The sequence below is a fragment of the Euleptes europaea genome, chromosome 3 (assembly GCF_029931775.1).
Source record: "Euleptes europaea isolate rEulEur1 chromosome 3, rEulEur1.hap1, whole genome shotgun sequence".
Classification (NCBI taxonomy): Eukaryota; Metazoa; Chordata; class Lepidosauria; order Squamata; family Sphaerodactylidae; genus Euleptes; species Euleptes europaea.
Genome location: NC_079314.1, coordinates 117,144,031 through 117,215,493, shown reverse-complemented (window position 1 = coordinate 117,215,493; position 71,463 = coordinate 117,144,031). Strand labels below are relative to the sequence as shown.

The 71,463-nt window shown below is 46.1% G+C and overlaps 2 protein-coding genes and 1 non-coding gene across 4 annotated transcripts in view; all 3 read left to right on the top strand.

Annotated features, from left to right (window-relative positions):
* The window catches only part of LOC130474926 (endonuclease domain-containing 1 protein-like), a 3,210-nt gene extending 317 nt beyond the window's left edge, over positions 1 to 2,893 (top strand). Inside the window, exon 2 of the mRNA XM_056846617.1 lies at positions 2,354 to 2,893. Within this exon, the coding sequence (XP_056702595.1) occupies positions 2,354 to 2,893 (540 nt within the window). The remainder of the gene's footprint in view (positions 1 to 2,353) is intronic.
* Positions 2,894 to 25,954: 23,061 nt separating this feature from the next.
* Positions 25,955 to 43,421, top strand: RBM17 (RNA binding motif protein 17). 2 transcript variants are annotated; one of them, XM_056846879.1, is made up of 11 exons: positions 25,955 to 26,090; positions 26,842 to 26,958; positions 29,409 to 29,575; positions 31,662 to 31,759; positions 32,649 to 32,705; positions 35,471 to 35,612; positions 37,305 to 37,456; positions 38,198 to 38,271; positions 39,685 to 39,783; positions 42,317 to 42,389; positions 43,312 to 43,421. In XM_056846879.1, the coding sequence occupies exons 1-11, from the start codon at positions 25,968 to 25,970 to the stop codon at positions 43,413 to 43,415; spliced, it is 1,206 nt and encodes a 401-aa protein (XP_056702857.1). In that variant the 5' UTR covers positions 25,955 to 25,967; the 3' UTR covers positions 43,416 to 43,421. The 2 variants fall into 2 exon arrangements, with proteins under 2 accessions (XP_056702857.1, XP_056702856.1); XM_056846878.1 differs by having other exon boundaries at positions 38,195 to 38,271.
* A 19,779-nt stretch (positions 43,422 to 63,200) lies between these two features.
* Positions 63,201 to 63,272, top strand: TRNAG-GCC (transfer RNA glycine (anticodon GCC)). The gene has a single exon. It is a non-coding gene; the product is annotated as a tRNA-Gly (tRNA).
* Positions 63,273 to 71,463: the final 8,191 nt, after the last annotated feature.

Below are 71,463 nucleotides of genomic sequence, written 5' to 3'. Positions count from 1 at the left end.
TCAGACCTGCCTATCGTGTATGTAAGCGCCTTCAAGGGGGAAACAATTTAACGCGGCCACGACAAGGGGCCAACAAGGCAAGTGAGAAGCAGAGGAGGTTTGCCATTGCCTTCCTGTGCTGATTCTTCCTTGACAGTTTCCCACCCAAGTCCCAACCCTGCTTACCTTCTGAGGTCTGATGGGATTGGGCTATACCATACCACCTTCCTTCCTGATGAAGCACAGTAAGGCGGTATTACCCATTCAGTGTTTTTTATGCATTTCACTGTTTTGTTTCAATATTTCTACCCTTCCAAAATGATTAGGGGACTGGAGCAACTGTGCTATGGGGAGCGGTTAAGGCGCTTAGGGCTGTTTAGCTTGGAAAGAAGGCGGCTGAGGGGAGACATGACAGAGGTCTATAAAATTATGCATGGTTTGGAGAAAGTGGACAGGGAGAAGTTTTTCTCCCTCTCCCATAATACTAGAACACGAGGTCATCCGTTGAAGCTGGAAGGTGACAGATTCAAAACAGATAAAAGGAAGTATTTTTTCACACAACGCATAGTTAAATTGGGGAACTCCCTGAGCCAGGATGTGGTGATGGCTGCCAACTTGGAAGGCTTTAAGAGGGGAGTGGACATGTTCCTGGAGGAAAGGGGTATTCATGGCTATTAGATAAAATGGATAGTAGTCATGCTGCATACCTATTCTCTTTAGTATCAGAGGAGCATGCCTATTATATTAGGTGCTGTGTAACCCAGGCAGGACAGTGCTGCTGCAGTTGTCTTGTTTGTGGCTTCCTAGAGGCCCCTGGTTGGCCACTGTGTGAACAGACTGCTGGACTTGATGGGCCTTCGTCTGATCCAGCAGGGCCTTTCTTATGTTCTTATGTTCTTCTTCCAAACAGTGCAGTAGCATACAAAAAGATAAAACAACTCATTCCTCCAGAATAGAGTTGCCAATTGGCCATAGATGGTAGGCAAACTCTTACCAGGGCTCCACAAGCCCTATGCTCAGTCAGTGGAGTGGCCAGGGGAGGGAATGGGGGAAATTATGTTGAGAATTTGGAAGTGAAACACCATGTTGCATGACTCTCTAGGAATCCCCCCATAGAGAATGTCTGTGGTCTTTACCATAGAGATCGGAGGCATTCCTAGAGTGTTGTCAATATGGTGATTTCACTTCCCAGTTTCTATCGGGAATCAACATTGCCACATTTTGCAATGCTCTCCCTCTCCATTCCTCACCCCCCCCCGAAGCCCCCAGGATTTCCAGGGGCAGGCCTGGCAATTCTGTCCCTGAAGGTTTTGAGTTGAAAGGAGAAAATATACTGGGAAGTTCTCAGGGGTTGCTACAGCAACAAAATCCCTGAAGAACTAGCGAGCAGAGGGAACGTTTTGGAGGTTCCCACCGCGGGCTGAGCCCCACAGGCTGGACTCAAAGAACCTTGTTTCAGTCTGTATAGATTTCCTGCCTCTGTAGACAAAACAGAGAGGACTCAAGTTTTACTACTCCAGCCCTGAAGTTTGTTTTGGGGAGGGTAAGAGCCACGCACAAACTTGCCTCGCCCCCTTGCTCAAATAAACCAACAGAATTTATTGATTACAGAGAGAGTAAGAAAAAAGCAAACTCTCATTCCAACACAGGCCATAAAAAAGGATCTTAAAACAATTAACTAGCTGTGCTACTACTGGCAAACCCAAACTGATCGCATATGATCTTACTGCCAGCTCCCGTAGCCAAAACGATAACCCAAAGGAAGCTTCTCTCCGTGGAAAAACCCTCCCAAGGCCAGCATGCCTTTTGAGCCAGCCCAGATGTTATGCTAGCTTCTTTCTTACAAAGTCCAGTGGAGTCTCTAATCTGAGAGCATCTAACACCGTTTCTTATCCCTCCACAGCTTGTGAACAGCGACTTTGATAGTAACATGATAAGCAAGAAAGATTGCAGTATTCCTTTTTTAAAAATTTTTATTATTTTTTTAATAATATCAAAACAGTATGCGTTATATTGATTAAAAAAGATATAAACATTGCTAAAAAAAGAAAAGAAAAAAGAAAAATATTGACTTCCCCACCATCCTCCTCTATCCATTTATACTCTTAGTACTTCCCTTTGCATATATTTTCTAATTTAAATCATTCTTCATCCTAGGATTATATCATATACTTCAACATTTAAAGACTAATAATAACATGCTTAAAGAAACCTGTACATTCAAATTAATTCAAATCCTTGAATATTTGCTAAGTTAAATTCATTTCCACAATACGTTTGAGCCAGCCCAGCTGTTATGCTAGCTTCTTTCTTACACAGTCCAGTGGAGTCTCTAATCTGAGAGCAGCTAACACCGTTTCTTATCCCTCCACAGCTTGTGAACAGCGACTTTGACAGTAACATGATAAGCGAGAAAGACTGCAGTATTCCTAAGGACGAACTCAGCCAAAACCAGGCCATTGATTCTGACTATGGGGGTGCCCCTTATTATGTGGACAGAGGACACTTGAACCCCATGGTCCATCAGTTTGACGAGGCCAGCAAAACCGCCACTTGCACCCTGACCAACATCGTCCCGCAGTACAACAAACTCAACCAAGAGCCCTGGGTGGCGTACGAGACCAAGACGATGGAGCAGAAGCAAGCTCAGTACAAGTGCACTAAAATCTACGCCCTGGTGGGAGCGGTGCCAGGGATCACGTACATAGCAGGGGGCAGAGTCAATTACCCCAGCCACCTGTGGGCTGCAGCCTGCTGTGTGACTGGTGCCAACAGGTGGTCTTGGGGCATCCTTGCAAGTAACAACTACACACTTCCACCTGCGGTCACTGAGTACTCTCTGAGAGACCTGGAGCTACAACTTGCTCCTCTGTATGAGAAGACGATCGATCTTTTCCACAGCTCTTGTTACTAGTCCCAAAAGCTTCCGACGCACTTTCCCATCAGTGAGGTCCCCCCCACCCTGATTGTGGTAGGATAGCTGGGCTTGCATTCCCTGCAAAAGCAACAAAGCCCCCCCCCCCCCGCTCTGCTCACAGGTTCTGCCACTGCAGACAATGAGAATAAGGAAGCTGTGCCTCATTTGGCCCCAAATTAGATGACCTATCTCCAGCCTGCGTAGCCCTGGAGAGGGAGAACGGGAAAGCATTTCTTGCTTGTTACATTTTTAATGCCACATAATCATTGATCCGCATGAACTCTATAGCTTAGTAAAATATACCTTTGCAACCCTCTCTGGGTAGCCATGCTTCCATAAGAACTGGCAAGAGTGTCACGCCGTGTGATCAAGTCATAACGTATTGAGAAGTGACAGGAATATAAAGCCTGGTGGTCCAGTCTTAACGTTACAACACATTTTGTGATGCTGGCAGGACTCTGTGGGAGTCCCCTTCCATCTGCTTGCAAACTGGTAGATCAGATTTCAGGAAGGGGGTGGTATGATCGCCTCCTTTCCAAATACTTGCACATTCTGATGTCTTTTTTTTCCCTTTTCACAACCAAATGCTAAAGGACGGTCAGTCAAATAAAAGCTCAATGCATCGTATTTGTGTGTTTCTCCGTGTGATGTCACTTGGGGGGAATGCCGGAAAGGTTATGAATGGAGGCGATATTAAAACACAGCCCTGTCATTATATGCTTTTTATGCTCAGATTTTGATCAGGGTTTTGGGAAAGCTGAAAAAGATCCAGTGGTTGGATGAACACTTGTCAGGGATGCTTTCGGCTGATCCTGTGTTGAGCAGGGGGTTGGACTAGGTGGCCTGTATGGTCCCTTCCAACACATAGAATCATAGAATTGGAAGGGACCACCAGGGTCATCTAGTCCAACCCCCTGCACAATGAAGGAAACCCACAACCACCTCCCCTCTAAACCCCCAGTGACCCCCACTCCATGTCCAGAAGATGGCCAAGATGCCCTCCCTCTCATCATCTGCCTACAATCATTGAATTAGCATTGCTGACAGATGGCCATCCAACCTCTTCTTAAAAACCTCCAGAGAAGGAGTGCTCAACACCTCCTGAGGAAGCTTGTTCCACTGAAGAACCGCTCTAACAGAAATTTCTTCCTAATGTCTAGATGGAAACTCTTTTGATTTAATTTCAACCTGTTGGTTCTGGTCCGACCTTCTGGGGCAAGAGAAAACAACTCGGCACCCTCCTCTCTATGACATCCCTTAAAGTGCTTGAAGGTGGTTATCATATCCCCTCTCAGCCTTCTCCTCTTCAGGCTAAACACTATCATTCTATGATTCTATGATCCAGGATAGGCACAGCACCAACCAGGGGTTTCTGGGATCCACTTTCTGTGCAGATGCTATGCAAGTCAAATCTAGGTGTAATCACAGAACAGAACTTGATCAGAACACAGGCAAGGCCTGCTAGGCTATAACCAGGCACAGGCAGCAACCAACAGAACAAGGGAAAAGTCAGATTAAAGCAAAGGCGCTTCCCTTAAAGGATCATGTTAAACTTACTATACAATGCAGTAAGGGAACATCACCAATTTCACAACTCCCCCCGATATAACAGTACGAGCCTCTCATTTTGTGGCTGCTGAGAAGGCAGTTTCACACTCTCGGTTCCCAGAACAGTGGGGTACACTAAGTATTCAGTAAAGAGCAAAATTCTCTCTTTGCTCCTTAGGAGGTGGTGGGGCCACGGGGTGGGGGACAGGAGCAGAAAAACGAACCCCCAGTTTCACACAGCCTGGTATCTGTTTTTAATCACGGATTACAAGCCATTTGCGCAGGTGAAATGTGCTCAGAGGGATAGCATGAGTCTCTGCACCACCAGGGTATTCCTGGGGGGTTGGTGTGGCTCTCTGGCTTTGGACCCATTAGGCAGCAGAGGTCCAGTGATGCAGCCATGTCTAGCAAGGACACGGCACTCCTCGATCGAGAGGAGGCAAAGCTCCGAACCACGGATATGCTAGAGTTTTCTTACCCCAAAGATAAGCAGGTCACAAGCAAGGTGCCCCTTTGAGAAGAAGCTCTCAATCAGTTTAACTTCCCAAATCTATAGGATTTTAAAATCACCTCCTAAGAATAGCTAACTGTCCCACTTCAAAAGGGTGCACCTTCTTGGCTAACTCATTGTCTTATAACTTCAAAACCCCATACATACACCCAGGAGGACGATCTTCTGCGTCAGAATATGGCAAGGGCAGCCGTTCACCAGATTAGCCTCTGCCGCTCATGTGGAGGAGTGGGGAATCAAACCCAGTTCTCCAGGCTGGCTCTTGCCTGAAGCACCAGAGAACCAAGCCCCGAAAAAACGGATGCACCATCCAGGAATGATTCTCAGCTTCTGTGCCATCTGCTGCCACCTTGTGTGTGTTTGTCGTAAGTGGTACACAGTTTGTGTCTGACTCCTTGTGCACTCTTCTTAGAGGTTTTACTGACATGCATAGAAATGCATCTGTCCATGGATATCCAAGAAGCTCATATTGCTCCCATCACTCGGACAGATCACTCACGGCAGATTACAGATATTCTCTTCCAGGATTTCCTCCAAGCAGCCCCATCAGGACTACTGTTAACTGATTCCTATTTTATTGTAATAGTCAGAAAATCCAATTTTTGTTTCTTTAATGTGTGTGTTTTAAGCACCATCAAGTTGCTTCCACCTTATGGTGACCCTATGAATTATGGTGACCCTATGAAGACAAGATTCACTGGAAAAGACAGTCATGCTAGGAAAAGTTGAGGGCAGCAGGAAAAGAGGAAGACCCAACAAGAGATGGATGGACTCAATAAAGCCACAGCCCTCAATCTGCAAGATCTGAGCAAGGCTGTCAAAGATAGGACCTTTTGGAGGACTTTGATTCATAGGGTCACCAGGAGTTGGAAGTAACTTGACGGCACTTCACACACACACACACACACACACACACACACACACACACACACACACACACATATGAATTAATTACCTCCACAACGGCCTGTAAGGACATAAGAAAAGGCATGCTGGATCAGACCCAGGCCCATCAAGCCCAGCAGTCTGTTCACACAGTGGCCAACCAGGTGCCTCCAGGAAGCCCACAAGCAAGATGACTGCAGCAGCATTATCCTGCCTGTGTCCCACAGCACCTCATATAATAGGCATGCTGCTCTGAGACTGCAGAGAATCAGTATGCATCATGACTAGTATTCATTTTGACTAGAAGCCATGGACAGCCCTCTTCTCCATGAATATGTCCACTCCCCTCTTAAAACCTTCCGAGCTGGCAGCCATCACCACATCCTGGGGCAGGGAGTTCCTATCATTAACAGCTTTGCTCAGGTCTTGCAAACTGAGGGCCGTGGTTTCCTTAACTGAGTCAATCCCTATCTACTATTTTTTATTATTATTGAATGATAATTATATTTAGCAATATTCTGAAAATCCAGTTACATCAATAATTGTGAGGGTCTGTACGGCTTTGCCTTAGGTAAGGCCTGTGCCTTGTATGGTTTCCCCCCCCCCCCTGCCTGGACTCGTAAAAGCAGTCCAGGCCTCTTGTCTTTCCTTGGTTCAGGCGCGGCGTCTGACAGGCCCAGGTTGGAATGTCTCTCCCTCTTCCCACGTCCCCCGCCCTTGCTTTCGCTGACTCCCTTCCATCGGCCATGGCCTTGGAGGGCAGATAGTACTAACAAGCTCCCTGAAGTCTTTGATGTTTGTACCATGCACAGTTATTGCTTCCCATAACATACGCTTGGCATCTGTTTCCCTGAAGGGGTTATAATGCTGTCTTTGTGAATCTGTAAGCACTTGTAACTTTACCAGTGTCGGGCCTATACTACCTGAAGCTTCCAATAAAGATCCTTGTTTCTGCATGACAGTCTGAGCAAGTGATTTTATGGAGTTTGCCCAGGAAGGTTGGGAACCCTCACATTAAGTTACAAGTCCTTTGCCTCGTTATCCTGCTCCTGTACCGTTTTTGGACAGATGGCAGGCAACGGGGATGACGACGACAAGAAGGACGACGCTGTGCCCAAGCAGCCCGACTTGGCCCCTTCGGAAGGGAAGTCGACTGGGAAGGCGCCCAGTGGAGCCGACTCAGGATCGGGTTTGGGTGCAAAGTCCAAGCCCACCCGCTTGGAGACCTGGCTGGAATCTCCCCGGCATTGGTTGCTCCCGCAGAGCGATGTGCAGTCAAGACGGACTGTAGTTCACGGGTTGGGGTTCGAGGACGATCCTGCCCGCAAGGAAGCCCTACTGCTTCACCAGATGGATGAGGAGCGGCAGCGCTGGCAGAAAGAGCACCAGGAGTTACAGGAACGGATGGAGGCCATGAACGCAGTGATGCTGGACATGGCCCAAGCCTTGGACGACCTGAAGGTTCAGGCCCCACCTGTGGATCCCGCGGACGGAAAGCCACCAGGCCCACCCGCGGTCCCCGCACCTCCCGTCCGTCCTGCGCCACCGGCCCGCCGAGATCTGAAGGTCACGTATGATGGGTCGAGTGACCAGCTGACGTTTTTTATGGTGCAAGTGGACATTTTTATGCGTGAACAGGCCCGGACTTTCACTTCGGAAGAGTCTTGGGTCCAATACGTGGTGTCCCTCCTACTGGGTGAGGCGGCCGCCTGGATGGTACAGTAGTATGAGCTCCGCTCCCCGGTTTTGCGAAGCCTGGATGACTTCATGGTCGCCCTTCGACACCATTTCGAGGACCCGCATTTGGGTGAGCGAGCAAAAACTGCCTTGCAACAACTGCGCCAAGGGACTAAATCTGTCACGCAGTATGCAAGCGAGTTCCAGTCGCTCTCGAGCCGCATTTTGGACTGGAGTGAAGCTACCAGGGTGCAGTGTTTCCGCGAAGGTTTGAACCCGGAATTGCAACACTGGGCCTTCATGCAGGGCAACCCTCCTGATGTTGAAGGCTGGGTTCGCCACGCCGCTGACATCGAAAACCGAAAGCAACTGCTGCTCCTGTCCCGACAGCGCACCGGACGGGAGACCAAGACCCGTGGAGACAGGCCCGGCGGTCCGAAGGACTCTCGTCCCCCCTCGGGGGGAGGAACCTCCATGACCGAACGCCGTAAACGCTTTGAGAGCGGGGTCTGTCTCGTTTGCGGGGGAAAAGGACACTTTGCTTCTCAATGCCCTTCACGACCCGGACGTCCGTGACCGTCTCGTCCGGCAACGACCGAGCCTGAGAAGGCCCCTCCCGAGGGGCAACCTCGCCGCCAGAGCGGCGCACCGAGCCGACGAAGCACACCCTCGGCCTTGCACGCACGCACCGAGGTCGAAGCCTCGGGCTCTGCTGGCCCATCGGGGTCACGGATTACAAATGAAGCCTTTGACTCATCGGAGTCACGGATTACAAATACTGCAACTGCTTCCTCCAGCGAGGAGGAGGACTGGGACCTGCCGGCAAAAAACGCCGTCGGTCTGCTGTAAGGGGGGCTCCTCAGCAGACCGCTCCGAACGTTGTGCAAGGAGCTCCACTAATGGTAAGCGCTCAGGAAGACAATGTGTATGTAAAGGTCCATCTCTCACTGCCTAAAGGGGGGCCCACATTAGAATTTACGGCCCTAGTTGACTCGGGTTGTGCCCGCACTGTAGCAGTCTCTGACATGATCATAGTATCTTATGAACATGTGCAGAATTAATTCCATATAGGGCTTAAACACATCATACACATACAGAGGTTTGTGTAATGTATAATGAAAGTCTGTGTCATGCTGACAGGCAACTCTGTGTCATGCTGACAGGCAACTCAAGGTTAGCTCTAATCAGTTAAGCTAACTACTAAAGTTACTCTGGCTTGCCCTTGAAGGGGCAGCGTAAAAATCATCTTAATCTACTAAGAGTGCATTAATAGTTGGAAGTGTGCTTAAAATATAGTTCTCTCAACGATAGGAATAATATGCTTCCTTGCTCTACTGTAATCTTGCAGTAGAGAATGCAGCAGAATGCAAACCTGCTAAACTAATGTAAACAAAACACTTTGCAAAGTGACAATGTCAGCTATAATTATGTTTCATGAGTTATATAGTTAAACGTTGTGCTACAGGTTTCTAAGTAGTCTCATTTAATGCGTATAGTCCTAACGAAGAGGATGGTATAGAAATTAAATATGTAACTTGATCATGTAACTCAGAAATAAGGATTTATACTTTGGGCACAGAGGACTGAAAGGGAAGGATGTCCATATTTGGACAATAAGATATCAGAAGACAGGAAAAGAAGCCACCTAAGCTCCTGGTTTTGGATACGAAAGGGAAATAAAAGTACCCTTTCGAGGGCTAAGGAAGAGAAGTTCCTGAAGGAAAAGGAACATTCTTCACTCTTAATGGGTCTAGAAATAGTATAAATGCCAGCCACAGTCCAGCTTGCATTTTAGAATGCTATGACTGGCAGACTGCAGCTGTCTGATGTAGCACTTCTCCATCTCAAAAGGCTTGAGATGTAAAACATTGAAACTCTGATCCTTGCGTGGACAGAAGTTCTCAGATATCTTGAAATATCAAGATCTGGATATTTCAACATATCTTACTTACAGTCTTCTTGTGAGACTGCTCTATTCCTAGAAGAGGATAGAGACCCTTAGAATTACTATTCTTTGAATAGGAATCTAAGTGCAGTGATCTTTCCATGTATTGGAACACTGAGAGTCCATCAGATTTATGGATTCTTACAAACTAAGCCTATTTGGCTTACCAATGCTAAGAAGCATCCTGAATACAGGGCTAATAGCTAGACCTCTGGGATTGTGTCAGAACGTCCTCTACTTAACAGAGGGACTTCTGAACCTCCTCAGAGCAAGAGACCAGAGAAGTTCCTGAAGGGAAAGGAGATTCTCTGTACTCTGTGAGATATGCACAATGCACATACACAGATTGGCACAGTCAAAGAGACTGTAAACAGCTTTAAGCTAACACATAGTATTTATATATTCAGCATTGCTGTCTAAAACTAGAAAGAGCACGCATAGCATGTACATACACAATGCCTGATCTTAATGATGATCAGTTAAGAATATTAATAGAAGTCTTTAAAGGACTCCAGGTGACACAGATGACACAGCAAGGTATAGTGTGTCTTCTGTACAGAAATGTTATGATGTTTTGAATGATTTAAGTTAGGATGCTTCTAACCAAATCTTTCTCCAAAGAATTAACCATATTTTGACAGGATTTCTGTAACCTTATATTCTGAATGAAGGTGCATTGCACTAAGGATACTTTATGAGTATATTCTGACTAAGATACTCCTTTATGGAGGCATAGAGAATATGAATGATTACTTGCTACATAAACATGTTTAAGACTAATGATGTCTATCCTTATATGATATTTTAAGGCTTTGCAACCAGAAAGCATATATTGTATAATGTAAATAAATGTGTTTTTTATATATACTTCTACTCTTGTCCATTATTATAAATTTATTGGCGTGTTCAAAAGATGTCCTAGAAGCAATAACAAGTTTCTAGGAACCGTTGATTCCGGTCTAGTGGTGTCTTGCTGAATAAGATAACTCCATTTCTCAGTAAATGGTACATTCTAAGAGTGTAGGCACTTAACGGCCCGAACCGCGACAGTTGGCGACCGCGGCAGGACCGAGCGAAGGGTTTGAATCCAGACGTGGGTTCAAATTCAGAGTGTTTTGCAAGCACACAATTTAAACCATTGGTATTTATTCCTGCAGGATCCTAAAGCACGGCTTAGGAGATTTTGGCTCTATATATTTGCAAAGCTTGTAGAAGTGACTACAATGACAATACCACAGTCAGGATTTGACTGACTTCATAAGGTGAAGGTAAAGGTAACATTACTTTGCAATCTACTGCCCTTTGTATACTGTACATTGAGCCAGGGCACAACTAAACCAATGGGCATTTCTCTAAGTACTTATAGAGAAATGAAGGCTACTATACTGTACTAGCCTTTTCAATAACAGCCTACAAGTGGCTGAGCAAGTAAGCAACTCTATGTGATAACTGTATGATATGCAGTCAGATATATAAAGATACATTAAGATGTATTGATGATTGTACTAAGGTACATAAGGTTTTAAATGTATTGATATGTTGAATTGAAGTACTAAGGTACACATACAATGCTATATGCCAGATTAGAAAATATCTGGAATTTCTGAAACATGTACTTATATAAGAGAATGTAAGACATGATGAATATAAATGAATATTAATGAAATGGAATGTATGTTTCTTTACTTGGTTCTTAACCCACGAGTGTTCAGGTGGTTGAAGGGATGTCTGCTACTCACTTTTCTGTTCCTCATTATGCTATTATGAGATTATTGTACTAAGGACAAACAGTTGTCTGCTGGATAGACAAACTGAAACCTGGGCAATTATGATCATAAATACAGGAGCGTTTGTCACACCCTAAGTAGTGGGTAAGTGGAGCGAAAAAAGGACAGAATGACATGTAGTATGATTGAACTCCTATTTGTTCCCCAATGTGTAATTGCTAAGTAAATATCATGCATTATAAATATGATTGAAAGAAAATATACAATGATTCATTGTAAAAATATTTCGTTTTTATCTCCAAATAGAGTAAAAGGAATCTTGGTGTCTAGGAATTTGGATAAGGTTCAGCTGGTATTACTCAGACCAATGATAATGTTCAGAAACATGAAGATATTTTATATAAGTATATGTTATACTTTTCAGAAAGTACAAGTGTTCTAGATCTTACTTTCCAGCAGATGTGAAAGAAGAATTTGGTGAAATGCCATCACCAGACTGAGGTCATCTGAGAATAATGGACCATATATGTATGAAGAAAATAATTGAACAATGATCTGAAGAGAATATTTTGAAGAGTTGTGAAAACCACATAGTGGAACATAATATGATGGAACATAGCCCAAAGGGATCATTGTTAAAGAAGTAAGTAAAACTGTATTTACTCCACAGCTATAAACAACAGACAGATGTCTAAGGCCTACTGTATCTGAACTGTACTGGAATTCATCTGCTACATAAGATGTGCAGCTGAAGAAGAGAATATACAGGGACTAACCGGATGAGTCTCTGATTGAATTGGCAGAAAAAGTCACCCCCCAGAATAAGTGACTAACTCTGATCTGGAACCTACCCCTGCTTGGTGACTTGACAATGGTTATCCATACTAACCATCAGAAGCAGGTACTGATGTCTGAAAAATGATGTGATATATGTTATGCGTGAAAACAACTGTTTATCCATCCAACCCATTTATATACTCAGAAGCAAGTATACCTCTAAGCTTGTGAGCAATTGATGTTTTGGGATACCACCCAGTAGGTGTACATCGGATTGCAGCAAGTCAAAACCTTTGCATAGAGGACCTTTTGAAGTAAGGACTCTCATGATAGACCTTTATGAGTTTGAGGCAAACTCCTCAGAGACTGTCTAATATGCAAACTTATATAGGCTGGAGGAACTGATGATACCATAAATGTGATGAATCAATATTCATGTCAGAAGAAATATGGAAGAAACAACCATATCAACCATATTCGTCATTCAACAAAGGATTGAAGACAGCCTTGATAAAGGTACAGTGAACTTTTTTATATACTTTGCATCCAAGAAGAAAATGCAAGACTAGCATAAATGCTTTATGATAAAGAAGCAAGAAATACTTATGCTTCAGTATATTACAGTAAATTCCAATGCCATTGGAAAAAGAATTAAAGATCAGTGAGTCTGTATGATGGAAGCTCCATATACAAGAGAAGCTGGAAGCTTTAACCTCATTCTATCCTAAGGAGAGGGACTTCAGTTTGCTTAACTCCAAGATATGTAGCTATGTAAACGGGACATTGAGACTCTTTTTTGTGTTATTCCTCTTGGAGAAAACTTCGTGAATGGCCCACAAAAGAGTTCATTGCGGATGATTATCCAAGACTAAACAGCACAACAAGAAGAATTGTATTATGATGACCAGAATGAGAAATAATATTTTTTACAAAATGATACAGAAAGAAAGAAACTGTAATCTTATTCTTCCTGAAGATAAACTTAAAGTGGAAGATCATAGAAAACCACAACAAAGTTGTAGGTTTATGCTCCAAAGAAGCTTTGGTGATAAGAAGGAATAGTCAAACAAGACTGTATAGATTTCTATATACTGATGTTCATATGCTGGCTAACATAGCTGAGAAAAGCTTACAGTTCAGCAAAATATGACTACAAGCAAGTAAAGTGCTTCAAAGAAGATATGTATCCAGAGATGGAAATAATATGGTCTAGAGTTTTGAAAGTTGAATACAAAAAGATTACGCCAAGGGTGTAAACAAGAATATTTCCTAGAGTATTTCATGGCACCAGGTAATTGGAGGTAAAAATGATATGTTTCCCACAGGGAATGTATGGCATAATTGTTTATATGCCTAATTGAATGTAATAACTATACAATGTAATGTGAGGTATTGCCTATACTTGTATATTAAGAATGTGAAAGCTTCTCACATTTATATTTTACAAACAGAAACTGTACACCCATAAGAGGTACTGCCCACTAAGGGAGACACAAGTTTCTGGTCTCTGCAGTGAGCAGAGATCTTAAGATTTATGGGAGTATATAGTAGGTGTGTGAGTATATTATAAATATACTATTCATGTTTGTTACAATTCAGAATGTCTTAGTATTATACAGAATTGAACTATAACTGTAAGGATGTCAATCTGAAGAACCCAGAACATATTTTTGTAGATGTTGCAATGTTAACCTTGCAACTCCAATTTGTTTGAGACAAATGTTTGGCCATGCTTTTGAACCAAAAGCCACAAAGACCAATTCTGGAATGGGTTTAATACAACCCTACGAAATCATACATAACTTGGGGGCTCATCTCAATCTACATGAGATTATTTTCTTTTTTAACAATGAACGAACGTTCTATCATTTACAGTACATTTTAAAACGACCACTTTTTTCCTGTGCCGAGGCTTGACTTTAGAAAAAATGAAGGGAGCTGTGTCTGGGCTCAGAGCCAACAGCTTCAGATAAGATGTGAGTAACTCTCCTCTCTCGTTCACTGACTGAGCTTTTATGAAACCGAGGTTTCCAATGCAATTGTAATCGTTGCTAAAAGGAATGCATAAATGCCACAATTTGTATGTATCAGGCATAGAATGCTTAAACTATATATTGTCAAGGATTTTCATGGTCAAAGTTCTTGTAAATTATATGGGCTATATGACCCTGGTCTTGGTGTTTTCAGGGAAGTAACACTAAAGGACTATATGATTGCAGTTGCACTTATGAGCTTAGTTAAGCTTTAACACTGGTTTGAAAAGTAAAGCTACTGTTAAATGCTTTGGAATTATAATTAACAGATTGTTTTTAAATACTTTCCTCCACTGAGGTAGGATGAACTATGGATTTATACATGCAGATGTTTGAGGACAACTGATTGAAGAAGACATTATATTATGGCGTGAAGACTTATGTAAAGGCATCTCCTTCATTGTACTTCATTGTTATTTTGTAATATTTTGTAATAGCCTACATGTAATGGCTCTGCTGTATAACAGTTTGATTTGTATTGTTATATAATAGTGATACTGTTTCTCACTGCTACTTAATTTTGGTGATTGATTCTATGGTATTCCATAAGCATGGGGGGGATTCATGAGGCATGCTATGCTCATGGATTCCCATATCATATTCTTAAATGTATAAAATGAGGTAGAATACTGCTGTATTCAATACTTGGTTTCAGTACTTCTCTGAGATGTGCAGAGAAGCTTTATACAAAATTAAGTTCTTTTACTGTCTTGGACCCTTTAATTAAGGGTCTCTCTCTCCCTTAAGCCTCGGAGTGAGAACAGATAAGAAGATTTGCTTATGGACTATTTCCTAATGAACAAATGGATAAAAATGGAGGATTCAAAAAAATTGGAATGACAGATCCAAGAAAATTGAATGTATCTAAGTTGTGTTTTTGTATTTCTGTGACATGTTGAATATTTTTGCGGGAATGAATACTGCAAATGTTCATAGGAGAGGGTGTAGCAGTCTCTGACATGATCATAGTATCTTATGAACATGTGCAGAATTAATTCCATATAGGGCTTAAACACATCATACACATACAGAGGTTTGTGTAATGTATAATGAAAGTCTGTGTCATGCTGACAGGCAACTCTGTGTCATGCTGACAGGCAACTCAAGGTTAGCTCTAATCAGTTAAGCTAACTACTAAAGTTACTCTGGCTTGCCCTTGAAGGGGCAGCGTAAAAATCATCTTAATCTACTAAGAGTGCATTAATAGTTGGAAGTGTGCTTAAAATATAGTTCTCTCAACGATAGGAATAATATGCTTCCTTGCTCTACTGTAATCTTGCAGTAGAGAATGCAGCAGAATGCAAACCTGCTAAACTAATGTAAACAAAACACTTTGCAAAGTGACAATGTCAGCTATAATTATGTTTCATGAGTTATATAGTTAAACGTTGTGCTACAGGTTTCTAAGTAGTCTCATTTAATGCGTATAGTCCTAACGAAGAGGATGGTATAGAAATTAAATATGTAACTTGATCATGTAACTCAGAAATAAGGATTTATACTTTGGGCACAGAGGACTGAAAGGGAAGGATGTCCATATTTGGACAATAAGATATCAGAAGACAGGAAAAGAAGCCACCTAAGCTCCTGGTTTTGGATACGAAAGGGAAATAAAAGTACCCTTTCGAGGGCTAAGGAAGAGAAGTTCCTGAAGGAAAAGGAACATTCTTCACTCTTAATGGGTCTAGAAATAGTATAAATGCCAGCCACAGTCCAGCTTGCATTTTAGAATGCTATGACTGGCAGACTGCAGCTGTCTGATGTAGCACTTCTCCATCTCAAAAGGCTTGAGATGTAAAACATTGAAACTCTGATCCTTGCGTGGACAGAAGTTCTCAGATATCTTGAAATATCAAGATCTGGATATTTCAACATATCTTACTTACAGTCTTCTTGTGAGACTGCTCTATTCCTAGAAGAGGATAGAGACCCTTAGAATTACTATTCTTTGAATAGGAATCTAAGTGCAGTGATCTTTCCATGTATTGGAACACTGAGAGTCCATCAGATTTATGGATTCTTACAAACTAAGCCTATTTGGCTTACCAATGCTAAGAAGCATCCTGAATACAGGGCTAATAGCTAGACCTCTGGGATTGTGTCAGAACGTCCTCTACTTAACAGAGGGACTTCTGAACCTCCTCAGAGCAAGAGACCAGAGAAGTTCCTGAAGGGAAAGGAGATTCTCTGTACTCTGTGAGATATGCACAATGCACATACACAGATTGGCACAGTCAAAGAGACTGTAAACAGCTTTAAGCTAACACATAGTATTTATATATTCAGCATTGCTGTCTAAAACTAGAAAGAGCATGCATAGCATGTACATACACAATGCCTGATCTTAAGGATGATCAGTTAAGAATATTAATAGAAGTCTTTAAAGGACTCCAGGTGACACAGATGACACAGCAAGGTATAGTGTGTCTTCTGTACAGAAATGTTATGATGTTTTGAATGATTTAAGTTAGGATGCTTCTAACCAAATCTTTCTCCAAAGAATTAACCATATTTTGACAGGATTTCTGTAACCTTATATTCTGAATGAAGGTGCATTGCACTAAGGATACTTTATGAGTATATTCTGACTAAGATACTCCTTTATGGAGGCATAGAGAATATGAATGATTACTTGCTACATAAACATGTTTAAGACTAATGATGTCTATCCTTATATGATATTTTAAGGCTTTGCAACCAGAAAGCATATATTGTATAATGTAAATAAATGTGTTTTTTATATATACTTCTACTCTTGTCCATTATTATAAATTTATTGGCGTGTTCAAAAGATGTCCTAGAAGCAATAACAAGTTTCTAGGAACCGTTGATTCCGGTCTAGTGGTGTCTTGCTGAATAAGATAACTCCATTTCTCAGTAAATGGTACATTCTAAGAGTGTAGGCACTTAACGGCCCGAACCGCGACAGCACCATGATAAGCGAAGAGGCTGCCCGACAATTGCGCGTTAAGCGAAAGCGGCTACCCGAACCCATCCGCTTTTCCCAGATGGATGGTAGTGATTTTAAAAAGGGACCTGTAACTCACCGCACCGCAGCAGTCGTCATGGCTATAGGGGAGCATTGGGAACGCCTTTATTTTACCATTGCCCCCATCGTCGCACCTATTGTGTTAGGAATGAATTGGTTGCTGGGGCACAATCCCTCCATAGACTGGGTTGAGCGGACGCTCACCTTTCCCTGCAACCCGTGTGAACTTCATGATAGAGACCGAGTACTGCACACTCCCGCAGCCGCCCTCGTAGGGGCCCCTTCTGTCGGGACTCCGCTGCCCCAGCTTCCCAACGAATATTCCCAGTTTGCCGATGTGTTTGACGTGCGGGAATGCGACGAGCTGCCCCCCCACCGGGAGACGGACTGTGCCATCGAAATAGTGGGGGATGGCAAATTGTCCAAGGGGAACGTTTACCCCATGAGTCCCAGTGAAAAGGCAGTGCTGCGAGATTATTTGGACACCAATTTGGCGCGAGGCTTTATCCGCCTGTCTAAGGCTCCATACTCGGCCCCCGCCTTCTTTGTCAAGAAAAAGACGGGAGACTTGAGACTGTGTATTGATTTTCGTAGACTGAATGCGGTCACACAGTCTAATGCATACCCCCTCCCTCTCATTCCAGACCTTCTCGCACAATTGAAAGAGGGCCGAATCTTCACCAAATTGGATTTGGTGGAGGCCTATCACCGAGTTCGCATACGAGAAGGGGACGAACCAAAGACTGCCTTCTCCAGTTGTTTTGGAATGTTTGAGTATTTAGTGATGCCGTTCAGACTTTCGGGGGCTCCGAGTGTGTTCATGCAATTAATTAATGAAGTGCTTCACGATTTATTGTTCCGCGGGGTGGTGGTTTTCTTGGACGATATTCTCATTTATACGAAAACCATGAAGGAGCATGTACAATTGGTGCGCGAAGTGCTGCAGCGGCTGCGCGAGCACAAACTGTTTGCTAAGGTTTCAAAATGTGATTTCCACCAACCATCCATCACCTTCTTGGGGTACGTGATTTCCCATCAAGGCTTAGAAATGGATCCCGAAAAGGTTCGGGCGGTAATGGAATGGGACCCCCCCACCACGCACAGACATTTACAGCAATTTTTGGGCTTTGCTAACTTTTACCGGAACTTCATCCCCAATTTTGCCCAAGTAGCGCTCCCCCTCACTTCGCTTCTGCGCACGAAGGGGAAAGGGACGGGAGCCGCCTTGCCCTCGGCTCGGTTGCAATGGAGTTCGGACTGCCAGCAGGCTTTCGATACGCTCAAGCTGCTTTTCTCGTCCGAACCCGTTCTTGCGCACCCTGATTGTGAAAAGCCTTTCGTGGTTCAAGTTGATGCCTCTGACGTCGCCATGGGAGGGGCCCTCTTGCAACGGGACGAGAACGGTCTGCTGAGACCTTGTGCCTATTTTTCAAAAAAATTCTCCCAATCCGAAATCAACTGGGCCATTTGGGAGAAGGAGGCCGCTGCTGTCAAACATGCCCTCACCATTTGGAGGCATTTCCTGGAAGGGGCAGAGATCCCTTTTGAGGTTTGCAGCGATCACAAAAACTTAGAGGCATTAAAAGGGTCTAGAAAGCTCACCGCAAAACAAATTCGTTGGGCACAGTTTTTTGCCAAATTCCGCTTTGTCCTGAAACATGTGCCAGGGAAGGACAATGCGTTAGCGGATGCCCTTTCTAGACTTCCCCAATACCGCAACGACTTTGACCGACCGGTGGATTCCTTGTTTACCCCTGCACAGAGAGGGGAAGTCTCGGGACTTGCAGTGACCACCCGATCCCAGTCCCATCGCCAGGAAGTTCCCCCCCTTAAGGGAATCCCGGAGGCTTTTCAACAGCGGCTCCGGGACGCTTCTCAGAGGGAGGCGGATTTGCAGGTCCTCCCCGCAAATCTCGACCAACAGGGCTCCTTGTGGCTGCAGAGGGGTAAGCCTTATGTCCCCGAAGCGCTCCGAAAAGAGGTGTTGGGACTGGTTCACGGGGCCAAGCTTGCGGGGCATTTTGGGTTTGTAAAGACTTTGCATTTATTGCGGTGTCAATTTTGGTGGCCAGGTATGAGGGCCGATGTGGAATTGTATGTGCGCAGCTGCCCCATCTGCGCCACGGCCAAAAAACGGATGGGAAAGCCTCCCGGACTCTTAAAGCCTCTAGAGACCCCGACCATGCCCTGGGAAGTGATCGCCATGGATTTTATCACTGATTTGCCCCCAAGTCAGGGGAAAACTGTACTGTGGGTGATAACAGACTTATTTTCTAAACAGGTTCACTTTGTTCCTTGTGCGGGACTACCATCGGCCCAGAAATTGGCTAAACTGTTTATTAGTCACGTGGTGAAGCATCATTCGGTCCCGAGGAAGGTCCTCTCTGACAGAGGGGCCCAATTCATAGCCAAATTCTGGAGAGCCTTCCTGAAAGTCATAGGGGTGGAACGTGGGAAGAGGGAAGAGACATTCCAACCTGGGCCTGTCAGACGCCGCGCCTGAACCAAGGAAAGACAAGAGGCCTGGACTGCTTTTACGAGTCCAGGGAGGGGGGGGGGAAACCATACAAGGCAAAGGCCTTACCTAAGGCAAAGACATACAGACCCTGGGGGTGGAAGAGCATGGGGGTGGAAGAGCAAGGACTTTCTTCAGCCTATCACCCCCAGACTGATGGCCAGACCGAACGTGTCAATGCTGTAGTAGAATGCTATCTCAGGTGTTATGTCAATTACCACCAGGATGATTGGGTAGACCTATTGCCTTTTGCTGAATATGCCTATAATAATGCCCCCCATTCCTCCACAGGTTTCAGTCCGTTTCGTGTGGTTTATGGAAAGGACTTTGGGCCCTTTGGTTCTCCTAACATCACTCCTGAACTTGAAGGGGTGCAGGAGGTCCAGGATTGGGTACAAGTAGTGCAGACCACCTGGCCCTGGCTGCAGAAAAACCTGGAAAGGGCCAAGCGCAAATACAAAGACCAGGCCGATAAACATCGGTCTCCAGGGTGGGAACTCAAGGTGGGAGGGCAGGTTTACCTCTCCACCAAGAACCTACGGTCACTTCGGCCTTGCAAAAAGCTTAGTGACAGGTATGTAGGTCCTTTCTCCATCACCCGGGTGATCAATGACGTCACGGTGGAGTTGGAACTTCCCAAGTCTCTTCGAGGGGTGCATCCGGTGTTCCACATCAGCCTACTTAAACCGTACGTCGCTGCCCCTCAGTTCCACCCCCTCCCCAAGTCTGAAGTTCCTACAGTTGTGGGAGGGGAATCGCATCTTGAGGTTTCCAAAGTGTTGGACTCTAAGCTGAAAAAGGGAAAACTGTTCTATTTGATCCGTTGGAAGCACCTGGGGTCCGCCCAGGATGAGTGGGTGGCTGCTCCCCATGTGGTGGCTCCCCGCCTGGTTCGAGAATTTCACTCTGCCTATCCTGACAAGCCTCGTCCGCCCGGACTCGGGGGAGGGGGGCCTTAAGGGGGGCAGAATGTGAGGGTCTGTACGCCTTTGCCTTGGGTAAGGCCTGTGCTTTGTATGGTTTCCCCCCCCTGCCTGGACTCGTAAAAGCAGTCCAGGCCTCTTGTCTTTCCTTGGTTCAGGCGCGGCGTCTGACAGGGCCCAGGTTGGAATGTCTTTCCCTCTTCCCACGTCCCCCGCCCTTGCTTTCGCTGACTCCCTTCCATCGGCCATGGCCTTGGAGGGCAGATAGTACTAACAAGCTCCCTGAAGTCTTTGATGTTTGTACCATGCACAGTTATTGCTTCCCATAACATACGCTTGGCATCTGTTTCCCTGTAGGGATTATAATGCTGTCTTTGTGAATCTGTAAGCACTTGTAACTTTACCAGTGTCAGGCCTATACTACCTGAAGCTTCCAATAAAGATCCTTGTTTCTGCATGACAGTCTGAGCAAGTGATTTTATGGAGTTTGCCCAGGAAGGTTGGGAACCCTCACAATAATACTGGTTTTCTGCATTTTTAATCATTTTCATTTAATTTTAAAGGTACTATTGGATCCTATGATCTACATTTCAAATAACTGGCTCACCCAGTTTATGCACAACTGCTGCTTACTGTAAACAGGATTTTTCAATTTGTATCATTTATACTGTAAGTCGGGGTTGCCTCTACAGTTGCCAGCACAAGGCTGAGAAATTCCTGGAGATTTGGAGGCAAAATCTGGGGATGGCGAAGTTTGGGGTGGGGAGGGAGATCAGCAGGGATATGGCGCCATAAAGTTCACCCTCCAAATCTGCAGGGCTGTTGTGTAAGTGCCTTGCAGCCAAAACAAAGAGAATAAATGTACCTTTATCAGCTTTCAGGGACTAGAATGCACTTCAACAGATGCATGAAGTGTATATGAGAGTGCGCATGTAAATATGCTCAGAAGGGGAAAACCCAGTAAACAGGAAATGTGCAAAAGCCAGTGAGATGCAACCTACATCATTACATTTTTACGTAAAACTTAAATGTCTAAAATATATTCCACACCGACATGCCTATAAAAAACTGCTGATATCATACTGCCCTTGTGCAAATCTATGATGAGACCACACTTGGAATACTGTGTACAGTTCAGGTCACCACACCTAAAAAAGGATATTACAGAGTTGGAGAAGGTGCAGAAAACAGCAACCAAAGTGATCAGGGGCAACTGCCCTATGAGGAGTGGTTAAAAACACTTAGGGCTGTTTAGCCTGGAAAGAAGGCGGTTAAGGGGAGACATGATAGAGGTCTATAACATTATGCATGGTTTGGAGAGTGGACAGGGAAAAGCTTTTCTCCCTCTCTCATAATATCAGAACACGGGGGTCATCTGTTGAAGCTGGAGGGTGAGAGATTCAAAACGGATAAAAGGAAGTATTTCTTCACACAACGCATAGTAAAATTAAGGAACTCCCTGCCCCAGGATGTGGTGATGGCTGCCAACTTGGAAGGCTTTAAGAGGGGAGTGGACATGTTCATGGAGGAAAGGGGTATTCATGGCTACTAGTTAAAAAGGATGCTAGTCATGATGCATACCTATTCTCTCCAGGATCAGAGGAGCATGCCAAATAGATTAGGTGCTGTGAAACACAGGCAGGACAATGCTGCTGCAGCCGTCTTGTTTGTGGGCTTCCTAGAGGCACCTGGTTGGCCACTGTGTGAACAGACTGCTGGACTTGATGGGCCTTGGTCTGATCCAGCTGGGCTTTTCTTATGTTCTTATACTTATTCTCTCCAGGATCAGAGGAGCATGCTTATTATATTAGGTGCTGTGAAACACAGGCAGGACAATGCTGCTGCAGCCGTCTTGTTTGTGGGCTTCCTAGAGGCACCTGGTTGGCCACTGTGTGAACAGACTGCTGGACTTGATGGGCCTTGGTCTGATCCAGCTGGGCTTTTCTTATGTTCTTATACTTATTCTCTCCAGGATCAGAGGAGCATGCTTATTATATTAGGTGCTGTGAAACACAGGCAGGACAATGCTGCTGCAGCCGTCTTGTTTGTGGGCTTCCTAGAGGCACCTGGTTGGCCACTGTGTGAACAGACTGCTGGACTTGATGGGCCTTGGTCTGATCCAGCTGGGCTTTTCTTATGTTCTTATACTTATTCTCTCCAGGATCAGAGGAGCATGCTTATTATATTAGGTGCTGTGAAACACAGGCAGGACAATGCTGCTGCAGCCGTCTTGTTTGTGGGCTTCCTAGAGGCACCTGGTTGGCCACTGTGTGAACAGACTGATGGACTTGATGGACTTTGGTCTGATCCAGCATGGCCTTTCTTATGTTCTTATGTCTTGTTGGTGTACTTCCTACCGGGCGCCTTTAGGGGTCAGCAGAGAGCTTTCCTTCCCACGTAACGCAATTTGTGCAACCGCCGACGGGGCCGTTTCGGATTTTGCCTCTGTTTCTTAACGCGGAAGGAACCGTCAGCGTCTCATCGTGCGGAGTTTCACGAATCCCATTCGATAGGGTCCCGCCTCGCCGGGTGACGTCTTTGGGGGCCTAGAAGGCTCCCGCTTAGCTCCTCCCACCTGGCCGGTACGCAGTTTGCGTAGCGGCCGCCTTCCCAGCGCGGGCGAGAGAAGCCAGTCGCTTCCTGCGGGCGCTTCGCTCCATGCGGTTGATTGGTGGGCGCTCCTGGTGACGCGGGAGGGGCCCGCCCTGGCCGGACAGGAGGCACTTGGTGCGGCTTGGGGAGCTACGCGAGGCCCCGGCTTGAGGCCTAGTGCGGAAGGGTGAGAAGGGCCTTGGCAGTTTGCGAAGCGGTGCCCTAGAGGGAAGGGGGGTTTCAGAGGGGAGGATGAGGGCGACGGAGAGGAGGGTATCTCGTCTTGGGGTTGCTTTAGTGGAAAGGTATGGAGAGAATGGGGATCGAGAGTTTATTTTTATTCTAGTTAATTGTGTTTTATTGCAAAGCACGCAAGGGACCCAGCTCTATAAAAAGCATGAAGGGTTTCCCACATTTTTGCAATGTGCGTGCATGTTTAAAATATCTGGACCAAAGGGCTGCCCTGAGCATGTGCAAAGTGCCTTTCAGAGGCCAGTCAAGCGTTACAGCTAGTTGCCAACCTCCAGGTGGGGGCTGGAGATCTCCTGGAATTACAACTGATCTCCAGACTACATGCATTGCTTATTTGTTTATATATATATATTTGTTTGTTTAAAACATTTATGCCACTACTCCTGGTGGAAATGGCTGCTTTGGAAGGTCCCCGTCCCACCTGTTCTCTTCCTTTCTGGATTGTATTGCTTGTTTATGTCAGACTCTTGGGCTTTAGTAGCGATAGCCCAGCTCTTAATCATGTTGATCAAAAAGGGCAATTATCGTGTTTATCGATTGCATGACCTTATACCCTACCAAGATCCTTCCCCTCTCTTAACCCCGCCCTCCCAGGCTCCACCCCCAAATCTCCAGGCGTTTCCGAATCTGGAGTTGCCAACCCTAATTGCAGCCATAACCCCCTCCCCAACACATGCACTTGTAATGCTGGGGGTTGTGTAAATAGGGTCGCTGCTTTCTTCCCCACTTGGGGGTGGGCTCTAAATGATATGCTGAGTCTCAGTGCAATCCTAAAGAGAATTACTCCAGTCTAAGCCAATTGAACTGAATGGTCTTAGACTGGAGTAACTTTCCTTGGGATTGGGAAAAAAATAATTGGACGATTAATAATTGGAGACACTGTCCTTCAGTGTTCCTCCTCTGAAGATGCCTGCCACAGTTGCTGGCGAAACGTCAGGGAAGAAAATACCAAGACCACGGTCACACAGCCTGGATAACCTACAAGAACCAATGAACTCTGACCGTGAAAGCCTTCGACAATAAATTGGACGATTCTTTGTGAATTTCCCTGTGGCAAGTGATTGGCTCCTGTTAGAAACAGGATGCTGGATTAGATGGACCATTGGCCTGATCCATCACAGCTACATCTTTTGACAGATCTGTGTGTGTGTAAAATGTTGTTAAGTCGCAACCGAATTATGTCGACCCCTTTTGGGGGTTTTCATGGCAAGAGATTAACAGAGGTGGTTTTGCCAGTGCCTTCCTCTGCACAGCAACCCTCGTCTTCCTTGGTGGTCTCCCATCCGAATACTAACCAGGGCTGACCCTGCTTAGCTTCTGAGATCTGACGAGATCAGGCTAGCTTGGGCCATCCAGGTCAGGGCTTGACAGATCTAGGGGTAGGCTTAAACGTTCAGGTGGTGTAATGTAGTGGCTAGAGACCTGGGTTCAGATGTCCACTCTGAAACAAAGTTCATTAGAGGTCCTATGGTCAGTCACTACCTCTCAGGGTTGTTGTGCAGATAAAGTGTTAGGCCCCTCTCTTTGGAGGAAGGAACTGCATTGAGCAATTGTTATTGAAGGGGCTGTATACACATTTTAAATAAAGGACCGCCAGAAAGACAAATCAATGGGTTCTAGATCACATCAAGCCTGAACTCTCCCTAGAAGCTAAAATGACTAAACTGAGGCTGTCGTACTTTGAGAAGACAAGTCACTGGAAAAGACAATAATGCTAGGAAAAGTTGAAGGCAGCAGGAAAAGAGGAAGACCCAACATGAGATGGATTGACTCTATAAAGGAAGCCACGGCCTTCCGTTTGCAAGCCTGTCAAAGATAGGACGTTTTGGAGGTCATTGATTCATAGGGTCGTCTTGAGTCGGAAGCTACTTGCCGGCACTCAACACACACAGTTAAAAACATAGAATAAAGATGTAATAAGATACAGTTTTGGTATAACTGATTAATGTGGATGGTGACTTGGTTATTTCAGGCTGTGGTAATGTAACTATTTTAAATATATATTTTTTAAAAATAACCCAATCCCATTTGTTCTCTTCCTTTCTGGATTTTATTGTGTGTTTATGTCAGACTCTTCAGCTATACTAGGGATAGACCAGCTCTTAATCATGTTGATCAAAAAGAGCAATTATTTTATTTATTAATTTATATTATCAGTGGTCCATCTTTCTTACTTAGAGTGAAGGTGGATTACACAGTGTAAGTCACTGCAGTCAATAGGATGGGACATTTAATAACCAATGTAATAGGATTAGGATACAAAAATTAATAACCAAGTAAAAACCTGGAACAAAGCTGAAACAAAACTTAAGTGTTAACATGGCATATTAAATGATTCAGGAATTACACAATATTATTTAATAATTTATTTGTTTACATTATTTATAGTCCATCTTTCTCACTTGGACTCATGGTGGATTTCACAGATAGGATAATACGTATAGTTAACATTGTCAGTTATTTTGTAGCCTGTTGAATATCTACTACTTTAGCAAAGTACCAGGCAATTGTTTATCCAAAATAACAGATATCCAAGTACTGGGGGGACAAAACGACGGCAGTTAAGGGTCAAATTATGTGTTTATTTTAAAAAATTCTTGATAAAAACAATAGTGGGGCCCTGATAGATTGGAGTGATGTGGCTGTCCCTTTGATTCACATCATCTTTTTGTCTTGCAGTTCTGAACTGGAAAGAAAATGTCTCTCTATGATGACCTGGGAGTGGAAACCAGTGATTCCAAGACAGAAGGCTGGTCGAAAAACTTCAAACTATTACAGTCTCAACTGCAAGTGAAAAAAGCAGCGCTTACCCAAGCAAAGGTACAGCAGCAGTTTGGTCAAAATGGTCCCTCCTATTATTGCCAGCATAGAATCATAGAGTTGAAAGGGACCACCAGGATCATCTAGTCCAACCCCCTGCACAATGCAGGAAACTCAGAACTACCTCCTCCCCCCACACCCATAGTGACCCCCTACTCCATGCCCACAAGATGGCAACAGAAAACCATCCAGGATCCTTGGCCAATCTGGCCTGCAGGAAAATTGCTTCCTGACTCCAAAATCAGGAAGTCAAAGGCTTGGAACAGCCGCACTTTGAAATAAAAAATCATACAAAATGGGATATAAATTATTATTGCACAACACCTATTGTTTAAGAAAAACAAACGTGTCTAGTGTACTTTTGGACAATGTCTCTGTGCATGCTTGTGTATCACTGGATGACAACTTACTCATGTTGACTTATGTTGAGAGCCAGCGTGGTGTAGTCATTAGCGGCAGACTCTAATCTGGAGAACTGGGTTTGATTCCCCGCTTCTCCACATGAAGCCTGCTGGATGACCTCGGCCTCTTAGCCCCACCTTCCTCACAAGGTCTCTGTTGTGGGGAAAGGAAGGGAAGGTGATTGTAGGCCTCTTTGAGACTCCTTCAGGTAGAGAAAAGCCGGGTATGAAAACCTAAATCTTTTTCTTCTTTTGCACATGTGGGAAAAACATATCGAGACTTCTCTGCCACAGCATTGTCTGAGGTCGAGTTCAGCGTCCGCTTCTCACTTATATTTTATTAATTTTAGAGTCAGAGGACAAAGCAGAGCACAGTCCTTGCTCCGGTGATTGATCTGAAACGAGGCAGCGCTTCTGACGAGCGGCAGATTGTGGACACTCCACCACACGTGGCGGCTGGCCTGAAGGTGAGGCTGAGATAGTAACTAATAGGTTGGAGGAATCCTAAACAGAAAGCAGCTAGCGCGAGTGATGGGGAAAGACCTTGATGACTTTTCTTCTGGGAACGTCTCCTGAAGGAAATAGCGCTCAAGACATGAACACAAGAGCAGGCCTGTTAGATTGGAGCAAAGGTCCACTTAGTTCAGTCCCCGTGACACCCGTAAGCCATAGGTGTTGAACTCTTGTTACAAGGGCCGGATATGACATAAATGTCACTTGGTTGGGCCGGGGTGGCTGCCTTGGCTGGCTCGCGAGCCGCATAAGAACTCCCAAGGGGTTGGATCTGGCCCGTGGGCCTTATGTTTGGCACCCCTGCTGTAAGCAGAATATGCAGCTATTAGCGTCACCCTCTTCCCACCAGTACAAGATTTTGTCACATACAAACACGGCACAGAAAATCCCTGACATTAAAGAGGGTGGTCTTAACTCGCTGCCTCAAGATGCATCATAATGGTAATGTGCTGACCTCAGATAAAGGCCTTGAAGGTATTAAAAAAATAATCAGGCATCCCATAAAGAAGACAACTTACTTTATTGGCACCTCTGAAACACAGAAGGATATCAAACAGAATCAGCCAGCAAACAACGATGGCCGCTGAATGCCAAGAAATCATTAAGATAATAAATACTCTACAGGTGAGCTGAGAGATGGCTTCTACTTAAAGGGACATTATATCACATCTCCTGTTTCCCAAAAAACCCAATAATGGTGCTTGATAAACCTCTTGGGGGGAGAGAGTTCAATTCAATTCAGTAACCTTTAATAGGCATAGTACAAAAGTCAGCTCATACAGATTCTTACGATTGAAAACAGATCACACAAATCCCTGATGAACAAACCAGGGCCCCTACAGAGTAGACAATACAGTTAAGTATGAAATATATAAAATGCACCATATTTTGGGATTAAACAAAAGGTTAAAATAAAGGATTAAAATAATTAACCATCCAGCCAGACTGTGATATAATAAACAATGATAATCATGATCATTGACCAGTCTCTAGATCACTGGTTCCCAACCAGGGGTCTGTGGACCCCCAGGGGTCCGCGAGAACTAAATTAAGGTCCGCGAAACAAAGTTATAAATCCCTAATAAATTAATATTTTCAATTAAAAGTTCTCTATTATAAAATATATATATTCAGATATTATTCTAAGTTTAATGTTTAACTAACAGTTATGTTTAAAGTTTATTTTCAAATTCTCTGAATTTTTATTTTGAACCTTGGGGTCCCTGGACCGAACAAAAAAGTCCTAGTGGTCCCTGGTCAAAAAAAGGTTGGGAACCACTGCTCTAGATAAACCACATCACAGCAGCAACTTGAAATATTAGGCAGGCTTCAAAGATCCCTGTCTCAGTAACATTACCAAAATTTTTGAACCGAGGCAGTTGTTTCAGGCTTGACATCGGACAGTAGAGCAGTTAACATTCGGCTTTTATTGACTAAATCAGTATCAAGCAAATCTAATAGACAGTCATTACGAAGGCCCTCACCCAGGCGACATTCCAACATAATATGCATAAGCGAGTCTGGAGATCCTGAACCACAGGGGCAGAGTCTCTCCTGATACGGAATGTGATTGAGTCAACCTAGTAAGACCTTCGATGGAAAGGAAGAGAGTTCCATAGCCTTGTGTCCCTGCTAGGAAAGCCCTACTTCCGAGTAACCATCCTGAATAAGGCCCTCAGAACAGGACCTTTTCAAATGTCTCTGAGGCTCATAAAGAAGGGACCTGCCCCTAAAGTAAGCTGAAAGCGTTTGCAGTTTTGAAAAAAAATATGTACGATGTGCTGTGATTCCTACCACCCACAACAAAGTGTCCCAGTACAAACAGGAATGTTGTGGTGCAGAGCAATCCCTTTCAAATACTATTTGTAAACCGCGAGGAAATAATTCGGATGCAGATCCAGCATGGCGGCATGTGGAGGGCCTGGTCCCAATTCCTTTTTGCAGTGCTGCTTGCTTTGGGTTGAATGTGCAGCGCAGCGCAAGTCAGATGTGCATCCTGGCAGATCTCTGCACATACCACATGAAGCTGCCTTCTACTGAATCAGACCCTTGTTCCATCAAAGTCAGTATTGTGTACTCTGACCAGCAGCAGCTCTCCAGGGCCTAAGGCAGGGGTCTTTCACATCACCTCCTTGCCTAGTCCCTTTAACTGGAGATGCCAGGGATTGAACCAGGGACCTTCTGCATGCCAACCAGATGCTCTATCACTGAGCCACGGCCCCGCCCCTATATCAGTAGCAGAGCAGCCATGGTCTTCGTGTTGGAGTGCAAGGGAGTTCCTCCATTAGAAGTTTTGAAAGGATTTTTTTTACAAAGTGCTTTGGAAGTAGGCTCAAGCGCATTCAAAAGCTTGGTGGCTTCACTGGACAGTTCTTGTCAATTCACACGTTTTTTTCGATTCCAGGATCCCGTCCCCAGTGGCTTTTCGGCAGGTGATGTATTGATCCCTCTGGCCGATGAGTACGATCCGATGTTCCCCAACGACTACGAGAAAGTGGTCAAACGCCAGCGGGAAGAACGGCAGAGACAGCGTGAGCTGGAGAGGCAGAAAGAGATAGAGGAAAGGGAAAAGTAAGCGATTTAGGCCATCAGCCATGAAAACCGTTTGGTTTCCTCTTAAACCGTTTGGGTTGCATTGAAGACATTGGGAGCTAAGGAATTTTTCACGAAATGGGCAATTTTTGATCAATATAAGAACATAAGAAAAGCCCTGCTGGATCAGACCAAGGCCCATCGAGCCCAGCAGTCTGTCCACACAGTGGCCAAACAGGTGCCTCTGGGAAGCCCACAAACAAGGCGACTGCAGCAGCACCATCCTGCCTGTGTTCCACAGGACCTAATATAATAGGCATGCTCCTGTCAATCCCACTTATACCTGCTATCTATTATTCATATGTTCACCACAGGGTGTGTTTTCAGGTATTATGGGCCACTCCCTTAACACCTGTATCAAAATGTGTTCATTCCAAGGCATCTGATAGACGAGGAACGTATTGTAATGAAATTGTTTATTCAGTAACAGAATTCACTGAAACTGTGGTATCGAAAGAAATGTGGCTATCTTAGAATGTGTAGAGGACATATGGTTATCAATTTATCAATTTCTATGAGTGTAGAAAAAGCACATCGCATTCCAAAATATCATTTTGAAATCTGTTCCAAAATGTGATAAATCTTATCTGCTTCAGAAAACAAACAAACAAAAATTATGGATGTATTTCTATACTTGAATTCTGATGCAGTCCATTAACTTGTAGCCATTAAAGGCTATTTTCTAAACTTTGTGGCATATCTACTATGAAAGACATTTTCCAGAAAGACATAGTACACATTTTAGCTGCTCTTTAGTATAGTTGTAAATGTGGCGTTGATTATATCTTCACTAATATCCAGCATGGTGTAATGGTTAATGGTTTGGAGCAGTGGACTCTTTGATACCCCACTCTTCCACATGAAACCAGCTGGGTGACCTTGGGCCAGTCACAGTTCTCTCTGAACTCTCTCAGCCTCACCTACCTCACAAGGTGTCTGTTGTGGGGAGAGGAAGGGAAGGTGATTGTAAGCCAGTTTGATTCTCCCTTAAGTGGTAGAGAAAGTTGGCATATTAAAACAAACTCTTCCTCTTCTTAACATTGATATTATTAATGTTTGTGTGGTGTTAAATTGCTAGAATATCTGAATATGGGGGGCATGACTAAAAAATGTGAAAGATCTTCCAACATAGATCTGTTTATATGTGCAGTGTAACCTATTGGGTGTCAGATGCCACTAAAACTGAATTTTGATTTCCCCCCCCCTCTTTACCTCAGCAGATATTAATCTGGGGCAGGAGGAGGCCAGTCATGAGTCCAAACTGGAACTGAATTGCAGTTTTTATCTTATGTAGTTCTTTTAGGTAAAACCTAATTGTGTGAGGAAGTACTGCCTAGAATCATAGAATCGGAAGGGGCCACCAGGGTCATCTAGTCCAACCCCCTGCACAATGCAGGACATTCACAACTACCTCCCCCCACACGCCCAGTGACCCCTACTCCATGCCCAGAAGATGGCCAAGATGCCCTCCCTCTCATGAACTGCCTCTCATGATCTGCCTAAGGTCATAGAATCAGCATTGCTGACAGATGGCCATCTAGTCTCTGCTTAAAAACCTCCAGGGAAGGAGCACTTACCACCTCCCAAGAAGCAGAGTTTCCCAAACTTTTTGAGTCATGGAGGACTTTTGGGAGAGAAATTTGTCGTGGAGCACTAATTTTCACCTAGCACCTATCTACTAAACCAAATGACAGTAGTGTTTTTCTTTCCAATCTCTTCACGGAGCACTAGGAGATGTTTTGTGGAGCACCAAGTGTTCCATGGAGCGCAGTTTTGGAACCGCTGGCCTAGATATTCACGCTGAAGGAGCAAGGTTTGAGTCCAGTAGAAGACTAACAAGATTTCCAGGGTGTAAGCTTTTGAGAGTCAAAGCTCCCTTCGTCTGATACTTCTCTGACAAAGGGAGCTGTGACTATCGAAAGCATACAACCTGGAAATCCTTTTGGTCTCTAAGGTGCTACTGGATTCAAATCTAGTTCTTCTGTGGCAGACCGACAGAGTTACTCACCTGAAGCTGTCTTCGTGCTAAAGGATTGTCCTGTGAATTTCTTCTTTTAACTGCAAGGAGGCGCAAAGACAGACATGAGGCAAGCGGATTCTCGAGACGGCCGGATCCAGATTCTGATGAAGACGAAGACTATGAAAGGGAGAGAAGGAAACGAAGTAAGGAATGTTTGAGTGATTAAAATATTGAATATGGTATTGCTTAAAAAACACACACCCTGTTGACTGGACAGGATGGAGATCTTGGAAAGAGAGAGACCTCTGCGCATTAGTGTTTATTCTGACTGCACGAGTCATCTTTGATTACTTAAGAGTGCTAAAGAGACAGTCCAGTTTTAATTGACTTTGGGAACTGGAAATGGTTTGTAGTATTGGTCTGAGACACAGCTGCAGAGGACTCCACTTAATGAAGCAAGCTGTATTGTCCGTTCCTGGCAGCATATCCGCTCGAATGTCCCATTAATTTAAAAGCCGGGAATCTCTGTGAGCCACCGAATCTCTGGCTGTTCTCTGTTCATTATCCCCTTGCCTTTCACTGCCGCTTAGAGTGATCACGTAAGTGACCTCTAGGACTGATGGTGACAGATGCATAAGACGACTGAAAGGCTGCATTATACCTCCAATTCTTTCTTATAAGGCAACTGAAAGGCTGTATTATACCAATCACAGTTTTCTCTGAACTCCCAGCTGCCTCGCAAGGTGCTTGTTGTGGGGAGGGGCAGGCGATTGTAAGCCGGTTTGAGACTCCTTAAAGGTAGAGAAAAGCAGGGTATAAAAACCAACTCTTCTTAAACCCTGGAAATCTCGTTGGCCTTTAAGGTGCTGCTGGAGTCGAATCTAGTTGTTTCGCTGCAGAGCAGCATGGATACCCTCTGAAACTTCTGTGAGTCTGTAATCCTTTGCTGTCTGCTCATACCTTTTTTTCGCCCTGCAATCCGCCTTGAGTCTCACTGAGGAAAGGGGGCCCATAGATAGAGAAACAAACTCATGGCCTGCGAAAGCATCAATTAGATTTCTTTTTCATATTTGTTTGCTTCTTCTTCTACAGGTATGGGAGGAGCAGCTATCGCGCCGCCTACGTCTTTGGTTGAGAAGGACAAGGAACGTATGTAAATCTTAAGCTTTCTTTAAACACCCCATTTCAAAGGAATCTACTTTCTTCCTGTCATCTTTCTTCACTGTCCAACTTTCACATCTAATATTTTCTAGCTTCTCCATGGCTGCCCTTCCCAGTCTCAATCTCCTTCTGATTTCTTGATTGCAGCTTCCCTTTTGGATAATGATGGAGCCAAGGAATAGAGAGTCTTGAGCAATTTCAGTTTTCTCATTGTCTGATTTAAAGTTGAATAAGGGGAACTTAGCCCTGACCTGGACGGCCCAGGCTAGCCTGATCTTGTCAGATCTCAGAAGCTAAGCGAAGTCAGCCCTGGTTAGTATTTGGATGGGAGACCACCAAGGAATACCAGGGTTGCGGTGCAAAGGAAGGCACTGGCAAACCACCTCTGTTAGTCTCTTGCAATGAAAACCCCAAAAGGGGTTGCCATAAGTCGGCGGCGACTTAACGGCACTTTACACACCCACACAAGGGGAACTTAAAGGTGGTTTTATAAAAATTTGAGAAATGCTGCGTGAGTCCACTAGATGGCAAGGGAATACAGAAAGTTTAAACTGAGCGCCCTGTTGGGAAACAGTTTTGAGTGTCCGTTTTGAGCATCTGTTTACAAGCGAGTTGTAGCCACATAACTAGGCTTGTTTCTTTCCAGGGGGCACTACAGCAGTCTTATTCTCTTGCTATGAACCTATTTGGTCTGGCCCACGAAATCAACCTATTGGGAGAAGAGATGAAGCCTGAACTTTTGACTGTTGTCATTTGTTTCATTTGGGAAATTTCTGTGCCAGCTTTCCAAAGCATAATAAAAACGGGTTAATTAAACGCAGCCAGAGCATAATAATAATAATAATAATAATAATTAATTTTATCTCGCCCTTCCTGACTAAAGCTGGGCTCTGAGTGGCTAACAACATAGAATTACAGTTATAAATTATAAAGCTTTGAACACATGAAGCTGCCTTATACTGAACCAGACCCTTGGTCCATCAAAGTCAGTATTGTCTCTTCAGACAGGCAGCGGCTCTCCGCTCAGGCAGGGGTCTTGCCTAGTTGCCTATTCACCTACTTGCCTCGTCCCTTTTAACTGGAGATGCCGGGGGTTGAACCTGGGACCTTCTGCTTGCCAAGCAGAGGCTCTGCCACTGAACCATGGCCCTTCCCCAGCTTGAAACGAGTAAGTGTTTTCTGGCTGAAAGCAAACTGTAAAAGATCAGCCTCTTAGAATAAACAGAAAGGGTTATGTACACTCCAGCCCATCCTAGGAGCAAGAGCTGGTGTAGCACCAGTTTTCACTGACTTGGCTGTACCTCTGTCACCCTGTTTTCTTCCGTTAGGTTGCCTAGGGGCATGCGAGTGGTTCTAAGATTGAGCAAACACACAACTGCTTCCCGGTTCTGAAGGCTATTTTAGTGACACAATTTTTGCTGCCAGTTTTGGTTTAATGACCATGAGGGCTAGAAGCTTCCTTTGATTCACTTTTGAGATTCAACAGATTCCCTTAGTGCCTGGTATGACATTTCAGTTGCCCACTTTTGCTGAGATGCTATGTATCAGTGTTTGGCTAAAACCTCATCACTGATACCTGAGCTTCTGTAGCTGTAACTGACTTCTAATGGGTTTGATGCTCGACCCATGATATATTGATTTATTTATTTCATTTATGCTCCGCCTGTCTCCTCAGAGGGGACCCAGAGCATCTTTTGCCCTTCTCCTCGCCTCCATTTTATCCTCACAACAACCCTGTGAGGTGCATGAAGCTGAGAGAATGTGGCTGGCCTGAGGTCACTGTACAAACTTGCATGGCAAACCAGGGATTCAAACCTGGGTCTCCCAGGTTTGTGCTGGCAGTGACAGACCAAGAAAGGGATCTTGGTGTGGTAGTGCATCGCTCGATGAAGATGTCAACCCAATGTGCGACTGCTGTGAAAGAGGCAAATTCCATGCTGGCCATAATTAGACGAGGAATAGAGAATAAACCTGCTGCTATCATACTGTCCTTGTACAAATCTATGGTGAGACCACATTTGGAATACCGTGTACAGTTCTGGTCACCACACCTCAAAAAGGATATTGCAGAGCAGGAGAAGGCACAGAAAAGAGCAACCAAAATGATCAGGGGGCTAGAGCAACTGCCCTATGAGGAGCGGATAAAACGCTTAGGGCTAAAATTATGAACGAAAGAAAGCAGTTAAGGCAGTTAAGGGAAAGAAGGCAGTTAAGGGTCTCCCCTTATAGAGAGAGGTCTATAAAATTATGCTTGGTATGGGGAGAGTGGACAGGGAGAAGCTTTTCTCCCTCTCTTGTAATACTAGAAGGCAGGGTCATCTGCTGAAGCTGGAGGGTGAGAGATTCAAAACAGAGAAAAGGAAGTATTTCTTCACACAATGCATAGTTAAATTGTGGAACTCCTTGCCCCAGGATGTGGAGAAGGCTTTAAGAGGGGAGTGGACATGTTCATGGAGGAGAAGGGAGGGCAGGGTAAAAGTGCAATAAAATAAATACATGGCTACTAGTCAAAATGGATACTAGTCATGATGCATCCCTATTCTCTCCAGGATCAGAGGAGCATTCCTATTATATGAGGTGCCGTGGAACACAGGCAAGATAATGCTGCTGCGGTCATCTTGCTTGTGGGCTTCCTATAGGCACTTGATTGGCCTCTGTGTGAACAGCCTGCTGAACTTGATGGGCCTCGGTCTGATCCAGCAGGGCCTTTCTTATGTTCTGCTGAAATGGTAATCAACTCTTCTCCCTTCTAGCTGTGTCGAATTTCCCATATGAAGAAGAGTCGCGGCCCCGCAGTTCGTCTTCGAAAGCAGCCATTCCGCCTCCAATGTACGATGAGCCCGAGAGACCTCGGTCGCCGACGGGCCCCAGCAATTCCTTCCTGGCTAACATGGGGTGAGTGCTGACGGCAAACTGACCTTTTGTGAAAAGTGCCAGCAGAGGGCTGAGGAGAGACATTCTGGCTTAAAGGCAGCAGCCAGTCACAGTGCCTTTACATGGGCAGAATGATAATCGCAATTCAGAGTTGCGTTTACAGAAGTCAGTTTATGTCAAGTGACGGGAGATTGCTTTGATTTCCGGGTTCGCAGGCCTTCAGGGGTCATTGATGCCAAGCGAATGAATGAGAAATTGAGCCAAGATTTGTACTTCCTTTTCCCTGAACTGACATGATTAACATAAGCAATGGTTTGTTACAGTGGGGTAATCAAACAATAGTTCCTAGAGCAGGGGTGTCGAACTCGTTTGTCACGAGGGCTGGATATGACATAAATGCCACTTGAAGAGCCAGTGCAGTGTAGTGGTTAAGAGCAGCGGACTCTAATCTGGTGAACCGGGTTGGTTTCCCCGCTCCTCCGCATGAAGCCTGCTGGGTGACCTTGGGCCAGTCACAGCTCTCTTAGAGCAGGGGTGTCAAACTCATTTGTTACGAGGGCTGGATATGATATAAATGTCACTTGGTTGGGCTGGGCCATACCTTGCCAGCACAGAACAAGGGTGGGAAGTGGCTGGCTTGAGGACCGGATGAGAGCTCTCAAGGGGCTAGATCTGTCCCGTGGGCCGTATGTTTGACACTCCTGTCTTAGAGCTCTCTCAGCCCCACCCACCTCACAGGGTGTCTGTTGTGGGGAAGGGAAGGTGATTGTAAGCTAGTTTGATTCTTTCTTAAGTGGTAGAGAAAGTCGGCATATAAAAACCAACTTCTTGGCCGGGCCATGCCTCGCCAGCCCAGATCGAGGGTGTGTGTGTGGCTGCCTTGCGGGCTGGATAAGAGCCCTCAAAGGGCCGGGTCCAACCCCCACGCTATGTGTTTGACACCCCTGTCCTAGAGTGTTTGAGTCTTGACTCCTAGGACAATTCATAATGTCTCCGTGTGTGGGTGCACAATACAGACTTCTTACCCATCCTTTGGCCACTTAATGCAAGGGGCGTATTCAGTTTCCTGACAGCTTATGTAAAAATCAAGGTGTGTCCTGCCAGTCCCCGTTTTACAGTTGTTGCCCCAGAGAGTCTTGCAAGGAAAAAAGGAATCAGTCGAGTTTTTTCTGCCCGGTATGATTAGTCTGTCTAGCAAACCATATTTCCAGAGCCCAGCCCTGGAGAGAATGTTGTTTTTTAGTTTTTTAGTTACTTCATTTATACCCTGTCTTTCTCCCCAGTGGAGAACCAAAGCTGTTTACATTGTTATCCTCTCTTCCATTTTATCTGCACAACATCCCTGTGAGCTAACGTGACTGGCTCAAGGCCACCCCGCAAGCTTCCGTGGCAGAGTGGGGATTTGAACCTGGGGCTCCCAGATCCTAGTCTGACACTCTGGCCCCTACTCCACACTGGCTGTAAGCTGTCTATTTATCCCACCGTTCCTCCAAGGGTGCTCAAGCTGGTGTACTTGGTACTGTCCTTCTCCATTTTATCCTCACAACAACCCTGTGAGGTAGGTTAGCTTGAGAGGCAGTGAACTGGATTACCAAGACCACCGTGCCCAATTCTACCACAGTGGCCGTCATCTTAGCCTCCTGGCATGCCTGTCCTGCAAAATACCCCATTTCCAACAGCTGCCAGATGGCCTCTTCCTTTCTCTCCCCGCAGAGGCACAGTGGCGCACAAGATAATGCAGAAGTACGGCTTCCGAGAGGGCCAGGGACTTGGGAAACATGAGCAGGGCTTGAGCACGGCGCTGTCGGTCGAGAAAACCAGCAAGAGGGGCGGCAAAATCATTATTGGTGATGCTGCTGATAAAGGTAACATGGGATTGCCTCTGCGAAAGAGGGGGAAGGCTTGCTTCCGGGTGGCCGGGAAGTGGAATTGCGGGGGGAGGGGGGGAGACTTCAACATATGAAGCCTGCCTTATACTGAATCAGACCCTTGGTCCTTCAAAGTCAGTATTGTCTACTCAGACCAGCAGCTGCTCTCCAGAGTCTCAGGCGGGGGTCTTTCACAACACCTACTTGCCTGGTCCATTTAACTGGAGATGCCGGGGATTGAACCTGGGACCTTCTGCATGCCCAGCAGATGCTCTACTACTGAGCCTGCAGCCCATAGACTTCATCCATGAACATACGAAGCTGCTTTGTATGTTCAGTCAGCCCTTTCGTCTGTATTGTTGGAAGTGAAGGACTTTGCGCTGTCTCTTAACCTCAGATTTCAGAGGGGGACTAATCAGAGATTCGGAGATTGAAACCGTTGCTGCCCTCAACCATAGGCCTTGATGGGCTTTGGTCTGATCCAGCATGGTTTTCTTATGTTCTTAACACAGGCAGTATGGTGCTGCTGCAGGCGTCTTGTTTGTGGGCTTCCTAGAGGCACCTGGTTGGCCACTGTGTGAACAGACTGCTGGACTTGATGGGCCTTGGTCTGATCCAGCCAGGCCATTCTTATGTTCCTAACACAGGCAGGATAATGCTGCTAGCTTAATGTCATTTGAATGAAATAATGATTTAGAATTTAACTTGGAACCTTTTACTGCTTCTCCTGAATAGCAGACTCTTCCAAGAAATCGGACTCGAACCCCTTAACAGAGATACTGAAGTGCCCTACCAAAGTGGTTTTGTTACGGGTAAGTGTCTCAGTTCAAGCATCACTTCGTGGGTATTTAAATCTCCAGCTGGTGTGATAGTGGTTGATACACATGAAGCTGCCTTATACTGAATCAGACCCTTGGTCCATCATAGTCAGTATTGTCTACTCAGACCAGCAGCGGCTCTCCAGGGTCGCAGGCAGGGGTCTTTCACATCATCTGCTTGCCTGGTTCCTTTAACTGGAGGTGCAGGAGATTGAACCTGGGACCTTCTGCATGCCAAGCAGATGCTCTACCACTGAGCCACGGCCCCTTTCCATGGCTCTCCAGGTTCTCCGGCGGAGGTCTTTCACATCATCTACTTGCCTGGTCCCTTTAACTGGAGATGCCGGGGATTGAACCTGGGACCTTCTGCCTGCCCAGCAAATGCTCTACCACTGAGCCATGGCCCCTCCACATCCAGCAAGGTCCTAGTTTGTAGGTTCTGGGAGGAAGTGCTTATTCATTTTGTGAGATTTCTCTGGATTGTAGGCCCAGTGATGGGACGTAAGAAGAAAATTCCAGAAAGCGAGCAGAAAAAGCCATCTCTGGGGCACATCCCAGAATGAGAGGGCATGTAACTGTACTTGGACATTCTATTTAAAAAATAAATATATTATAATAATTGATACAAAGAAAACAGATACAAAAAGAATGTAAAATACAGAAAATAGAAAAACGGCTGAATAAGATAACACTAAGATTGCTACTCCCCATAAACTTGCTTTAACCAAGATATTGGGCAATTACCATCTTTAGTGTCATGCTAGGAAAAGTTGAGGGCATCAGGAAAAGAGGAAGACCCAAGAAGAGATGAATGGACTCAATAAAGGAAGCCACAACCCTCAGTTTGCAAAACCTGAGCTAGGCTGTAAAAATAGGACATTTTGGAGGACTTTCATTCATAGGGTCGCCATAAGTTGGAAACGACTTGACAGCACTTAACACACACCTTTAGCATCCTTTATAAACCCAAATTACTGCCCCTTAGTTTCTTAATATACTATAACCATAATACAAGTGTATTATTAATTCATATCTGTTAAATAATCCTGAACTCCCTCTTTGAATTTCTTATAATATAAATAATATAACTTATAATATCTGAGCATTATACAAAACAGATAATCTCACTTAATCTAATTTTTTTATCTCTCAGGTGGCATATATCTCTTCCCCCTCAGCCCATATATTGTGAGGAATATATTCCATTTATCTTGGAATTCTTTAATTGGCCTTCTGGTTTTGCCGTCACCGCGGATTTGTACCGGGATACTCTGATAGCGGATAGGTGTAATGTCTGATCTCCAGCTCCGCGCCATCCTCTTTTCTCTTGGGGCCTCAGGCAGCTGCATGGAAATGCTGGCTTTACGTTTGGTGTCAGCAACTGCGGTTGAATTCTCTTTCTTGCAGAACATGGTCGGGGCTGGGGAGGTCGACGAGGACCTTGAAGGCGAAACCAAGGAGGAATGTGAAAAGTACGGCAAAGTCGGGAAGTGCGTCATCTTTGAGGTAGGGAAGCAGCAGCCTCATTTCCCAGCATGTACTTTTGTGCCAAGAGGTTGAGGCTGAGAAGGGCAGCCATGAAGGAGCTAGAAAAGATTCTTCAGTGTAAAGACGTGTCACTGTCAACCGAGATCAAGTTAATTCATGCCATAGAATTCCCCATTACTATGTATGGGTGTGACAGTTGGGCAGTGAAGAAAGCTGACAGGAAGAAAGCAGATTCCTTTGAAATGTGGTGTTGGGAGAGAGTGTTACAGATACAGTGGACTGCCAAAAAACCTCAAAAACAGTGGATTTTAGATCAAATCAAGCCCGAACTGCCCCTACAATCTAAAATGGCTAAACTGAGGCTATTGTACTTTGGTCACATTATGAGATGACCAGAGTTACTGGAAAAGACAATCATGCTAGGAAAAGTTGAAGACAATAGGAAGAGAGGAAGACCCAAGGTGAGATGGATAATCTCGATCAAGGAAGCCACTGCCCTTGGTTTGCAAGTCCTGAGCAAGGCTGTTGACGATAGGATGTTTTGGAGGACATTGGTTCATAGTCGCCGTGAGTCGGAAGCAACTTGACGGCACTTAACAAACACACACACTTATGTGCCTTAAGATCCCAAGTTTTGTAGGTGCTGCACAGTGATTTTTAAAAAGGGGGCAGATGCCCAAAATAGAGGCATAGATCTGTAAAAACCCATGAGGGGAAGAGAGAGGAGACATCTTTTTAAAAACTGGGCACCCTTCCTTTTTTGAAGCTGTTAAAATGCAAAACACACAATTAGGGAAATACTGAAATCTTTTAAAAACTGCACACCCTTCCTGGAGCCGGTGTGGTGGTTAAGAGCAGTGGTTTGGAGCGGCGGACTCTTAATCTGGAGAACGGGGGTTGATTCCCCTCTCCTCCACATGAGTGGTGGATTCTAATCTGGTGAACTGGGTTGGTTTCCTCACTCCTACACATGAAGCCTGCTGGGTGGCCTTGGGCTAGTTACTGCTCTCTTAGAGCTCTCTCAGCCCCACCCACCTCACAGGATGTCTGTTGTGGGGAGGGGAAGGGGATTATAACCTGGTTTGATTCTTCCTTAAGTGGTAGAGAAAGTTGGCATATAAAAACCAACTCTTTTTGAAGTTATTAAAATGCAAAACACACAATCAGAGCAATACCAAAACCTTACTTAAAGGGCATCAAAAATCAGCCTTGACATGCAAGGCCAGGATCCCAAGTGGAAAGCTCTACCTGAGAGAGCACTCCTTTGGACCTGAATTTGTTCACAGGCGAGCCCTTCTGGAACTAATAATGCTCTAATTGATAACTTCCTGCAGTGCCTGAAGCTTCTCAGACTTGCATAGAGCTGATGATCCCCTTCAGTTTCTTGGAAACGTCGGATGAGTCAGTATTTTGTTCCCACGTTGGCTTGGGTATGACACGAATGAGTCAGTAGGTGTGAATTTGGAGCTGGAAGCTACTCCTGAGGATCACTTGCTTGGACCCTATAAAAATTTTATATGCCAAAAAAGAGAAAGATCACTTGCTTGGGATTTAGCCCAAAATGGTAGCAGAGATTGTTGCATCTAAATAGTTCCTGGCAGACGTTCATCCAGCCTCCTAGGAATAATTTCCTGGGGACGTTTCCTCCCCTTCCCCAGAAATGCGTTTCCAGTTGCCTGATCTTGGCTTGAGCCGATTACTTCCTGCCTTCCTATCAGGGACGGGTTCTTCTCCCTCATTCATAGCAGCCTCCTAATTTCATTTGTTTGTTGAGTTATTTATAGACAGCCTTCCTCACGGGGACTCACAGTGGATTACGCATAGTCAATACAGTCAACAAAATGGGGCATTCAGTAATCAGGGCATTAGGATTTTAGAAGTCTGGAACCACCAGAAATAGCTGAAACATAGCGTAGGTGTTCATATGACACATTAAGCGATACAAAAATTAAATAATAGGATCCTACTTGCAGTAAGCTCTATACAGCAGAGTAGACCACATCTTCTAATCATTTATCCAAGTAAGTTTTTGAACAATTTTGTATAATGCAACCCTATTAACCTGCCCCAGTCCATTCAGTCTTCCCACTAATGTATTCCTAACCACGAACCATCCCTTCTGTTCTCAGTTTGTTGGAGCCACCTAGCCTGCATTTGGTTTGAGGCCCGAATCATAATATGCCGGGGAACAAGGTCATAGAATAGGAACATCTTGGGAATTCTCCCGCTAGGTTAAAAACTCCCCAGAACCTTTCTCCTTGCTGTGTTGGTTTTCTGCTTGCGGGGAGTTTTCCACACAAGAACATTCTGAGCTGGACTCTACCACCTGCTATCTGAATTAGTCAAGTCCGTTCTACCCTTTCATTCTCACGTGTATGTGATAGCTCTGTTTAATGCATCTCAGCAGTGATTCTCATAACGCTGGGATTCTTTTTTGATAGGGAAAGTACCTTAGCCAGCTTCAGGTTGAACCTGCTTTGTTTTGCTCTCTCTCTTTCTCTCTCTCTAATCTGAGCGGTCCTCCGTACCAATTGTGTGTGTCTGATTTTAGATTCCAGGTGCTCCGGATGATGAAGCAGTTAGAATATTTTTGGAGTTTGAAAGGGTGGAATCAGCAATTAAAGGTAAGCGGTTGATGAGAAAGCCCTTTCTTTCAAAAACCTCTGGACCAGAAGTTATATATGGGTCTTACTTTCTGGGGAAATGTAACTGTGACGAACGTAGCTGGTATCCTTCTGCCCAGCCTTGAATGCACTGAACAAGATTGGGTAGTTGCATAATGTTTGTTACCCTGGAGATACTTTCACTTACAATGCAAAGTTTCCTCCTTTCTCTGTCAACTGATAATAATGCTGGCCACTCACCATCTCGTTTTTCATGCTTCCCCATATAAAAAGACCCTACTGGGAAAATCACAAGTCACATATTGCCCAGCTTGGTTTTTTCATCACAGTTCCCACTTAGCATAAACTAGCAACTACTGGGAGAGCCAGCGTGGTGTAGTGGTTAAGAGTGGTGGAGTCTAATCTGGAGAACCGGGTTTGATTCCCCACTCCTCCACATGAAGCCTACTGGGTGACCTTGGGCCAGTCACAGTTCTCTCCAAACCCTCTCAGCCCCACCTACCTCACAAGGTGTCTGTTGTGGGGAGAGGAAGGCAATTGTAAGCCGGTTTAATTCTCCTTAAAAGGTAGAGAAAGTTGGCATGTAAAAAACTTTTCTTCTTCAGACTTCATTCAATTTCTTTCCTTCCCTCTTTCTTCTGATGAAGGGAGCTTTAACTCTCAAAAGCGTACACCCCGAAAATCTTCTTGGTCTCTAAGGTGCTACTCGAGTCTAGCTCTTCCTCTTCTGTTCTCCCCACCCTCTTCCTTATAAACTGGTATGGGATTAGAGGTCTCTTGCATTAGTGTAAAACTCCTTGTGTGCTCAGGAAAAGCGCCATCCTTAGCAAAACGCATCTAAAGGCTCTTGCCTGTGGTTCCGTAGCCGATCTGTCACTTCTGACGTCAGTGTCTAACGGTATGTTTTCCGTCTGATTTCTAGCCGTGGTGGACCTCAACGGAAGGTACTTCGGTGGCCGAGTGGTGAAGGCCTGCTTCTACAACCTGGACAAATTCAGAGTGTTGGATCTCGCTGAGCAAGTCTGATTGCCCTCCCAAGACCCGGACGCATCGCTGTTGGGAATGTCTTTTTTTTTTCTTCTCAGCTGTGTGCTGAGAAAAGAGAGAGAGATGGCATCTCTTCTAAAAACTGAAAGAAATCCCTGAATGGACTTTTTTCCTGTTTGTTGTGATGGACGCAATTTTTGTTGGATTTTTACTGTACTATAAAATTCCTTTAAAGTATGGCCTGTTCTGAGTTCTTGAAGATCTGGCAAGTTTTTGTTTTGCTGCTCCAGAATGTCATCAGCATAACAGATTGTCATCAGGTAACAGTTTGTTTCAGCCCCTCGCTTTCCCCTTCTGTTCCTATTGGGAAGGTCAGTGCAGCAGCAATGCAAGTTGATGGTGTATTTTTTTTGGGTCCCTGTAGCAATGTGCAGCATTATCACAGTCCCTTTGGGATGGTAAGGGGGACTACTTTCCTTGTAGAAGGTCCCAGGTTCAGTCCCAGGCATAAGAAGAGCCCTGCTGGATCAGACCAGTGGTCCACCTATTCCAGCATCCTGGTCTCACTCTGGCAAACCAATTCCTCTGGAGGCCCAACAACAGGGCATAGAGGCTGAGGCCTTCCCCTGATGTTGCCTCCTGGCACGGGGAGTCAGAGGCATCCCCATTTCAAAATATATCTTTATATAATGTTTAAAATACATGGCAAATTAGTATCTTCAAGGACCTTGGAGACAATGGTCAGTCCTGGCCAAGAACAAGAAGAGTTGGTTTAAAAAAATTCTTACCCATTCCTAATATCCAAGGGCTAGTGCCAAATGAGCTGATGTGCCTCCTCTTTGCCCAAGATCTACATATTTCCTGTGGCTATGTTCAGGGGTTCCACACTGTAAGAATGATGAGAATTTATTCCCCTTGTCCCTCTGCCTCTCAGTATCCCTTTCCTTTGCAGGGCAGTCCTCTGCAGAGTTACTCCAGTCCAACGGACTGAAACTGGAGTGACTGCTCAGGATTTTGCTGCATTCCTCTCATCCGGTCTTTCTAGAAGGAAAGAGGCTGCACTTGGTTTGGAGTGGTGGACTCTGATCTGGAGAACCAGGTTTGATTCCCCTCTTCTCCACATGAGCGGCGGAGGCTGATCTGTTGAAGTGGATTTGCTTCCCCACTCCTACACATGAAGCCAGCTGGGTGACCTTGGGCTGGTCACAGCTCTCTCAGCCCCACCTACCTCACAGGGTGTCTGTGGGGAGGGAAGGGAAGGTGATTCTAAGCCGGTTTGATTCTGCCTTAAGTGGTAGAGAAAGCTGGCATATAAAAACCAACTCTTCTTTTTCTCTGCTAGCAATCCAGCCCCCTCACCCGGCTGGGCTGGCCTTTAGTGTGTGGGGGGATAAACCCTCCACGCAGTGGTTTGATCCAAATTTGGGGTCCCCACAAGCAGCTGCTTAGCAGGAGCAACAATAAAAATGAGTTGCCTTCCTAGATCTCTTGACATTTCATCTGGCCTGGCCCCAAAGAGCACAAACCGAGCATGTTAAAACATCTCTCAATATACAGGCTACCGGACTGGAGTCTACAACTCCAGGGCTTCTGCATGGCTCTCGGTGCTGTTGGCTTCCTTCGTTTCCTCCCAAGGGAGTGGCTTTTTGCCTCCGGTCATTGTTCTTCAGGACCGTAGCAGCTCCCTCTCTACCCTCAGCCTCCCCTCTTGCGGGCTGGCGTTTGGGAAGTAGGGTGTTCCCCGCCTTTATCACAGCTGATACTTAACCCCTGGGTTTCAGGAGCCACTGTCCTGGCCTCTGATGAAGTGAGCTCTTGACTTTCCGAAAGCGATGCTGAAAAAATAATATTGCTAGGCTTGGAAGTGCTGCGGACTCCTGACTGATTCTGCGGCAGTGGACTAACACAGCTGGCTGGCTGGAACGGTCATGGTTGTGGCATTTTGTACAGCACCTGGCACATGCAGCAGGCTGTTTGGAAAACTATTCTGCTCCTTCCTACCTTTCCTTTTTTGAGAATCCCCTAGAGCAGGGGTTTTGAACTCAATCGTTACGAGGGCCAGGTATGACTTAAGTGTCACTTGGTCAAGCTGGGCCAGGCCTCGCCAGCCCAGATTGGGACGTGTGTGTGTGTGTGGCTGCCTTGGCTGGCTTGCGGGCCAGATAAGAGCTGTCAAGGGGCCGGATCCGGCCTGTGGGCCTTATGTTTGACACCTCTCCCCTAGAGTGTTCGAGTGCAGTAGCACCCTCATGACCAATAAGATTTCCAGGGTATCACTCTTTGAAAGGCATAGATCTCTTTGTGACAAGGGAGCGTTGACTCTTGGAAGTTTATGACCTGCAAATCTTGCTCGTTTTTAAGGGTGTTGCTGGGATCTTGCTCTTCCACTGCAGACTGACACGGTGACCCACATGAAACCGTAGCAAGCTGTCACGCTTAAGCAGAACATCAGAGGCCTTTAGCCTGGCTGTTCTAATAGGCTGGCCTGATCCGGCAGATCCCAGGAGCTAAGCAGCGTCAGCCTTGGTCAGTATTTGGATGGGAGACCACCAAGGAAGTTTAGCGTTATTATGCAAAGGCAGGGCAATAGCAAACCACCTCTGGACATCTCTTACCTTGAAAACCCCAAGCGGTGGCTATATGTTGAGTGATTGACAGCCCTTTCCACCACCACCAGCTGTTTTGTGTATGGGACAAGACGAGTTTAGATTTGTGAGGGCAAAGTCCCCTGGGTCAGATCTCTTTTTTAAAAAAATATATTAAATTTATTGAGGTGTTACGTGTTAACATACCACAAAAGCATTAAAAAAATCCATGCATTTAAAAAAGCAAATGGTAAAAGGCCAGGGAATGGGGGGGGGGGGGAACCCTAATGTTAAAGTGGCTACATAAAAATAGCATAAAAAACATGAATGGAAATAATATGAACAGAAAATACATAAACTTCTATTCAGGCCACATGGCCAATACTCTAGAGGATGGACAGCTAGAAGATTAATATCTACCATTAAGCATGGCAAAGACAAATCAAATAATTCAAATATCTTGAACATAAGAGCAGAAATTTAACACATGGAAACTAAGGCCTTCGGCCAGATCTGTTTTGCTAGCATTGCATTTTAATTGGGCTTCTCCACTTAACCTACCTCTCAGGGTTAGCATGAAGATAAAATGAAGGTGGGGGAAATGTGTGCAGCCTGGAGCTTTTTGTAGGAAAGCAGAGTTTAGAAATACCTGGAGGTTTTGGGGGTGGAACCTGAGGAGGGCGGGGTTTGGGGATGGACTTTAAAGGGTTATAATGCCATAGAGTCCACCTTCCAAAGCAGCCTTTTTCTCCAGGTGAACTGATCTTTATCGGCTGGGTATCAGTTGTAATAGCAGGAGATCTCCAGCCACCACCTGGAGGTTGGCAATCCTATAGGAAAGACAGGATTTTAAAATGTAATAGATAATAGAATGAACCTGTGTGACCTAGTAGCTGCGTGCAGAACCAGGGCTGGATTGTGGATTTAAAATCCCCACTTGACTTGAAGCGTAAGCGAAGGGGGGAATCACCTACTCCCAATCTAACCCACCTCACAGGGTTGTTGTGCGGACAACTGGAAGAATCCATTTAATGCTTCCTGAACCCACGTGCTTAAACGTCACCATAACCCCCTAACAATCTTTAGAATTCAACAATAAATAGAAATCAATCGAGCGCCCGAAGAAAGGAAAGCAATCCTGCACAGCTTTCCTGCCTGGGAGGTCGTCTGCCTGGAAGCGCTGCCTGAAAGGGAGCAGGCAGACATTCAATGGGTGGGAGCTGCACCCTCTCTTGACCGTCTCCCAGCCACGCCACCTCTTTGAAGAAAGAAATCAAGGAGATACGGCTTTGCTAACACTTTTGGGAAGGGGCCATGGCTCAGTGGTAGAACCTTTGCTTGGCATGCAGAAGGTCCCAGGTTCAATCCCCGGCATCTCCGGTTAAAGGGACAAGGCAAGTAGGTGATGCGAAAGACCTCTGCCTGAGACCCTGGAGAGCCACTGCCGGTCTGAGTAGACAATACTGAATTTGATGGACCGAGGGTCTGATTCAGTATGAAGCTGCCTTATACTGAATCAGACCCCTGGTCCATCAAATTCAGTACTGGCCATTTATGCATGGGATGTTTTGCCTTGGATTTGCTGCTCTCTAGAGGCACATTTCCCCCATCCAAATTATTAAAACTCAAAAATAAGCCCCCATGTAGAGTTTTGAGAATTCAGATGGGAAAAAATGTGCCTCTGGAGAGCAGCAAATCCAATGCAAACCCTCCAATGCATAAAAATGGCCATTGTCTACTCAGACTGGCAGCGGCTGCCTAGGGTCTCAGGCAGGGGTCTTGCACATCACCTGCTTGCATGGTCCCTTTAACTGGAAATGCCGGGGATTGAATCTGGGACCTTCTGCAGGCCAAGCAGAGGCTCTCCCACTGAGCCACGACCCCTCCCCATGTGTCCATGTGTTTTTGCAAAAGAAATGCATACTTTAAAAAGTCCCTTGCACGCTGCGGAAGGCAGGAACCAAGGCAAGCGAGGGACCTTTCTTTCCTCGCCTTGCAACAAAATTAAAGGGGAAGGGTTAAAAGCTTCCTCCTTTGCAAGCCGAGGCTGTGACGCTGCCTGGAGGAATTGCCCAAATTAGTCCATTTCCCCATGCATCCGTCTCCAGGGAACTACCGGGTCTGAGACCCGCGCAGCAGGGACCCAGGAGATCGGCCTCTGCCCCGGCTCAATCTGCAGCCCCTTCCCCCTGGTCTCCCCCCCAGCCGCGGCTCCTTGCAGCGATGCCTTTCCGGAAAGGTAAGGAGTTAAATCTAACCCCCCCTCCCCAGTGGAAGGCGGAGCTTTCTTGCTTTCAGGCCTCCAGGTTGGTTTGGGTTTGGCCTGCCCTCCTGCTGTGGGGCGAGATCAAAGGCTGCTTCCCCCTGCCCCCCCAACTCCTTGGCTGCTTCTCAGATCAGATGTTCTTTCTAACCCTAACTGCCAATAGTATTTATATAAAATGAAGCTTTAGACAATGCATTCTCCTGGATTGAATAGAGATCTAGGATTCCAACCTTGTCTCTTGGTCTCTTCCAGCCTTGTGTGATTTATGATTCCCGTCTCATTAAAAAGGTAAAGGTCCCCTGTGCAAGCACCGTGTCATTCCTGACCCATGGGGTGACGTCACATCCCGACGTTTCCTAGGAGGACTTTGTTTATGGGGTGGTTTGCCAGTGCCTTCCCCAGTCATCTTCCCTTTACCCCCAGCAAGCTGGGTACTCATTTTGCCGACCTCGAAAGGATGGAAGGCTGAGTCGACCTTGAGCTACCTGAAACCGACTTCCGTCGAGATCGAACTCAGGTGGTGAGCAGAGCTTGGACTGCAGTACTGCAGTTGACCACTCTACCCCAGGGGCTCTCATGTCTCATTACCAATCCTAATTTCTCCATGCCTACCATCCCTCTGCATATCACACTTAACCCAATCACCCCTGTTAATGTCATTTACTTGCTTTTGACATTTACACTGCCATGGTGTGTCTTTAAGGTGCTGCTGGACTCTTGCTCTTTTCTACTGCATCAATATTGTGTGTATTGAGTGGAGGTTAACTCCGTTCCTGGGCTGCACCATTTCACGTGCACAGTTCCTGTGCCTTGTGTTAAAGTCTCTGCTTGTGGAAAGCTAGCATGTCAGGGGAGAGTGTGTGTCAAGTGCCCATCAAGTTGCAGCTGACTTCTGGAGACCCCGTAGGGTTTTTAAGGCAAGAGGTGAATAGAAGGGGTTTGCCATCACTTGCCTCTGCCTAGCGACCCAGGACTTCCTGGGTCGTCTCCCATCCAAGTGCTAACCAGGCCCGACCCTGCTTAGCTTCTGCAATCTGATAAGATCAGGCTAGTCTGGGCCATCCATAGGCTTGCCAACCTCCAGGTGGTGGCTGGAGATCTCCTGCTATTACAGCTGATCTCCAGGTGACCGAGATCAGTTCCCCTGGAGAAAATGACCGATTTGGCAATTGGACTGTATGGCATTGAAATCCCTCTTCCAACCCCGCCCTCCTCAGGCTCCCCCCCCCAAAAAAATCTCCAGGTATTTCCCAACCTGGAGTTGGCAACCCTAACCGTCCAGGGGGTATTGCTTTCTCATGTCCTTGCAATAGGTAGGAATTCAGCACGTGAGGTTTCCTCCATTCTGGGAGAGGCAGCGATGGGTAAAGCCCGTATGGTCTTCCTGCCAGGGAAGGTACAAGAGCTCTGCCAGGCAAACCCTGGGGGGGTGGGGGGGGAGCCTGACCCTCTGAATGCTGTGATACATACCATTGCCTCTCTCTGTTCCTCCACAGTTCTACCTAAAACAGGGCCTGGTTGGCTTTTGTATTGGTAATGCATTTTCCAGAATGAATTAATGCCAGTTGATATGGTGAAAATAACAAAGAGCTTTGGGGGGTGGGGGGGACATTTTAAGGACTAGTGGATTGACTGAGCAGAAGGGTTTCACACTTGGAATACTGTGTACAGTTCTGGTCACCACATCTAAAAAAGGATATTGCAGAGTTTGAGAAGGGGCAGAAAAGAGCAACCAAAATGATTAGGGGACTAGAGCAACTCTCCTATGGGGAGCGGTTAGGATGCTTAGGGCTGTTTAGCTTGGAAAGAAGGCGGCTGAGGGGAGACATGATAGAGGTCTATAAAATTATGCATGGTTTGGAGAGAGTGGACAGGGAGATGTTTTTCTCCCTCTCCCATAATACTAGAACATGGGGTCATCTGCTAACGGTGGAGGGTGAGAGATTCAAAACAGATAAAAGGAAGTATTTTTTCACACAACGCATAGTTAAATTGGGGAACTCCCTGCCCCAGGATGTGGTGATGGCTGCCAACTTGGAAGGCTTTAAGAGGGGAGTGGACATGTTCATGGAGGAGAGGGCTATTCTTGGCTACTAGTAAAAATGGATACTGGTCATGATGCATACCAATTCTCTCCAAGATCAGAGGAGCATGCCTATTATGTGAGGTGAACAGAAGAATGTATGAAAAGCCACGCTGAATCAAGCCAAGACCCATAAAGTCCAGCAGTCTGTTCACACAGTGGCCAACCAGGTGCCTCTAGGAAGCCCACAAGCAAGACAACTGCAGCATCCTGCCTGTGTTCCACCACACCCAATATAATAGGCATGCTCCTCTGATACTAGAGAGAGTAGGTATGCAGCATGACTAGGATATTGCAGAGTTTGAGAAGGTGCAAAAAAGAGCAACCAAAATGATTAGGGGACTAGAGCAACTGTCCTATGGGGAGCGTAGGCTGTGAAACACAGGCAGGAAAATGTTGCTGCAGTCGTTTTGCTTGTGGGCTTCCTAGAGGCACCTGGTTGTCCAATGTGTGAACAGACTGCTGGACTTGATGGACCTTGGTCTGATCCAGCAGGGCTTTTCTTGTGTCTTATGTTCATGAACCAGGGCCCTCAGATGCATGGTTACATTCAGCTGGCAAATACACACACACACACACACACACACACACACACACACACACACAAAGGTACAAACAGCAGAAGAACTGGGGGCGAATATAACCAGCGATGCCAGAAGGCTCGGCTTCCCAGAACAAGGTGTGTTATGTAACATTGCAGAGCGCAGACAGAAAATAAAGATCGATATTAAAGGGTAAATGATCCACCACGCGGGGTGGCAGGCAAACCACTTCCCCACCGGTAACAAATTAGCATTTGAATGGTGGTGGAAGGAACAAGTGGATGCTTACTTATGGCAACCCTCACAAGGTTTTCAAGACAAGAGATGAACAGAGGTGGGTGGCCGTTGCCTGCTTCTGCATAGCAACTCTGGACGTCCTTGGTTGTCTCCCATTCAAGCACTAACTAGAGCCGAACCTTATGTCTGCTGGGGCCCAGGTTCACTAGAATGCATCTGACACAGGGGCCGGGATACTAAGTGGGCACATTGCTTTTGTTAGTTGTTGGGGAAGGGCCATAGCTAAGTGGCAGAGCATCTGCTTGGCATGCAGAAGGTCCCTGGTTCAATCCCTGGCATCTCCACTTAAAGGGACTAGGCAGGTAGGTGATGCAAAAGACCTCTGCCTGAGACCCTGGAGAGCCGCTGCCGATCTAAGTAGACAATACTGACTTGGATGGACCAAAGGTCTGATTCAGTATAAGGCAGCTTCAGGTGTGTTCAGGTGTCATTAGGGTTGCCCACTCTGGCTTGGGAACTTCCTGGAGATTTGGAGGTGGAGCCTGTGGTGGGGAGGGCTTGGGGAGAGGTGGGACTTCAGTAGAGTTGCCAACCTCCAGGTGGTGACTGGAAATCTCCCACTATTACAACTGATCTCCAGGCGACAGATATCAGATCACCTGGAGAAAATGGCCGCTTTGGGAGGTGGACTGTGACAGAGGTTTATAAAATTATGCATGGTTTGGAGAGAGTGGACAGGGAGAAGCTTTTCTCCTCTCATAATACTTGAACGCGGGGTCATCTGCTGAAGCTGGAGGGTGAGAGATTCCAAACAGATAAAAGGAAGTATAATTAAATTGTGGAACTCCCTGCCCCAGGATGTGGTGACGGCTGCCAACTTGGAAAGCTTTAAGAGGGGAGTGGACATGTTCATGGAGGAGAGGGCTATCCATGGCAACTAGTCAAGATGAATACTAGTCATGATTCATACCTATTCTCTCCAGGATCAGATGAGCATGCCTATTATATTAGGTGCTGTGGAGCACAGGCAGGATGCTGCTGCAGTCACCTTGTTTGGGGGCTTCCTAGAGGCACCCTGTTGACCACTGTGTGAACAGACTGCTGGACTTGATAGGCCTTGGTCTGATCCAGCATGGCTTTTCTTATGTTCTTATGACTCAGTGGCATTATACCCTATTGAGATCCCTTTCCTCCTCAAACCCTTCCCACTCCTAAAATCTCCAGATGTTCCCTAACCTGGAGCTGGCAACCCTAGACTTCAGTGGGATATAATGCCATACAATCCACCCTCCAAAGCTGCCATTTTCTGCAGAGGGAACTGACCTAGAGACCAGTTGTAATTCCAGATCTCCCAACCCCACCTGGAGGCTGGCAGATCTAGTCACAAGACTGTATGTTATTTTTAATCTTGACAGGGGAAATCTGCTATCAAAAACTCTCTCGACCAGTATTTGCTGCTTTCAGAGCACACACAAATCTCCTAAGAATTCACTGGGGCCCATGGAGAGAGTTTAACCTTCATAATTTCTACTGATGACTCTTGGCACTGATAGACTTTGGGAGTTTCACCCTCTTTTGAAACTAAGCAGGTGTCCAGTCCAATGGCACCTTAAGGACTCACAAAATATATTCTAGTTTCCCCTGAGTCAGAGATCACTTCTTCAGATCCATCCTGAGCTTTGACTCCGGAAATCTGATACTGCCATAAATTTTGTTAGGCCTTAAGGTGCCACTGGACTCCTGCTTTATTTCATTGTTGCAGCCTAACGTGGTTACCTGTCTGAAATTACCTCTTTTGCAGCATTCTTAATTCTTTCCAAAAGAAGGGAGAAATTAGGGTGCATTTGGAAACAGCATAGTCCTAAACCCCTCTGATTGGGTTTGCAGTCATGCATGCGATTCTAATCTCTGATCCTACCTGTGGTTTCAAATCCTGGCTTTTGAGAGTTTAATTAACAGCCATACAGATAATCAAAGTATTGATCATTGGGTGTGAGGTTTCCTGGCACACACACACAGCCAGCGTGGTGTAGAGGTTTGGAGCGGTGGACTCTGATCTGGAGAGCCGGGTTTGATTCCCTACTCCTCCACATGAGCGGCTGAGGCTCATCTGGTGAACTGGATTGGTTTCCCCGCTCCTACACATGAAGCCAGCTGGGTGACCTTGGGCTAGTCACAGCTCTCTCAGGCCCCCCTACCTCACAGAGTGTCTGTTGTGAGGAGGGGAAGGTGATTGTAAGCCGGTTTGATCCTTAAGTGGTAGAGAAAGTCGATATATAAAAACAAACTCCTCTTCTTCTTCTTCAATGTTCGATGATGGAATGCGCTGCCTCGGAGGGTGGTGGAGTCCCCGTCTTTGGAGGTCTTTAAGCAGAGGCTGGATGGCCATCTGTCGGGAGTGCTTTGATTGTGGGATCCTGCATGGCGGTGGGAGGGTTGAGGTCACTGGGGCTGTGGGGGGGGGGAGGTAATTGTTAATTTCCTGCATTGTGCAGGGGGTTGGACTAGATGACCATGGTAGTCCCTTCCAACTCTATGATTCTATGATTCTTCTTCTTCTTGCCTCAGCTAGATAAGTAATATGTCTTGTAAGCAGTGTGTCATGGCAGCACAGATGTGATCAAAAAACCCTACAGCAAAGTAAAGCCATAGAACCAGCAATTAAGTTAATAGTCAGCATTTAAACTCGCCAACCAAATCAGCTGTCAAAAAAGCAGATCAAAATAATGTCAGGCAATTAGCTCCCCACATATCCTACAAAAGTTGATAGATTTGACAAATCTTTGGAAAGTCAAGGGAGCCAGACCGATATCCTCAGCGGGGTGATGTGGTTAAGACCAGTGGCTTGGAGCGGTGGAGTCTGATCTGTAGAACCGGGTTTGATTCCCCACTCCTCCACATGAGCGGCGGAGGCTAATCTGCTGAACTGGGTTAGTTTCCCCACTCCTCCACATGAAGCCAGCTGGGTGACCTTGGGCTAGTCACACTCTCTCAGCCCCACCTACCTTACAAGGTGGCTGTTGTGGGGAGGGGAAGGGAAGGTGATTGTAAACCAGTTTGATACTTCCTTAAGTGGTAGAGAAAGTCGGCATATAAAAAACCAACTCTTCTTCTTCTCAGCCAAGAATTCTAAAGACTGGTTTTCAAGGCAAGAGATGAACAGAAGTGGTTTTCCATTGCCTGCCTCTGTGTAGCGACCCCAGACATCCTTGGTGGTCTCCCATCCAAGTAGTAACCAAGGCCAAACTTGCTGACCTTCCGACATCGGGCAAGACCGGACTAGCCTGAGACTTTCCGGTCTGGGCAAATGGCATCCATAGGAGAGGGAAATTCAGATGGACCACAGTAGCTAGCTTCCCCCCCACCTCCCGTACCACAGCCTTATAGGGTGGCCATCTCAGAGTTGTGAAATTTCTGTAGATTTGGGGGTGGAACCTTGGAAGGCTGTGGTTTGGGCAGGGGAGAAACTTCATTGGTATATAATGCCATCGAGTCCATCCTCCATAGCTGCTATTTTCTCCAGGGGGACTGATCTCTGTTTTCTGGAGATCAGTTGCAATTCTGGGAGAGCTCCAGGATTTACCTGGAAGTTGGCAACCATTGCTGTTTTAGCATTTGTCTTTTAAAAACAACCAGAGGAGCTCTGGGTCATGTATTTCAGGCACCACAAGGAGAGAAAGACCCTTAAATATTTACTTTTCTCATTCACTGTCTCCCCCAGGCTGGGGACTGAGTTTGGAGTGAGATAAGGAACAAAGAGAGAGAGAATGAGTCATGCTCTGGAAGGAAGAAACAATCATTGACTTGGATTGCTGTTGTCTCACCCATTTAAATTAATTGCAAACATTTAAAAATCCCAGTTCTCAGCCAGACAATCCTGGGGCTTTTGATTCTGAGAAAGGATTCTTAGGCCTTTGACAAGATTTTTATTGGTGGCTCTCTAAGGACTAATTCACTCAGTGTGTCATAAGCTTCACATTTATTCATCACTAAGTGCCATTAATTGGGGTGCCACTGATTAAAACGGCGGCTGTGTGTGTTAAGTGCCATCAAGCCACTTCCGACTCATGGTGACCCTATGAATCAAAGTCCTCCAAAATGTCCTGTCTTTGACAGCCTTGCTCAGATCTTGCAAACGGCTGTGGCTTCCTTTATTGAGTCAATCTATCTCTTGTTGGGTCTTCCTCTTTTCCTGCTGCCCTCAGATTTTCCTAGCATGACTGTCTTCTCCAGTGACTCTTGTCTTCTCATAATGTGACCAAAATATGATAGCCTCAGTTTAGTCATTTTAGCTTCTAGGATCAGTTCAGGCTTGATTTGATCTAGAACCCATTGATTTGTTTTTTTGGCGGTCCATGGTATCCGTAAAACTTTCCTACAACACCACATTTCAAAGGAATCTACTTTCTTCCTATCAACTTTCTTCAATGTCCAGCTTTCACACCCATACATAGTAATGGGAATATGATGGCCTGAATTAACCTGATCTTGGTGGCCAGTGACACATCCTTACACTTCAGAATCTTTTCTAGCTCCTTCATGGCTGCCCTTCCCAGTCTCAATCTCCTTCTGATCTCTTGGCTGCAGTCTCCCTTTTGGCTGATGATGGAGCCAAGGAACAGAAAGTCTTCAACAATTTCAATTTCCTCATTGTCAACCTTAAAGTTGTGTAATTCTCCTGTAGTCATTACTTTTGTCTTCTTGATGTTCAGCTGCAGTCCTGCTTTGACACTTTCTCCTTTAACTTTCAGCAGTAGTCGTTTCAAGTCCTCGCTATTTTCTGCCAGTAATGTAGCATCATGGGAATATCTCAAATTGTTAATGTCCCACCCTCCAGTTTTCACTCCACCTTCATCTAAATCTAATCCAGCTTTCCTAATTATATGTTCTGTAAGAGGCTGAATCTCCCACTTTCTGTTTTTGGCGCAATGGGCAATCAGAGGTGCTATAATTGGAAAGGGTGCCCTTTAATTCTCGCCACCACACTTCTGGTGACTCATGCTCTCTGGGGTTTCCATTCATGGCAACGAGCCAGTCGATTTGCTGCTCCAGTGTGCTGATCTAACTTCCCATATGCTTCCTACATGTGCAGATGCGTATGTATGTATGTGTAGGAGAGCCAGCATGGTGTAGGAAAGCCAGCGTTGTGTAGTGGTGCCATCTCTTGTGTCTCATGGTGTAGTGGTTAAGAGTGGTGGTTAAGAGCGGCGGACTCTAATCTGGAGAACCGGGTTTGATTCCCCACTCCTCCACATGTAGCCTGCTGGGTGACCTTGGGCTAGTCACAGTTCTCTCCAGACTCTCTCAGCCCCACCTATGAATAAGCCCCATCTGTGAATAAGTTTTCTGTTGTGGGGAGAAGAAGGGAAGGAGATTCAAAACAGATAAAAGGAAGTATTTCTTCACACAACGCATAGTTAAATTGGGGAACTCCCTGCCCCAGGATGTGGTGATGGCTGCCAGCTTGGAGGGCTTTAAGAGGGGAGTGGACATGTTCATGGAGGAGAGGGGTATTCATGGCTATTAGTTAGAATGGATACTAGTCATGCTGCATACCTATTCTCTCTAGTATCAGAGGAGCAGGTGCTGAGGAACACAGGCAGGATGGTGCTGCTGCAGTCGTCTTGCTTGTGGGCTTCCTAGAGGCACCTGGTTGGCCACTGTGTGAACAGACTGCTGGCCTTGATGGGCTTTGGTCTGATCCAGCAGGGCTTTTCTTAAATTCTTATGAGATTGTAAGCCACTTTAAGACTCCTTAACAGTAGAGAAAAGCGGGGTATAAACACCAACTCTTCTTCTTCCTCTTCTTCCTCTTCCTCTTCTTCTTCCCACATGTGGACATACGCTACTTTGTAACTTCAGCAGGAAAACGGATAAAGTGATTTTACCCTTTGCTGTCAACGCATCACAGTTTCTCCCTGTAAAACCTGCTTCCCTGGCTTAATTGGGCACACCGCTTTTCCGTGCGTGCCTCAAGGTCCCGATCCTGACCCTCCCCTCCACCTTCTAGTTTATATAAGCCGTGCCTCTGGAAACCAGGGGGATGTTTTGTTTAGAGCAAGAACTGGGTGTGACTTTTGTTCGGGGATGTTAGGAAATAACCTCGACTGTACCTTATGGAAAATTACAACGGCGGATATCGCAGGGCTTGTTCTTGAAGCGATGCTATTCTGACTGCCTCAGGGCCGGTTTACACATCTGGATTATGGTGCGGGTGGTTGTTTGAAGTGAAGCCGCTGAAAGACAACACTGAAAGCAGCAGATGGGATTTCTGGGTTCCTTTTAGGAAAGAACGGTGGGTCCAGTGGGTGTTAACTGCCCCCCCTTACTGCTAGGGCTGCCAACCTCCAGGTACTAGCTCTGGGTTGGGAAATTCCTGGAGGTTTTGGGGTAGAGGCTGGAGATTTTGGGGGTAGGGTTTTTTTTTTTACGGTAAGAGTTGTTCAAATGTGGAATCGGCTAGCTAGGGAGGTGGTGAGCTCCCCCTCTCTGGCAGTCTTTAAGCAGAGGCTGATCAGGGATGCTCTAGGCTGATCTTGCATTGAGCAGGGGGTTGGACTAGATGGCCTCTAAGGCCCCTTCCAACTATGATTCTATGACTCTAGAGCCCGGGGAGGGCGGGGTTTGGAAAGGGGAGGGACTTCAGTAGGGGTATAATGCCATAGAGTCCACCTTCCAAAGCAGCCATTTTCTCCAGGGGAACTGATCTCTGTCGCCTGGAGATCAATTGTAATCCCAGGAGATCTCCAGCCACTACCTGGAGGTTGGAAACCTCATGAAACTATGTCTGTTTTTGGACTGCCCCTTTCACTGACTCCATGAGCTGGGGTCCTGGATTTCTGCTCCAAAATCTGACTAGGTCAGCACTATGGAAACCCGCTGTTAAAAAGAGCAAACGCTTGCCATTTGAAAGCAGGCAAGGATCAAATTTTTACCACAGGGGTGGATTCATTTCAGCGGAAATGTTGACTCTGGACCGGTATATGATGCCCTTCTTTGCTGAAAGACCTGGTAAAACTAATCTTCTTAAGTATTTATATTGCACTTTCAGTATTGGAAGTAGTTCACATGCATTACCTTGTAATTGTTACTACACCCCTGTATGGTAGGCTGGTGTTATCCGCCATATTGCTGAGGGGAGGCTGAAGCTGAAAGACACACACAGAAAGAGAGAGAGAGAGAGAGAGAGAAAAGCTACCCTAAGAATATAGGGTTGCCATCCTCCAGGTGTGGCCTGGAGTTCTCCCAGAATTACAATGGATCTCCAGACCACAGAGATCAGTTCCCCTTGAGAAAATGGCTGCTTTGGAGGGTGGATTTTATGGCGTTATACCCCGTTGTCACACCTCCCCTCCTTAACCCCCCTCCCCAGGATTCCCCCTCCCCCAAATCTCTAGGAATTTCCCAACCTGGAGATGACCGCCCTACATGACAGCATCCCAGTGAGAAATTGCGACAGGCTCAAGGACTCACCCTGGGGGTGACCTGTCTTTTGTGCTCGATCTCTCCAGTTCAAGTCAAACTCGCAAAGAGAACAAGCAAGAGGGATTTTTTCTTTTTGGCATCAAGGAGAAAAACACAGGAAGTTCCTGAATGTCATTCACTACAAGATCCCCAGGCCCCACCTGGAGGCTGGCATCCCTAACATGTGGGGTGCTTAGTTTATTTATTTTTTACTTGCATCATTTATATCCCACTTTTCTCTCCAATGGGGAACCAAAGTGGCTTACCACATCCTTCCCTTCTCTGTTTTTTAAGCTCGCAACAACCTTGTGAGGCGGGTTAGGTTAAGATAGGGTTGTCAGCTCCAGGTTGGGAAATACCTGGAGATTTGGGGGTGGAGCCTGAGGAGGGGGCGGGGTTTGGAGAGGGGAGGGACTCCAATGCCATAGAGTCCAATTGCCAAAGCGGCCATTTTCTCCAAGGGAACTAGAGTTGCCAGGACCCTCTTCTCCACTGGTGGGAGGTTTCGGGGCAGAGCCTGAGGAGGGCAGGGTTTGGGAAGGGACTTCAATGCCATAGAGTCCGGTTGCCAAAGTGGCCATTTTCTTCAGGTGAACTGATCTCCATCGGCTGGAGATCAGTTGCAACAGCAGGAGATCTCCAGCCTGTGGTTGCCAACCTCCAGGTACTAGCTGGAGATCTCCTGCTATTACAGCTGATCTCCAGCCAATAGAAGAAGAAGAAGAGTTGGTTTTTATGTGCCAATTTTTTCTACCACTTAATGGAAAAACCAAACCGGCTTATAATCACCTTTCCTTCCCGTCCCCACAACAGACACCCTGTGAGGTGGATGGGGCTGAGAGAGTGAGACTAGCCCAAGGTCACCCAGCTGGCTTCATGTGGAGGGGTGGGGAAACAAATCCAGTTCACCAGATTAGGGTCCGCCGCTCATGAGGAGTGGGGAATCAAACCCAGCTCTCCAGATCAGAGTCCACCACTCCAAACCACCGCTCTTAACCACTACACCACGCTGGCTCTCTGAAGTCCCTCCCCAAACCCCACCCTCCTCAGGCTCCGCCCCAAAAACCTCCCGCTGGTAGCAAAGAGGGACCTGGCAACCCTACTCCAGCCACCACCTGGAGGTTTGGAAATCAGCACAGTCAAAGTACAAAATTACAAAATTATTATTAGTGATTAGGACAAATTACAAGTGTTATGCAACAACAACAAATGCTATCCTACTATGATACATATATACAAAATTCTCTCAATGTCAACCACACAGGTGTGGTTCTCGATGCTATAGATGCAAATATGCAATTTTTCTTCATGGCGAGGTTGAAAAGTCCAATTCAAGTAGGATATCCAATGAATGGTATAATCCAAAAAGAATGAGCTGGGGGACGGCCGTTTCAAAGATGTTTTCTTCAGCCCCATGTTCAATTAAATACCATTGCAAAGTCCAAGGTCTGGTAATTTGTCATTAGTCTTCAATCCAATACTACTTCAAGTTAAATTCATGGTTCCTCGAGGGATACAATGAAGAAAACGTCTTGAAACGGCTGTCCCCCAGCTCATTCTTTTTGGATTATACCATTCATTGGATATCCTACTTGAATTGGACTTTTCAACCTCGCCATAAAGAAAAATTGCATATTTGCACCTATAGCATCGAGAATATGTGTACACCTGTGTGGTTGACATTGAGAGAATTTTGTATATATGTATCATAGTAGGATAATTCACAGTGGGTAGCCGTGTTAGTCTGTTTGCAGTAGTCAAAAAGGGCAAGAGTCCAGTAGCACCTTAAAGACTAACAAAAATATTTTCTGGTAGGGTATGAGCTTTCGTGAGCCACAGCTCACTTCTTCAGATACAGCTAGAATAGTAGGATAGCATTTGTTGTTGTTGCATAACACTTGTTGTAATTTGTCCTAATCACTAATAATAATTTTGTAATTTTGTACTTTGACTGTGCTGATTTCCAAACCTACTAGGTACGGGCATAGCGATGCTCTTATTTGTTTAACCACCTGGAGGCGGGCAACCCTAGGTTCACAGTCTGTGACTGGCCCAAGGTCACCCAGCCAACCTGCATGTCCGAGGGGGGATTCAAACCTGGGTCTCCCAGATCCTAGCCCGACACTCTCACCACCCCACCACAACGGCAAGTCGAGGCTGGTTAAGGCAGCTTGGAGGACCTTCTCTGCAGCAGGCTGCTCTGCAGGGCAACAGCCGGGCCTCTGGGAAGAGCCACTGTGCACAGATGGGCAGGCCAGCAATCTCAGCTGCTTTTCCCCGACTGTGCACGCTCCTTCCGCGTGCACAGCCGGAGGAAGTCTCCGCTTTCTTCCCTCTCTGTTGCCTGACCTCTCCGTAACCGAGCCATGTGAAAGAAGCATGCCGGCCGCTTGTCGGCGCGGGGCCCGTTCACATGGCTTCCCCATGGAGGAGCAGTTTCCAAGAAGCCCTGGGAACAGCCGAGCCTGATAAACAAGCTGCGCTGTCTTGGTTTTTTTGCACCGCTCTCCGGGAGAGAAAACATATTTTTGCAAGCGTCCCGGCCTGCAGCAGCTGATTGAAAAATACAAATAAAGAAGACACCCTCTTTTCAGGCCTCTGCCTGTCGAACTCCCCCTGGCAGTGGGATCAGGTCAACGTGGTTTGAGTTTTTCGAGGTATTTTCGGATGCCGGGCAAATATCGTCCGTAAACACAGCTTTAGGGTTGGTTCCTGGAATTCACCGTTCAGAGCTTGCTGTTTTGCTGTTCTCAGCCTAGCGGGACGCTTGCTACAAGGGGATGCGTCTTGGCAAATATTTATTTCTTAAAGGGTTGCGCCGTCGCTGTTACAGAACACCCTCCAAGCAGTTTAAGTGATAAATTTACTATTGCACGTGTCTCCTCCCCACTTCCTTGGGAAATGGTGTCCTGTTCCACTTCTGTTCCACTGATCTTATGGCGGCTGACTTGTATTGTTTGAGCCAGAGTGGTGTAGTAGTTTAGGGTATCCAGCTAGGGGGACCCACGTTCGAATCCCCCGCTGTGCCGCGGAAGCTCACTGCTGTTGTGTGATCTTGGGCTAGGGTTGCCAACTCTGGTCTGGGAAATACCTGGAGGTTTGAAGATGGTGCCTGTGGAGGGGAGAATTTTGGCAGGGATTTCACCTAGAATCTATGGCATAGCAGAGAGTTTTCCCGTTGAAGCTGCCATTTTCTTCAGGGGAGCTGATCTCTGGAGTCTGGAGATCAGCAGTAATTCCAGGAAATCTTCAGGCCCCACCTGGAGGTTGGCAACCATACCTTGGACTTAGTCACACACACTCAGCCTAATCCACCTCACAGGGCTGTTGTGAGGATAACTTGGAGGGGATAAGAACGATGTGAGTTGCTTTGGAGTCCAGGGGTACAGCATTTGCTTTGCATGCAGAAGGTCCCCTGGTTCAGTCCCCTGCATCTCCAGTTAAAATGATCTAGTAGGAAGTGATGTGAAAGACCTAAGGTTGCCAGGTCCCTCGTCACCACCAGTGGGAGGTTTTGGGGCGGAGCCTGAGGAGGGCAGGGTTTGGGGAGGGGTGGGACTTCAATGCCATAGGGTCCAATTGCCAAGTGGCCATTTTCTCCAGGTGAACTGATCTCTGTCAGCTGGAGAGCAGTTGTAATAGCAGGAGATCTCCAGCTAGTACCTGGTGGCTGGCAACCCTAGAAAGACCCCTGCTCAAATACCTTGGAGAGCTGCCGCCCTTCTGAGTAGGCAATCATGGCCTTGATAGAGCAAAGGCAATTTCATGTGTGAGCAACAGGGTATGAAGCGTCAAACATAAACGTGCAATTAAAATATAATTGGAAGTGCACAATGCTAGATCTCCAACCTGTGGATCAAAACAATGACCTAATAATTCAGGCAAAATATATCTCGGACCAGCAAAGGACTGCAGCGATTCAGAAGAATTTACACCTCCCCAAGTCAGAATTAAATAACCAAGAGCAAAAGCCAAGAGGGGTGGTGCCAAACATAACCCTCACAGGGGAGGGAATACAGCCAACTCTCCTGCTTGAACTCAAATGTTATCTTTGCAGTATGTCTTGTGTAGGTGGGGGGGTGGGGTGCAATAAAATCACAGTCAACTTATGGCAACCCAGTAGAGTTTTCTAGGCAAGAAACTATCAAAGGTGGTTTGCCATTGCTTCCCTCTGCGTAGCAACCCTGGACTTCCTTGGTGGTCTCCCATCCAAGTACTAACCGGGCCGACCCTGCTTAGCTTCTGAGATCTGACAAGGTCAGCTAGCCCAAGCTATCCAGGTCAGGGCACAACATGCCTTCTGCTGTGCAAACTGGGGTGTGCTTACCACCTCTCTAGGTAGCAGATTCCCCTGATGAACTACCATTACCGTAAAATATTTTTTCCTAATATCCAGCCGGTACCTTTTCTCCCACAATTTAAACCCATTATTGCGAGTCCTCTCCTCTGCTGCCAACAGGAACAGCTCCGTGCCCTCCTCTAAGTGACAGCCCTTCAAATCCTTCAAGAGAGCAATCCTGTCCCCCCTCAACCTCCTCCTTTCCAGACTGAGCAATCCCAAATCCCTCCTCAATCCCTTTGTAGGCCTTGGTCTCCAGGCCCCTGATCATCCTCGTCGCTCTCCTCTACACCCTCTCTATTCGGGGAGGGGCTGTGGCTCAGTGGTAGAACATCTGCTTGCCATGCAGAAGGTCCCAGGTTCAATCCCTGGCATCTCCAGTGAAAGGGACTCGGCAAGTAGGTGATGTGAAAGACCTCCGCCTGAGAGCCTGGAGAGCCGCTGCTGGTCTGAGTGGACAATACTGACTTTGATGGACCAAGGGTCTGATTCAGTATCAGGCAGCTTCATGTGTTCATGTGTGTTCACTGAGCCAAAGCCCCTCCTCACTGCACGTGCTGATCGTACCTTTAATGTTTGTGTACATTTTGTTTTAGTAGGCAGGGGGAAAAATTAAAATGTAGAACAGCTGCATGAGAGGAGGGAGGCGTGCTTGGGACACGGTTGGTTGTCAGCAAGTCAACACTGTAAGCTGTCGATTCTTGGTATTGTTTTCCTGATTTGAGTGAGAAAATAGTACATCTAAATAGAAAGCAGAGTAAGAATGGGCCTGCATCGCTGGATCATTGCTAAAATCCATCAGTATGCACCAGGGGATGGGGAAATACCTAGTTCATCACACAGCTTTTCTTGTAATATTTTTTTTTTCTGGGGGAGGGTTAACTTAGCAGAACTACTAAAGAGATGCAGTTAGAATAGACTGTCTAGGGAGCCACCCACACAAATATTTACCCACGTGGCTCCCAGCCCAAGTGGTGTCGATTTTGCAGGAGAGAAGACCTTTAGAATCATGCCATAGCTGCTATTATTTATGTGAAAAAAATGACTCTAAAATAGGGGAAGGGTGTCTGTTCGTCCCCTCCTCCCAACTGAAATGTTGGGTCCAAAATGAATTATCCATACATTTACATTTCCCGTGATTTTCCTGGTTGCAATATTCACAGGCAGCAGGAAAAGAGGAAGACCCAGCAAGAGATGGATTGACTCTATAAAGGAAGCCACAGCCCTCAATTTGCAAGATCAGAGCAAGGCTGTTAAGGACATTGATTCATAGGGTCGCTGTGAGTTGGAAGCGATGGCACTAAACACACAATATTCACAGGATTTTGAATATTTGCCAAGAATAACAGCTCACTTCTTCAGCTGTGGCTCACGAAAGCTCATACCCTGCCAGAAAATATTTTTGTTAGTCTTTAAGGTGCTACTGGACTCTTGCTCTTTTCTACTACTGCCAGGAATAAGTACAGGCAGAAAATGCTAATGAAAAAGAAAGGGGCGAAAGACTGCTTGCTGGCACACTGTTTACTTTTTGCAGCCATGAGAACTAGAAACTTGCTGTATTTTTTTTAAAATATTTAAGCCAGGTGAGTTATGAAAACATAGTTACTTAGTCACTTCTCCTTGGAATTCCTTTCAAGCACAGAAGGGAGCTGCTATTCAGAAGAAGAGTTGGTTTTTATATGCTGACTTCACCACTTAAGGAAGAATCAAACCGGCTTACGATCACCTTCCCTTCCCCTTTCCACAACAGACACCCTGTGAGGTCGGTGGGGCTGAGAGAGCTGTGAGTAGCCCAAGGTCACCCAGCAGGCTTCCTGTGTAGGAGTGGGGAAACAAATCCAGTTCACCAGATTAGTGTCCGCCGCTCATGTGGGGGAGTGGGGAATCAAACCCGGTTCTCCAGATCAGACTCCACCACTCCAAACCACCACTCTTAACCACTACACCACGCTAGCTCTCTCTGCTTGTGATTCACTGCTTGTGACCTGTTGGAAATAGGGTTGCCAGTTCCCCCCACCTCCCCAACAAACTGGCTGGGGATGGGGTGTGGGGTTGCCAGATCCAGATGCTTTCCTAGCCTATGTGAATTTGCCCTGTTTGGGGGAAACATATTGCTAATCTAGGTCCTTTATAGGTCCAGTGGGTCGACATTTGTTTGTAGGAAGACACCGACTGGGAATTCTGTGTTCACGAAGCTGATCGACGCCAAGGGCTGGATCACATTCTGTCCCAGGGCTGCAACCGTCCTAGAGAGCTCCCCGCAAGCGGGCATATGATAGAGGACAGAATGGGCTGTTTGCAGGGCTCCCGTTGACTCAGGATTCCTTCGGAGGCACCATTTGGATTCTGCATGTTCTTCAGGTGTCAGACTTGGCTCCGGACCTCGAAATGCCACCTGGGGTCCCGGACGTCAGACTCGCAATGGCATTTGCGGGAGTCGCGCCATGACCCTAAAACCTACTGAAGGGGCTCTGTGATCCTTGGCATTTGGAGAGGGACAACATTCGGTGACGTCAGGCTGGTTGCAGAATAGAGAGCCGGGCACGGCTTGTGCTGTCTGTGTCTTGGGGCGTGGTTATTTGGGGAGGAACGTGAGATTTTACAGCTTCCAGGGCATACATTTGGCTGCGTAAACTGGGGTATGGGTTTCTGGCCCCAGCCAGCAATTGCATAAGCTGACAGGCCGGGACGGAGTGAAATTGCGACCAAGGAAGAAAACAGATACTGTTACAAGCTGGCCCAGAAAGAGGCGAGGAGCACTTTTCATTTGCCCGCGTCATTATCTTTTAAATAGGAGCCTATATAGAATAGTAGAACCATAGAGTTGGAAGGGGCCGTACAGGCCATATAGTCCAACCCGCTGCACAGTGGCAGCAGAGGATAGGACTCGCAATAATGGGTTTAAATTGTGTGCGGAAAGGTACTGGCTGGTTATTAGTGGAAAAAATTTTTTACAGTAAGAGTTGTTCAACAGTGGGATCGGCTACCTAGGGAGATGGTGAGCTCCCCCTCACTGGCAGTCTTTAAGCAGAGGCTGATACAAACACTCGTCAGGGATGCTCTAGGCTGATCCTCCATTGAGCATGGGGTTGGACTAGATGGCCTCCATGGCCCCTTCCAAGTCTAGGATTCTATGCAGGATCAGCCTAAAGCATCCCTGACAAGTGTTCATCCAACCGGTGCCTGAAGACTGCCAGAGAGGGGGAGCCTACCATCTCTCTAGGTAGCCGATTCCACTGCTGAACTACTGTTACTGTAAAATATTTTTTCCTAATATCCAGCCGGTACCTTTCCGCCTTCAATTTAAACCCATTATTGCGATTCCTATCCTGTGCTGCCAAGAGGAACAGCTCCCTGCCCTCCTTTAAGTGGCAGCCCTTCAAATACTTAAAGAGAGCAATCATGTCCATCCTCAACCTCCTCTTCTCCAGACTGAACATTTCCAGGTCCCTCAGCCTTTCCTCGCAGGGCTCGGTCTCCAGGCCCCTGATCCTCCTCCTCGCTCTCCTCTGCACCCACTCAATTCTGTCCACGCCCTTTTTGAAGTGAGGCCTCATAGGGGATTAGGCTGTCCTTCAGGTATATTGGCCCCAAACCATATAGCGCTTTGAAGTTCACGACCAGCACCTTGAATTGTGCCTAGAAATATATGTAACGACCCAGTGATGAATACTCTACTAAAAGGGGGGGGGGGAGGAAATCAGCATAGAAAGAACTTTTTTAAAAATTATATTTATTCAATAAAATGAACAACAGCAAAAAAAAAACATATAGAAAAACATATAGCAGTCTTCATAATTTAAAATACAATATATACATATATATGCATTGTTTTCTTAACACACCCTGAATTTCTATATTACAGCTTCACGGTTTAGTCCTCTATAAAATAGCTAGACTGTCATCGCAGAAAGTTGTCCTTTCCCACCCTTGATTTTAAGATTTTCCAGCATAGAAAGAACTTGAGAGTAAGCGTGGTGTAGTGGTTAAGAGCGGTGGTTTGGAGCAGTCTGGAGTCTGATCTGGAGAACTGGGTTCGATTCCCCACTCCTCCACATGAGCTACGGAGGCTAAATCTGGTAAACTGGATTTGTTTCCCCACTCCTACACAGGAAACCAGCTGGGTGACCTTGGGCTAGTCACAGCTCTCTTAGAGCTCTTTCAGCCCTGCCTATCTCACAGGGTGTCTGTTGTTGGGAGGGGAAGGGAAGGTGATTGTAAGCCGGTTTGGGTCTCCCTTAAGTGGTAGAGAAAGTCGGCATATAAAAACCAATTCCTCCTCCTCCTCCTCCTCCTCCTCCTCCTCCTCCTCTTCTTCTTCTTCTCCTTCTCCTCCTTCTCCTTCTCCTTCTCCTTCTCCTCCTCCTCCTCCTCCACCACCACCACCACTGGATGCTTCAGTATAACCGTTTCCAAACATTTTTGCAAACCTGAGTCACGGCCTGACATCACCTCCTCTTCCTCCTCCTCCTCCTTTGCAACTGGATGCTTTGGTATAACCGTTTCCAAATGTATTTGCAAACCTGAGTCACGGCCTGACATCACCGGCACGCTGTCTTTGCAAGGCGGCTTGGCTAGTTGCCGTGACAACACGGGCCTTGTGACATCATCGGTGGAATCAGTTGGATGGGGGGGGGGGGAGACAGTTGGCTCATTCAACTGACGATGATGGGGGCCGCCTGGCCTGAAGGGAACCAGAGGTGAGTTTCTGTCAGAAGGAGGTTTATCAGGCAACAGAGGAGGAATGCAGTGACTCATTTTCCTGAAGGCTTAGGCTTGCTGGCAGTGTCACGGTTAAGCCCGGGCCATGGTTGCTATGCCTACCGTGTTGGCATCCCAGGAGGGAGTGTGCCAGGGCCCCAGATGTGCTGGCACTGTACCCCCTGGTGATCCATCAAGTTGATGGTTAAAGTCTCGTCTCTACCTCAAATCAACGAGGTGGCCTTAGGCAAGTTTCTCTCTCTCTCTCAGCTTCAGTCTCCCCCAATCTGTGATATAGGGACGTGCTGGCCTACCTCGCAGGGGTATTGTCGAGATCATAACCAGATAATCTACGTGGAGCGCTTTGAACACTGAAAGCACCATACAAATGCTCAGCATTGTTAACTAAAGAACGTAAGAAGAGCCCTGCTGGATCAAACTGGTGGGCCGTCTTGACCAAAATCCTGTTTCACACAATGGCCAGACAGTTGACCTGGTGGGCCAGCAAACAGGGCATAGAGGTTGAGGCCCTCCCCAATGTTGCGTCTTGGCAATGGTATTCACAGGTTGACTGCCTCTGTATATGGAGGATCCCCTTTGTCACCAAGGCTTGTAGCCATTGATGAACCTCCCTCCTCCATCAATCTGTCTTTTAAAATCATCTGTGCCCCTGACCATCATGACATCCACTGGTAACAAATCCCACAATGTAATTCCTTGTTGAGTAAAGACATATTTCCTTTGGTCTGTTCTGAATGTGTTGCCCATCAATTTTGTCAGGTGCCCCCAAGTTCCAGTAGAGAGGGGGAAAGTCACGGTGACCAGATGTAAACAAGCCGAAGGGTAGGTTTTGGTTGAACATGAGGAGAAATCTCTTAACGTTCAGTGCAGTTTGGCATAGGATTACCTAATTACCTAGGAGGGGGTTGTGGATTCTTTTGTTGGGGGTCTTCAGGCAGAAGCTGGAGACTCTACTCTGGATTTCCTGTGCTGAACAGGGGTTGGAATAGATGGCCTCTAAGAACCTTAGCTGTGACCTGGGTACACCAGGCTAGCTTGAGCTCATCAGATCTTGAAAGCTAAGTAGGGTCAGACCTGGTTAGGACTTGGATGGGAGACCACCAAGGAAGTCCAGGGTTGCTACGCAGAGGAAGGCAATGGCAGACTACCTCTGCTGATCTCTTGCCTTGAAATCTTTTAAGTAGACAATACAGACCTAGGTGGACCAAGAGTCTGATTCAGTATGAGATAGCTTCATGTGCCTATGTTGGTAGTTCTGTTATTCTAGGGATTTCTCATTTTTTTAATCAGTCAGAGCAGAAAATACTGTGTACCAAGGCAATTCCGCCCCAGATGAGAGCATAGACATCAAGATTTCTGTCTGAACTATGCATAATTTATGTTTCTGGATTGGAATATTGCCTAACATGAAAATGGCATTATACGGTTTGCTGGATGGATATACTGTGTTTTATTTCATTTGTCCTCATGTTGTAATCCAGTTTTATGGATATTACGTATCTCTACTGATCTCTTGCCTTGAAATCCTCTTGGGGTTTTCTAATTCCGTAATCTGTTCTAAATCTCAACAAGAAAAGAAGACAATAAATGAAGGACATGACGTGAATAAATAATTATACAGTTTGCTCCTAAACACAGTTATACCCTTCTAAGCCCATTGACGCCAATGGTCTTAGAAGGGACTAACTCTATTTAGGACAGCGCTGCTCATCTTCCAGCCTGGGACAAAAATCCAATTCTTGACTTTGAATATTCTCTCACATAGACCTTGAACACCAGCACAAAAGCATTTAAAGTTTGGATGGTCTTGGTGTCTCTGCTATTTGGTATCTCTTGTTAGTGATATCTGCCTCTAGATTTCTTATTCACAACAAGTTAAATAACACCACTCCCAAAAGAGATTCCATTGTAAAAACTGTGAATTTATTCAGAGTGAGTGTCTTATAACTTAGAAGACCTGCCCTTTTATTCCTTGATGTCAGGACTCTTTGATGATGGACTTTGTCAAAAGATTTTCTTTCTTTTTTTTAAATGATATTTTATTAACATTTTTTGAAATAACAAAGAAAAATAAGAAAATTACATGCACTTACATTCGCAGTTTGAACTCCTTCAGGGAGTCAGACGTTTTTTCAAAATCCAAGTATACAGTGTAGAATCATAGAATCACAGAGTTGGAAGGGACCACCAGGGTCATCTAGTCCAACCCCCTGCACAATGCAGGAAACTCACAACAACCTCCCACACACACACACAGTGCCCAGAAGATGGGCAAGATGCCCCCCCTCCCATGAACTGCCTAAGTTCATAGAATCAGCATTGCTGACAGATGGCCATCTAGCCTCTGCTTAAAAACCTCCAGGGAAGGAGAGCTTACCACCTCCCGAGGAAGCCTGTTCCACTGAGGAACTGCTCTAACTTTAGAAAATTCTTCCTAATGTCAAGACGGAAACTGTTTTGATTTAATTTCAACCCATTGGTTCTGGTCCAACGTCCTGGGGCAAGAGAAAACAACTCGGCACCCTCCTCTCTATGACAACCTTTCAAGTACTTGAACATGGTTATCATATCCCCTCTCAGTCTTCTCTTCAGGCTAAACATACCCAGCTCCTTCAACCTTTCCTCATAGGACTTGGTCTCCAGACCCCTCACCATCCTTGTTGCCCTCCTCTGGACCCGTTCCAGCTTGTCTACATCTTTCTTAAATTGTGATGCCCAAAACTGAACACAGTCCTCTAGGTGAGGTCTAACCAGAGCAAAGCGATACCATCACTTCGCGTGATCTGGACACTATACTTCCGTTGATGCAGCCCAAGACCGCATTTGCCTTTTTAGCTACTGCATCACACTGCTGACTCATGTTCAGTGTTTGGTCTAAAACCCCAAGATCCTTTTCACACACACTACTGCTCAGACAAGTCTCCCCCATCCTATAATGTGTTTATCTATTTGGTTCCCTTGTGCCTGTCTGCTGCATGACACACTCGGGGATTTTCCGCACAGTGTTATTGCTCTGTTTCTGGCCCCAAACAGTTTCCGTTTCTTTCCAAGCATCCATGCATTCTTCTCAGCCGTTTGTTTCCACCTTGTACTTGGTCCAGAGTTTCCTCTGTTTTTACTGGGGGCGGCTTTCCCTCTGATGTTTCCCTCCGAATTGATTCTCCATTGCGTTTCTTCATGTGTGTTGAGGACAGCAACGATATATGATATCATACCTGGTCTCCCTGCGTACCTTTCTGTATTTTCTGGAGTGGTGGACTCTAATCTGGAGAACCGGGTTTGATTCCCTGTTCCTCCACATGAGCATTGGAGGCTGATCTGGTGAACCGGGTTGGTTTCCCCACTCCTCCACATAAAGCCAGCTGGGTGACCCTGAGCTAGTCACAGCTCTCTTAGAGCTCTCTCAGTCCCACCCACCTCACAGGGTGTCTGTTGTGGAGAGGGGAAGGGAAGGTGATTGTAAGCTGGTTTGATTTCCCCTTAAGTGGTAGAGAAGGTCAGCTTATAAAAACCAACTCTTCTTCCTCCTCTTCCTCTTCTTCTTCCGGACTGCTCACTCCCCCTGGCTCACTATAGCCCCAGGGGATTGCCATACGCGCCAGCTGGTTTTATTGGGTCATTGTTTAATTTGATTAGGGTTTTAATTGTGTTATGTTCTGTGGTTTTTACGAGACGATGTAATCATGAACAACACTGTTAGCTGCTCTGTGCCCGGGTTTTGACTGGGAAGAGAGCGGGTTATAAATCGAATAAATAATACTAATAGTAATAATGTTTATTGCACCAATTAAGGGCAGACGGTTTCTGTAAGAGCCAAGCTGATCTCTTTGCCACAGGTGCTGGAAGCGC

Bases quoted from the DNA above. Each gene is read 5' to 3' on its own strand.
- RBM17 (XM_056846878.1), top strand. From the start codon at position 25,968: ATGTCTCTCTATGATGACCTGGGAGTGGAAACCAGTGATTCCAAGACA. The intron at 31,760-32,648 runs GTAAGGAATGTT...CTTCTTCTACAG, and splicing joins AAGGGAGAGAAGGAAACGAA to GTATGGGAGGAGCAGCTATC. The intron at 42,390-43,311 runs GTAAGCGGTTGA...TCTGATTTCTAG, and splicing joins GGTGGAATCAGCAATTAAAG to CCGTGGTGGACCTCAACGGA.